The sequence below is a fragment of the Ochotona curzoniae genome, unplaced genomic scaffold (assembly GCF_017591425.1).
Source record: "Ochotona curzoniae isolate NIBS_2020 unplaced genomic scaffold, NIBS_Ocur_1.0 patch129, whole genome shotgun sequence".
Taxonomy (NCBI): Eukaryota; Metazoa; Chordata; class Mammalia; order Lagomorpha; family Ochotonidae; genus Ochotona; species Ochotona curzoniae.
In genome coordinates this window covers 8,848-80,936 of record NW_024466672.1, presented here as the reverse complement: position 1 = coordinate 80,936, position 72,089 = coordinate 8,848, and the positions used below count along the sequence as shown (strand labels likewise).

Genomic DNA, 72,089 nt, shown 5'->3' with positions numbered 1-72,089 from the left:
CTGAACATAAGCCACCTGAATCCCAGCTGAAAGCTAGAGCCACTGCTGGCATTCCATGAAAGCCAAGACTGCAATGAGGATCCTGCTATTCAGTCACTACTTTTTTTTTTTCAGGTATCAGCCAGCGAAATAGAAAAGAGAACATACTAAGAGGCATGAAAATAATGATTATGGGCCTGACGGCGTGGCCTAGCGGCTAAAGTCTTCGCCTTGAACGCCCCAGGATCCCATATGGGCGCCGGTTCTAATCCAGGCAACTCCACTTCCTATCCAGCTCCCTGCCTGTGGCCTGGGAAAGCAGTTGAGGACAGCCCAAGTCTTTGGGACCCTGCATCATGTGGGAGACCCAGAAGAAGTTCCTGGCTCCTGGCTTCGGATCAGCATAGCATCGGCCATTGCGCTCACTAGGGGAGTGAATCATCAGATGGCAGATCTTCCCCTCTGTCTCTCCTCTTCTCTGTATATCTGACTTTCCAATAAATAAATATTTTTAAAAAAAGAAAAAATGATGATTATGTGTACATTGTTGATCATTATTTATGGTTAATAGTATTTATACTTATCTTTGACCTGAAAATAGGAAAGCAAATGAGAAATGACTCAAAACAGTAAGGAAATCTAATACAGTGGGTGCAAACAAAACTAACACAATCTCCACAAGTTAATGTGGCTTTTATATAACAAACAACTAGTTACATGGAAGACCCAGAAGAGCTCGTGGCTTCAGCCGGCTTGCCTGGCACAGCTGCTGCAGCCAGATGGGAAAGGAAGCAGCAGATGGTAATCTGTGTCTCCCTCCTTCTGTCACTCTGCCTGGTAAAGCCACAAAACAGCAGCTTTGAGCTCTGTCTCACTCAGCCTTTCCAGAAGTAGTCATTTCTGGAAATCGGCAGATGTGGCTCTGGCACAATGGCTCAACTGGCTAATCCTTCACCTCCAACTGTAGCATCCAAGTGGGTTGATGTCCCAGCTGATTCACTTGCCATCTAGCTTCAGGCTAATGGCTTGGGAATGCAGTAGAGGATGGCCCATAGCCTGGGGCCCCTGTACCCATGTGGGAGACCTGCAGGAGGCTCCTGGCTCTAGACTGGCTCAGTTCTAGCCATTGCAGCCATTTGGGGAGTAAGCAGTGGATGGAGGAGCTTTGTCTCTTCTCTCTAGAAATCTGATTTTCCAATAAAATAAATAAATCTTAAACAAAACCTGCAGACACACAACTACTGGAAAGGAACTCACTGGGGAGCAAGTGAGAGATGGTATGGCGTGTAAGATCTCTACAACTGTATGCTTCTGTCTGCCGTCTATTAAATGATGAAACAGTTTGATCCTTCCAGAGCTCAGCATTCTAGGCTCTGTAAGAGGGAAATGCTCCTGAATTCAGGGGAGGGGCTCTTGCAAAGAAATGGGAGAATGCCCGAGATGCAGATCTACGGCTGCATTATCCTCCTCTGGGTTCGAATCCTTTTTCAGAGAGTTGAAAATGACCATGAGAACTGCACTACATTATCCACGTGCAGCAACTTAAACATGCAAATAATTTCCATTCCATCAACCCTCAGAATACACTGAAATAGGGAAGTAATACATGGGCTCAGCTCAGGCCGTTGCTATTTGGGGAGTGCACCAATGGACTTCTCTCTCTCTCCTCTAGGAAACTCTTGTCTTTCAAATAAAAATAAAGTGGCTTTTAAAAAGATGTATTTCTCTTGGGCCCAGTGTGATAGCATAGTGATTAAAGTCCTCACCTTGCACATACCGAGATCCCATGTGGTCGCTGGTTCTAATCCCAGCGGCCCTGCTTCCCATCCAGCTCCCTGCTTGTGGCCGCAGAGGGCAGAGGAGGATGGCCCAAGTCCTTGGGACCCTGCACCCAGGTAGGAGACGCACAAGAGCTCCTGGCTCCTGGTTTTGCACTGGCTCAGCTCTGGCTGTTATGGTCGCTTGAGGAGTGAATCATCAGACAAAGGGTCTTCCTCTCTGTCTCTCTTCCTCTCTGTAGATCCCTTTTGAAAGATCGCATTTATTTTTGTTTAAAGGCAGATCTACAGAGACAAGCAAGGACGGAAAGAAAGATCTTCCATCTGCTAGTTCATTCCTCAAGTGGCCACAACTGAACTCATCTGAAGTCAGGAGCCAAGAACTTCTTCCGGGTCTCCCACATGGGTGCCGGGTCCCAAGGCTTTGGGTCATCCTCAACTACTTTCCCAGGCCACAAGCAGGGAGCTGGACGAGAAGTGGAGCAGCCAGGACTACAACCGGTGTCCATAAGAGATCCTGGCGTGTGTAAGGCCAGGACTTTTGACAATAGGCTACCGCGCCAGGCCCATAAATAAAACTTTAAGAAGAAAATTAAAAATCTCTTGAGGCCCTAAAGTAGTTCTTATCTAAAATGCCTAGCTTGTAATACTAACAGATACCCACTCAATAGCTGCATCTGGGGGGCAGGGTAAGAGCTGTTTCTCTCAAGACACTGGCATCATGGGGAAAGCATTTGATACAAAAAGTGCTTTTACCCCCAAAGTCTACTGGCTGTTTAACACACATCTTACAGAAGTCGGTCTTACAGATGCCAGGACACAGCCGACCAGCACAGGACCAAGAAGGGGTGTCCTTTAGAAGGACACAGGCAGCGCCAGCCGGCAGGAGAGGACAAGCTGTGAGGCTGGTTGGGGCACAGGTGGAAGCAGAGCCCCAGGATGTGGTGACAGGACGCCCATGGCGGGGAGGGCTGCTTCTCCCATGAGAAGCCTGAGGGGCACTGCGGGGTCCCGGGATGCCACCCCCACCCCGCCTGGGTCCCACAAGGTTCCCCAAATGTCACTAGACTTCACCAGAGCCCGCCTCTGCAGAAGCCACTACTCCCCCAAACCTACAACAGAGAGGCCGGGACGACGCCGGAGGGACGCGACCCCACACCACACCTGCCACCCGCGGGAGGCCGGCGCCCAGCCCACCTGGTGCGCTTGGAAGAGGCCGCAGCTGCAGCACCTGAGGACGCGGCAGCGCTGAGGCGGCGCCATGGGGCCTCCCACCCAGAGCCTCCCGCTCCCGCGCTCCCCTGCGCCCTCTTCCGGCCGTGCGCCTGCGCGCTCTGCCGGCCCGCCCCGCCCCCACAGGCCTCTGCTGGCCCAGGGGCGCCATCCCCACTTGAGGGGATCCGGAGGTTGTGGCTGCCCCAGCTGCACTTAGGGCCTTGGGTCGCAGTCAGCCGTTCACGGACTTGGCGGCTCTCCCAGGGCATTTCCTCCGGGTCGCGGTTGCCCATTGCTGTCCTCTGCGCAGGATCGCCAGGGAACAGAAGAGCCGGGAAGGCTCCCCACACTGCGTCCAGAGACCCCTGAGGATGGAAACCCACACCGGGCACCTTGGAAAGGATGGGGCAACTTAGATAGGACTGTGGAGAATTTCCCAACGCCTAGCCCTTTCAAGAGTCTCCTCAGAGTCCCCTCAGCGCATGCTGCTGCCAGAACAAAACAAAAATGGGGACAAAACCAAAAACATCAGAAAGCAGCCTGGACATCCACTGATTCCTAGGGCGGGAACCCTAAACCTAAACCCAAGCCCAGCCCCAACCCCAAACCTAACCTTTGTCATTTGTGAGCTTGCAGCTCAGCCCCTGGGCCACAGCACTGAATTAGGCCACATTCTTGCAGAACCCTCCTCAAGGTGTAGGTTTCTTTGAGAAAAGACCCTGAATTGTTACTTAGAACTACACGGAAACAAAAGCTTGATTTGGGCCAGGAGGATGGTCATTAATTAGAAGGTCTCCTAAAATAGCTTAGTTCTCCAAACTTGCCAGGTAGGGGCCATCACTCCTACTCCATCTTTCTCATCCCTGTTGTTAGACAAAGGAAATGTGGCCTGGGGAGAGTGGACTGCAATATTCCTGTGCTGGGAAACTTTGTAACAAGCAGGTGAGCCTCAGCCAATGACATCAGCCCAGATTCTCTTCCTGGCAGACAGCTAAAAGTTTCCAGGAAGACAGGCAACTTTGTAACAAGCAGGTGAAGCTGTTTTTGTTCCTCCCTTCTCTTTGCTTTCCACAAAGAGTGTGCTGAGGTCTTAGAGCTGGTGCTTTTTCCTTCTTTAAAAAACTGCCTCATTCAACTTGTCTACTGGGTTTTTTTTTTTTTTTTTCCTTTTCACACCAACTTAACATTAAAAATGTGTTTTCATTTTGTGTAGAATTGATTTATATCTTAAAGAATCTAATACAGGTTAGTTGAAATGGCAATTCTTATATACACTGGCAAATCATATCATGTTTTAGGATATTGCCCTTAAGTCACTATCAAGCAAAGGTTTGTTTTGGTGCAGCAAGTGAAGCCACCATTGAGATGCCTGCATCCCATCTCGAGAGTCCCATTGGAGTCCCAGCTACTCCTCTTTTGATTCAGCTTCTTACCAAGGCATCCTGGGAGGCAATGGATGATGGTTCAGGTGCTTGGACACCTGCAACCCCTGTGGGAAATTCAGAGGGACTTCCAGGTTCCTGGCTTTGGCTACACCCACTCTGGGGAATTAATCAGCAAGCAGGAGATATCTTTCTGTCTCTCTCTGCCCTTCAAGTCAATGAAAATAATAAGCAATATAAAACAGTTCATTCTGAATTTGAATGAAGAAGAAAGTATAGGTTTAAAGACTCTCACAAACACATAAATATCAGTGAAACGAGTTTTGTGTAATGACTTACTGCATCAGTTTTAAAAGGTTGTTCTTTTGGGGGCCCAGTGTGGCAGTCTAACAGGTAAAGTCCTTGTCTTGCATGTGCCAGGATCACATACCGGTGACAATTCACATCCCAGCAGCCCCGCTTCCAATCCAGCTCCCTGCTTGCAGCCTGGGAAGGCAGTTGGATACTGCTCAAAGCCTTGGGACCCTGCGTCTGCCTGGGAGACCCAGAGGAGGCTCTTGGCTCCTGGCTTTGGATCTGCTCAGCTCTGGCTGTTGCAGCTGCTTGAGGAATGAATCAATGGATGGGAGATCTTTCTGCGTGTCTCTGTTCTTCTCTGTATTATCTGACTCCCTCCAAAAAAAGTTGTTTTTTCAATTTTCTGTTTTCTGCACCCTTGGTCATTTCTGAGAAATCTATGGAAATTTTCAGTAAAGCAAACTCCCCATGGCAGGCTGCTTAGGCTAAAACTGTGTCCTTGCCGTGGGTGGAGATTGTGTCCGCTCTAGGTGGAAGCTCACTTTGTCTTGATCAATAGGGGAAGGCTGCAGTAACACCCCTAGGTCTGTGTTTTTTTTTTTTCTGATCATTTGTTTGTTTGTTTTTGGTATGGAAATAAAAAGTGAGACTGGCATGGCAGTTCAAGAAGGTAGTCAGGTCCAGGCTGCTCCACTTCCCATCCAGCTCCCTGCTGGTGACCTGGGAAAGCAGTAGAAGATGGCCCAAGGCCTTGGGACCCTGCCCCCATGTGGGAGACCCAGAAGAAGCTCCTGGCTCCAGGCTTGGAATCAGCTTAGCTCTGGCTGTTGCAGACATTTGGGAAGAGAACCAGCAAATGGAAGATCTTTTTCTGTCTCTCCCTTGCTCTGTAAATCTGCCTTTCAAATAAATGAACAAACCTTGAAAATCAAAAGGAAGGAAATAAATGTGACAAAGTAGACCTACTCTTTCAAACCTTGGGACTTATAAATTTTAAAATTTCCCTTTTGATTCCTTAACGAACTCTCATTCATTCAATTCCATGTTATTTGGTCTCCATGTATCTGTTTATAGTTTTTAGTCTCTTACTGATTTATACTTTATTTCCACTGTATTGCTTAATTTGCTGAGCCTTCTCTTGTTGACTGGATCCCTTTATCACTGTGTAGTGGTCTTCTATGTCCTTTGTTACAGTGTTGGTCTGATAAATGTGCACCTTCTTCTGCCTGCTTTTGGTTCCCATTTGCATGGACTCTTTGTAGAGAACTGAGTTTCTTGAAAGAAACCCGCATTGTTGGGTCTGTTTGGGCTGTTCTTCCCACTCAAGCCAATCATCTCTTTCAGTTGGTGAACCTAGAGCATGAAATTGAAGATATTATTCCTAGGCAATAACTGATCACATCATCAAAAATGCTGCTTCAGGCCTGGCGGCGTGGCCTACCTGCTAAAGTCCTCACCTTGAACGCCCCAGGATCCCATATGGGCGCCAGTTCTAATCCCAGCAGCTCCACTTCCCACCCAGCTCCCTGCTTGTCGACTGGGAAAGCAGTCGAGGACAGCCCAAAGCTTTGGGACTCTGCACCTGTGTGGGAGACCCGGAAGAAGTTCCTGGATCCTGGTTTCAGATCAGCATAGCATCGGCCATTGCGCTCACTTGGGGAGTGAATCATCAGACAGAAGATCTTCCTCTCTGTCTCTCCTCCTCTCTGTATATCTGACTTTCCAAAAAATAAATAGATCTTTTTAAAAAAATGCTGCTTCTACTCAATGCATTTTATTGTTCTGCCAGCGCATGTGGTAATTGTACATGTTTTCTCTCTCTCTCTCTTTTTTTTTTTTTTAGACCTCGTGAAATATTTTTATAAAATTGGGCTGGTGGGGCCCGGCTCGGTGGCGCAGTGGTTAAGGTCCTTGCCTTGCACGCCCGGGATCACATATGGGCACCGGTTCTATCCCGGCAGCCCTGCTTCCCTTCCTGCTCCCTGCCTGTGGCCGGGAAAGCAGTCGAGGACGGCCCAAAACTTTGGGACCCTGCACCCTGTGGGAGACCCTGAAGAGGCTCCTGGCTTCGGATTGGCATCGGCCATTGCGCTCACTTGGGGAGTGAATCAGACGGAAGATCTTCCTCTCTGTCTCTCCTCTCTGTGCATCTGACTTTCCAATAAAAAAATAATAAAAATAAATCTTTAAAAAAAAAACATTACAACAGTAACATCACAATTGAGTTTGTAAGTGTGTGTGAATAGGAGTGTTCAATCAGCTATCCCACAGCAAGCTTCTGGCACTTCTTTGTTGTTCTACAAGTGAAATGCTTCTCAGTCCCAAGTGGGAAAGAGCCACAGAGAAGGACTTTACTTGGTGGTCCTCTTGCTGCGGCCCAAGGAGCTGCCTTCCCTTCCCTCAGCCTGAAGGCCTGCTTGGTCCACCCTGTCCCAGGCAGAATACCCAGCTCCTCTGCTTGCAGCCAGAATTCCAGGAGCAGAAGAGCAGACATGGGCTGGCCACACCACTGCTGCTTCTCTGGGCGGTCCTGGGACTCCTAGCAGCTACCCAGGAAGCACATTGCCCAGTGCCCAAGGCAGTGTGGAAAGCACTGAGCTGAATGAGGAAGCTAGGCTCACTGCTCTCTTGCCTGCATCCCATGCCTGCACGCAAGAAACCTGGCCTGAGGATGCCCTCCCTGGTTTCCACAGCTCTGAGAGGCCTCCCCGCGGGAAAGCACACAATGGACCCAGTGGACAGGAAGCAGAGAATGAAGCCGGAAGCGGGTAGAAAGCATGAGGTCTGCCTTGGTCCTCCAAAGGCCTTTGAATCCCCAGGAGTGGGGCTGCATGGGCAGGTGCCAGGGCAGGAGACAGGGTGAAGCCCAGCTCGCTGCAGGCCAGGAGGGCTGGAGCAAGGTCCCCATGTCACTTGGCGAAATGCAGGGTGCAGTCAAGGGCCAAGGCACAGAGAGAAGCAGTTCTGTGCTCTGGATCTCAGTGGGGAACCCTGGCCTGAGGGGAAGGCGCGGCCGCCCCTGTCCACCACGTCAAGCCGCCAGCGCCCCACAGCAGCCAGGGCCCTTCGCTGTCACGACCACGGGCGGCAGCGGGTTCCCCACGCGCCCCAGGCGCGCCAGCTCTGCCCCGCGGCCCACCCGCCTCGCTCCGTGCTCGCGCCGCCCTCAACACTCCAACGGAAACGTCTCGGAGCTCCCAAGAGCGTCGAACGCACCCCCCACACTGAGCGCCGCCGTGCACCTTCAGGACCAAGGAAGGAACCCCGGCATTCAGTGCAGCTTGACCCCGGTAGGGGCCCAGCCCCTCGGACCAATCAACCCCACACCCAGTACCCTACTCCCCACACCCAGTACCCTACTCCCCACACCCAGTACCCTGCTCCCCAGACCTATCTGCTCTCTGAACTGAGTCCACAGGCGGGCGGGGGAAGCTCTCAGAGGCTTCCCCCGCCGCCAGCGGCAGGGGCTCCCACCCCACAAGGCCGGGAGCCTCTTGCTTTCTGAGGGCTCAGCCCTCAATGGGCTCATTTCCAACCTTCTCCTCTGAGGTGGTCCTCAGAGGAAGCAGCTGCTGCCGCCCCAGGCCACACCCGCTGGACCTGGAGAGGCAGGCCTTGCGTTGCTCAGGATGGCTGCTGCCAGGGGTTGCCTGGCACTCCTTGCAGCAGTGCCCCAAGCGCTGCAGCAGGGTCTGCAGCAGGCCCTGTGGAAGTTGCTGCATTATCTATGGGCCCCGCTGGCCCGGCCCCTGGCTTGGGTTCAGCAGAGGGCAGTATCAGGCCGCGCCCCAGAGGAGAGGGGCCCTACAAGCAGCAATGAGAGGGCATTTAAGCCCAGGGGCAGCCCCATAGGCTCAAATGAGCAGGACACACAGGACAGTAGCTCCCAGGCCAGTGGCAGGGCCCCTTCTGCTGTCAGTCACCTGAGCGTCAATAGGGGCCTGGATTCCTTTGTTCCCAAGCCAGGGCCTCTGAGGAAGACTACAAATCCTGAGAGATGGAGGAGGGAACCCGAATGCCCCTTCAGGGTGACATACACCCAGCACAACACCCTCACCAGCTCCTACAGCTCCAACGTGGAGACCTGGCTACTCAGGGCAATCGGGTCCCGAGCTCCAGTCAGGGCATCACAGGGCAAGATCCTCAAGAAACGCCCTCAGGTGGGCATCGCTGCCACCAGGTTTGCCCACAGGAACATCCTACAAAAGAAGGCTGTTGGTTGGGCCAAACCTGCATGGAAGCAACAGAACAAGACCCCCAAGGAAGGCCAAATCAACAGAGTCCACTCTTACATGGATCATAGGAACATCTCACAGAAGCCTGCCAGACAAAATACCAATGAGCCACGGACCAAGACATGCAAGGAAGGTCGGCTGCTCAGGGCCTCAGTCTACAGAGCGCTTCACAGGAACATCGCCAGGGGCAGAACCTCATCAGGCTTTAGGCACCTGCATGTAAAAGATGGCATGGCTTCCTTTGTGCCCAGGTCTGGGCCTCTGAGAAGAACCCCAAAACCTGAGAGACAGAAGAGGGAACCCAAGTTCCCCTTCAGGGTGACCTGCACCAAGTCCAACCCCAGCACCAGCTCCTACAGCTCCACCAAGGGGCCCTGGAGGCTCTCAGCAATCAGGGTCCGAGCTCCTGTCAGGGCATCACAGGCCAAGACCACTAAGGAACGCACTCAGGGGGTCACTGTAGCCTCCAGGGTGCCCCACAGGGATATCCCAGAGGCCAAGGCTGAGGGCAAACCTCTCCAAACACCACATGCCAACACCTCTGGAGATGGGCAGGAGGACAGGGTCCCCTCCTCTACTGAGCCCTGCAACAACCAACAGAAGGCTGAGGGCGAACATGGTGGTAGACTACATGACAAGACCTGCAAAAAAGGTCAGGTGGCTGGCACCAGCGGCTTCAGAGCAACCAACAGCAGCATACTGCTGGAGAGCTCTGCAGCTAAACCCACCAGTGGACAACATGACAAGAACCCTGACAAAGGCCTGCCAGCAAGCAAGCACACGCACCGAGGAAGCAACCCACGGGTTGATTGATGAGAAGAGGAATGCTATAGCAGCCCCTGCCACAGCACCACAAGTGAAGACCAGAAATGAAGATGTGCAGGGAGTAATAACCCTCCTGAAAGAATATGAAGAAAAAGCATTCCACTCCAAGATGCTCAGAAAAAAATCCCAGAAAATTGTGGGAACTCCAGCCCGGAAAACATATCCACTAACCACTGAGACAAGGCCACAGAATGGTCTCCCAACCAAGAAGGAATACATCTCTTCAAGATACAAAACAATCTCACAGGGAAAGTCTGTGGCAACCCCGGCTCTGGAGCCACAGGCCAAGACAACCGGCAAAGACTTCCAGGCTGGAGTTCGAGACTCCAGGGCATCACGAAGGGACTGCAGACGGAAGAAAAAGGCTGCGACTGAATATGCATGTATGGCACAACATGCAGAACTGTCTGAGGGAGGCCAAGACAAATCTCCCACCAAAAGCAACAGTGTGGGCATCTCTGCCTCGGCACCTCTCATGAAGACTCCTGAGGCAGGCTCGCAGGCAGAAAGCAAAAACCTGGAAGGCCTGCCAGCAAGGCTCCACACATGCCCCGGGCACAGCTCTATTGCCCATGCTGAGACTACAGGTGCCTCTGGCCTGGCACCACAGGCCGAGCATCCCCAGGAGAAACTGCAGCCTGGCACCACAGCCTCCACTGCCCTGCACAAGAACAAGAACACTCAGTCTAAGAAGCAGGCAACTGGTAAACTCACCTGTGGACCCCAGAACAAGAAAACCGGCAAAGTCTCAGAGGCCAGTGTTGTGGTCTCTGCTGAAAAAAGCCACGTGCCGCAGGACACAATTGTGGACGACGGGTCCTTGGCACCGTTTGCTGACATCACTGAGGAAGCCCCACAGTCTGCAACTCCAGCCTCCAGTACACCACAGTGCAATATCCAGGTCACAACAAATGATATTTTCGAACCTGCCAGGACACATGTCTCATTCCCCAATGCTGGCACACAGTCCAGCTCCCCTCCCTCAGTTATACACGGCAATATCCCACATGAAAAGTCTGTGGGCCAATTGATCTCTGCACCACTTGATAACACTCCTGAGCAATTCCTGCTCACTGGTGCTGCAGCCTCTTTGGTGCCCCAGGAGGAGAATAAAACTGCTGGTGTTTCTGTCTCAACACCACTTACACAGACCTGTGAAGAAAGGTCTCAGGAAACAACGACCCCTGTGGAAGGCTGGCATGACAGAATCTCCAGCTCTGCAGTACACAGCAACAGCGTGCAGAAGGCTGCTGGCACACCCACCCGGGCGTCACAGGCTGAGACCCCTGGGGAAGGCCTGCTAGTTGGCTCCACCACCTCTGAGGGGCCGCACAGCGACATCCGCAGGAGGAGGAAGGCTGCAGACAAATATGCCTGGGAGTCACTTGCAAACATCCCCAAGAAAGTCTCTCGGGGAGCAAAGATTTCCATGGAAGCCACACAAGAGAGAGTACCTGACTCCACAGAACATAGGGACACCACACAGGAGAAAGCTGCTGCCAAACCCACCCAGGAGCCAGATGCCAAAACCCATGAGACAGGCTGGCTGGTTGGTGCCCAAGCCTCCAGGGCACCACACAGCGATATCCCCAGTGGCAGCACCTCATCAGGCTTTGGGCGCCTCCATGCCAAAGAGGTCCTGGCTTCCTTTGTGCCCGGGTCTGAGCCTCTGAGAAGAACCCCAAAACCTGAGAGACAGAAGAGGGAACCCGAGTTCCCCTTCAGGGTGACCTGCACCAAGTCCAACCCCAGCACCAGCTCCTACAGCTCCACCAAGGGGCCCTGGAGGCTCTCAGCAATCAGGGTCCGAGCTCCTGTCAGGGCATCACAGGCCAAGACCACTAAGGAACGCACTCAGGGGGTCACTGTAGCCTCCAGGGTGCCCCACAGGGATATCCCAGAGGCCAAGGCTGAGGGCAAACCTCTCCAAACACCACATGCCAACACCTCTGGAGATGGGCAGGAGGACAGGGTCCCCTCCTCTACTGAGCCCTGCAACAACCAACAGAAGGCTGAGGGCGAACATGGTGGTAGACTACATGACAAGACCTGCAAAAGAGTTCAGGTTTCTCGCACCAGGATCTTCACAGCAGCACTAATTAAAATACTGCTGGAGAGCTCTGCAGCTAAACCCACCAGTGGACAACATGACAAGAACCCTGACAAAGGCCTGCCAGCAAGCACACACACCAAGGAAGCAACCCGCAGCTGGATCCATCAGAAGAGGAATGATATTGGCGTTCCTGCCACAGCACCACATATCAGGATCACTAATAAAGACATGCAGGGAATAACAACCCCCCTGAAAGACAAGGTAGAAAAAGCATTCCACTCCAAGATGATCAAGAAAAACTCCCAGAAAAGTGTGGGAATTCCTGCCAGGAAAACACAAGCAATGACAGCTGACATAGCACCACAGGATGGCCTCGTAGAAACCAGGGAAGACAACTCTTCAAGATACAAAAAATCTCACAGGGGAAGTCTGTGGCAACTCCTTTTATGATTCCACAGGCCAAAACACCCAGCAAAACCTGCAGGCTGATGTCCCAGACTCCAAGGTATTCCACAGAGAAGGCAGGCAGAAAAGAAAGGCTGCGGCTGAATATGCATGTATGGCACAACATGCAGAACTGTCTGAGGGAGGCCAAGACAAATCTCCCACTTCTCAAGGCCCGTATTGGGCCATGCCCAAGAGGAAGGTCATGGGCTCACCTTCCTCGGCACAACACGTGCACAACTCAGGCACACAGGTCGGAGCCCCCAAATCCAGCAAGCTCAGCAACACTGTGTACCAGCAGATGGTGGACAAACTCGCCAAGCTGTCTATTGCCAAATCACCCAAGAAACACCCGAGGACCAGTGCCCCTGCATCCCGGAAGTGGCACAGAGACACCAACAGGAACAGGAGCAGTGTGGTCATCTCTGCCTCGGCACCTCTCATGAAGACTCCTGAGGAAGGCTCGCAGGCAGAAAGCAAAAACCTGGAAGGCCTGCCAGCAAGGCTCCACACATGCCCCGGGCACAGCTCTATTGCCCATGCTGAGACTACAGGTGCCTCTGGCCTGGCACCACAGGCTGAGCATCCCCAGGAGAAACTGCAGCCTGGCACCACAGCCTCCACTGCCCTGCACAAGAACAAGAACACTCAGTCTAAGAAGCAGGCAACTGGTAAACTCACCTGTGGACCCCAGAACAAGAAAACCGGCAAAGTCCCAGAGGCCAGTGTCGTGGTCTCTGCTGAAAAAAGCCACGTGCCACAGGACACAATTGTGGATGACGAGTCCTTGGCACCGTTTGCTGACATCTCAGAGGGAGGTCCTGAAGAAGCAGTGACCATCGCACAAGGCCAGGATGAAAGCGGCAACGCCTCTTCAGATAAGAGCAACATCCCACAGGAGAAGGCTGAGGGAGCTCCTGGCGTAGTGCCACAGGCCATGACACCTGACGTAGGCCCACGGGCTGGGACCCCAGCCACCACTGTGCTGCACAACAACATTGACCTTGAGAAGGCAGTGGTGGGTGATCTCGCCCATGCACCTCACGGACAGGAATTCCAGAAACTCTCCAAGGCCAGTTCCACGGTCTCCGTGGAAAACAACCACGCACCACAAAAGACAGTTGCAGATGACTGGTCCTTGGCAACATTTTCAGACAACATCGACCAAGGCCTGCAGGAAAGAAAGAACTCCCTGCAAGGCCGGGAAGTTAGGGCTTACACATCTCCACAAGACAGCAAAATCCTGCAGGGAAAGTCTGTGGCAACTCGAGCTCTGGAGCCACAGGCCAAGACACCTGGCAAACACCTGCAAGCTGGTGTCCCAGACTCCAAGGTATTCCACAGGGAAGGCAGGCAAAAGAGAAAGGCTGCGGCTGAATATGCATGTATGGCACAACATGCAGAACTGTCTGAGGGAGGCCAAGACAGATCTCCCACTTCTCAAGGCCCGTATTGGGCCATGCCCAAGAGGAAGGTCATGGGCTCACCTTCCTCGGCACAACACGTGCACAACTCAGCCACACAGGTCGGAGTCCCCAAATCCAGCAAGCTCAGCAACACTGTGTACCAGCAGATGGTGGACAAACTCGCCAAGCTGTCTATTGCCAAATCACCCAAGAAACACCCGAGGACCAGTGCCCCTGCATCCCGGAAGTGGCACAGAGACACCAACAGAAACAGGAGCAGTGTGGTCATCTCTGCCTCGGCACCTCTCATGAAGACTCTTGAGGCAGGCTCGCAGGCAGAAAGCAAAAACCTGGAGGGCCTGCCAGCAAGGCTCCCCACATGCCCGGGCACAGCTCTATTGCCCATGCTGAGACTACAGGTACCTCTGGCCTGGCACCACAGGCCGAGCATCCCCAGGAGAAACTGCAGCCTGGCACCACAGCCTCCACTGCCCTGCACAAGAACAAGAACACTCAGTCTAAGAAGCAGGCAACTGGTAAACTCACCTGTGGACCCCAGAACAAGAAAACCGGCAAAGTCTCAGAGGCCAGTGTCGTGGTCTCTGCTGAAAAAAGCCACGTGCCGCAGGACACAATTGTGGATGATGGGTCCTTGGCACCGTTTGCTGACATCTCAGAGGGAGGTCCCGAAGAAGCAGTGACCACCGCACAAGGCCAGGATGAAAGCGGCAACGCCTCTTCAGATAAGAGCAACATCCCACAGGAGAAGGCTGAGGGAGCTCCTGGCGTAGTGCCACAGGCCATGACACCTGACGTAGGCCCACGGGCTGGGACCCCAGCCACCACTGTGCTGCACAGCAACATTGACCTTGAGAAGGCAGTGGTGGGTGATCTCGCCCATGCACCTCATGGACAGGAATTCCAGAAACTCTCAGAGGCCAGTGCCACAGTCTCTGGTGAAAAAAGCCACGTGCCGCAGGACACAATTGTGGATGACTGGTCCTGGGCACCGTTTGTCGACATTCCTGAGGAAGCCCCACAGTCTGCAACTCCAGCATCCAATACACCACAGTGCAGTATCCAGGTCACGACAAACGATGCTTTCGAACCTGCCAGGACACATGTCTCATTCCCCAATGCTGGCACACAGTCCAGCTCCTCTCCCTCAATTCCACATGGCAACATCCCACATGAAAAGTCTGTGGGCCAACAATTGATCTCTGCACCACTTGATAACACTCCTGAGCAATTCCTGCTCACTGGTGCTGCAGCTTCTTTGGTGCCCCAGGAGGAGAATAAAACTGCTGGTGTTTCTGTCTCAACACCACTTACACAGACCTGTGAAGAAAGGTCTCAGGAAACAACGACCCCTGTGGAAGGCTGGTATGACAGAATCTCCAGCTCTGCAGTACACAGCAACAGCGTGCAGAAGGCTGCTGGCACACCCACCCGGGCGTCACAGGCTGAGACCCCCGGGGAAGGCCTGCTAGTTGGCTCCACCACCTCTGAGGGGCCACACAGCAACATTCGCAGGAGGAGGAAGGCTGCAGACAAATATGCCTGGGAGTCACTTGCAAACATCCCCAAGAAAGTCTCTCGGGGAGCAAAGATTTCCATGGAAGCCACACAAGAGAGAGTACCTGACTCCACAGAACATAGGGACACCACGCAGGAGAAAGCTGCTGCCAAACCCACCCAGGAGCCAGATGCCAAAACCCATGAGACAGGCTGGCTGGTTGGTGCCCAAGCCTCCAGGGCACCACACAGCGATATCCCCAGTGGCAGCACCTCATCAGGCTTTGGGCGCCTCCATGCCAAAGAGGTCCTGGCTTCCTTTGTGCCCGGGTCTGAGCCTCTGAGAAGAACCCCAAAACCTGAGAGACAGAAGAGGGAACCCGAGTTCCCCTTCAGGATGACCTGCACCAAGTCCAACCCCAGCACCAGCTCCTACAGCTCCACCAAGGGGCCCTGGAGGCTCTCAGCAATCAGGGTCCGAGCTCCAGTCAGGGCATCACAGGCCATGACCACTAAGGAATACCCTCAATGGCGCATCCCAGCCTCCAGTATGCCTCACTGGGACATCCCACAAGGAAAGGCTGCGGGTAAATGTCTCCAAACAGCATACACCATGATCCCCGGATATGGCCTAAGAAAAGCAAAGAGCCCTGAGCTAGGCTGGGAGGACAGGTTCCTTTCCTCATTGGAATGTAGGTACATCACACAGCAGGGTTTATGGTCACCCACCCAGGTGCCACAGGCCAAGTCCCGCAAGGAACATCAACTGCTTGGATACCCTGCTTCCAGATTGCTTCACGGCCATGCCCCCAGGTCCTTGGGCCTCAAGCTGCCCAAGATGGCTGGTGACAATGGTCACCTGGCACTCCTCGCACAACTGCCACAGATGCTGCAGCAAGGTCTGCAACAGACTCTGGGGAAGGTGCTGCATTCCTTATGGGTTCCACTGGCCCGCCGCCTATCTTGGGGTCACCAGAGGGCAGCAGTAGGCTGCACCTCTGAGGAGAACTTCCATACAGACAGCAATGAGGCAGCACCAAAGCCTGGGGGCAACCCCACAGTCCAAGATGGACAGGATACACAGGATTACCACACCCAGGACAGTGGCAGTGCCCGTTCTGCCTTTAGGCGCCTTCGTGTCAATGGGGTCCTGGCTTCCTTTGTGCCCAAGCCTGGGCCTCTGAGAAGAACCCCAGATCCTGAAAGACAGAGCAGGGAACCCGAGTTCCCCCTCAGGGTGACTTTCATCAAGTGCAACCCCAGCACCAGCTCCCACAGCTCCACCAAGGTGCCCTGGGTGATCAGAGCAATCAGGGCCCAAGCTCCAGACAATGAATCACAAGATGGACAAGATACACAGGATTACCACACCCAGGACAGTGGCAGTGCCCGTTCTGCCTTTAGGCGCCTTCGTGTCAATGGGGTCCTGGCTTCCTTTGTGCCCAAGCCTGGGCCTCTGAGAAGAACCCCAAATCCTGAAAGACAGAGCAGGGAACCCGAGTTCCCCCTCAGGGTGACTTTCACCAAGTGCAACCCCAGCACCAGCTCCCACAGCTCCACCAAGGTGCCCTGGGTGATCAGAGCAATCAGGGCCCAAGCTCCAGACAATGAATCACAAGATGGACAAGATACACAGGATTACCACACCCAGGACAGTGGCAGTGCCCGTTCTGCCTTTAGGCGCCTTCGTGTCAATGGGGTCCTGGCTTCCTTTGTGCCCAAGCCTGGGCCTCTGAGAAGAACCCCAAATCCTGAAAGACAGAGCAGGGAACCCGAGTTCCCCCTCAGGGTGACTTTCACCAAGTGCAACCCCAGCACCAGCTCCCACAGCTCCACCAAGGTGCCCTGGGTGATCAGAGCAATCAGGGCCCAAGCTCCAGTCAATGAATCACAGGGCAAGACCCCCAGGGAACGCCCTCAGGGGGTCACCCCTGCCACCAGAGTGGCCCACAGGGACATCCCACAAGGGAAGTCTGAGAGCAAACCTCTCCAGACACCACAGGCCAAGACCCCTGATGCAGGTTGGGTGGACAGGGTCCCCTCCTGTATGAAACGCACCATCAGCCCTCAGAAAGCTTCAGGTCAAGCTGGTGGTGCACCACATGCCAAGTCCTGTGAGGAAGGCCAGTTGGTCAGCGCCCAGGCAGCCAGGGTGCTCCACAGCCACATCCCACAGGAGAAGGCTGCAAGCACTGCTGTGGGGAAGACTGAATTCCTGAAACCTCCTGCACTGGAGCGGGATCCATCCAGACCCCAGAAGCGGAAGGTCCCTCTGCCGCTGCCGCTGCCCTGCAAGAGACGAAAGCTACTCATCCTGCCCGAGGCACCCGACCTTGGATGCAGAGTCACTGCAAAGGAAGTAGACGATGAACGGCATGTTGTGAGTTACTGAATCAACAAAGTCCTGAGTGGTAAGCATGGTCCCTGTCCGGCATGCCCCTGCCCCCTGGCCCTTTCCCATTCCCTGTCAGGTACCTGCCCTCCTCCTTGTGCAGGGGTCGGAAGGAAGAGGGCTCTGGCCTGCTCTTCTTGCCTCTGTCCATTGGGGGTGGCCACTCTGGGGCTCCTCCAGGAAGCCTGCTTGTTGGGCCAGGCCATAGGACCTGGGTGTCCTTTCCTGGGGCCCAGGGCTCCTTACTGTGCCATGAGACCCCAGCTAGTGTCTGGGATGAGGGTTGTGCAAGGTCATCCTGAGTCTGCATTTGAGGGGGAGCCCAGGATACCCCCTACTCCCAGCCAGCAGCCTGGCCCCAAAGATAGTCAGCTCCCACAAGGGGCTTCATGGTACCACTTGGTTGCTTGAGGCAGCAGGGCTGGGCCCCAAGTGGTAGCAGAGGGACAGGTTTCCTGGGTAGCCCCTCCAAGCCTGAGCCCACAGGATGCCTCTTCCTGCTTCTCTGACCCATGCATGGCAGCTTTGGCTTCCTTTGACCCAGCACACATGTGCACAGGGACATGCAGCCTGAGAAATGGATCACTCCACAGTGTAATGATCACCTGAGAGTTCCAGAAGGACTCACAGCCATGGGCTGGGGGTCTGCCTCTTGTTTGGGCTCTAGGTGTGGCAGATGCAGGCACAGAGGAGCCTGAGCTTTGCTCAGGTGTGGTGTCGCTCTGCAAGGGAGGCAGAAAGTGCTGGAGGAACAGGCTCGTTGGGGTCACAGAAAAGGCACAGTGTCCTGAGATCAAAGGTCAGCTGATGCTCCAATGGTTTTCCAGATAATGTCACTTGTGAAGAAGGATTGATTCATTTGAAAGGCAGAGTTAACAAGACAGAAACTCAGATCTTTCACCTGCTAGCTCACTCTGCACAGTGGCCACAGTGTCCTGGGCTGGACCAGGCTCCAGCCAGGGACCAGGAGCTCTCCTTGGTCTCCCATGTGGGTGTCAGGGGGACCCTCAGGGTCCTGGACTGTCTTCCCAGGCTTTCCCAGGTGCACCAGCAGGGAGCTCAGTGGGCAGTGCTGTGAGCTCATCCCTGTAGCTGGCCTAGGCTGCATTATCCTCACTCCAGCCTATCTTCTGGCCTCTCTCATGATTTTTCTCTGCTCTGCTTACAAAGACACCATTTAATTGTCATACACTAGGGATTTCCCTGATTTTCTGGAGGTTTTGATTGTCAATTTATTCTGCTGAGTTCTCAAATCCACATTTTATGACTTCCAATCTCTTAACATCTCAGGACACATTTGGGGCCATTTTGTTTGCTATGGCTACTCTGTGTGATGACTCTTCTTATTCCCATTTCTTAAAATGTTAGCACATTTGCTTTTGAAAGAGAAAAGATGGATTCATTTCTTTCTTTCTTTGAAGGTCAGTTAGAGAGTGGAGGGTGAGCCTGAATCTTCCATCTGCTGATTTCCTTTTCACATGACCACAATGGTGAGGACAGAGCCAGGATAAAGCCAGGAGGCAGAAGTTCCATGTGGATCTCCCCGTGGGTGCAAAGGGCCCAAGCACTTGGCTTTTCCCAGGCTGTTAGTGTGGCGCTGGCACAGAAGTGGAGCAGTCAGGACAGGAACCAGTGCACTTACAGGGTGACAGCACTGCAAGTGGCGACTTGACCTGCTGTGTCAAATGTTGGATTCTAGCTGCTTTACGGCATATGATTGTGTTACAAAAGAAGTGTAATCACTGCCTTTCTCTTGGACTTGTTCATGCCTTCACAAACAGTATATTAGTGCCATTGTTGGATTTCACTTTTCTCTTTTGCAAATTATTTTCTATTCATTTGTCTCTGTGTTTTTATTTTTTTGCTTCCTTTTTGTCTTTTGCCCTTCAGTCCCTCTGTGCTTAGTAGATATGTTCTGTGGATGAGTGTAGGCCATTTTCTTTAAGGGAGCCGGCAGTGTGCTTCAGCACATTACACCCCACGGAGGCACCGGTTTGAGTCCCAGTGGCTCCACTCTGATGCAGCTCTTGACTGCTGATAATTTCCTTTGCCGTGTAGAAACTTCTTAGCCTGATGGAATCCCCGTTTGCTTGAATTGCCTGTGCTTCAGAGTCTTACCCCGGAAGTGTTTGTCTATGTCCATGTCTTGAAATATTTCCATTTAGTCATTTGAGGGAATTTAAGATCCTTGAGCAGTTTAGAGTTGCTTTTTGATTCGAATGAGGTGTCTAGTAGGGATCTTCTTGCATACTTCTGTACAGTTAGGTCCTATTTTCCCAAATCCCTTTGCTAAAGACACTGTCCTTTCTCTCCAGATTGACTTCAGTTGGCTTGTCATCAGTGAGTGGGTTTTGTTTTCCTTGTCTGTTCTCGGGGCCCACATTCCCTCTTGCTGACCTCATGCTGTCAGTCATTTCCTGTCTCCAGGGACTTTGCCTGGGTTTGAGAGCTCCTGTGGGTGAGTGGGTGGGCATTAGTGCTCCCTCCGAGTAGAGATGTCCTTCTGTCCAGACAGGCATGCAGAGTTGGCTGCAGACACTGCAGGTCTGGGGGTTCTTGTCTCAGTGCTGCTTCCCTGAGGGTGAGATCCTGGGCTCCTCATTGGGGAGCTGCTCACGCAGACATCAGTCCTGCGCATGCGGGCACTTGGTGGGCATGTTCTCCTCCACAGGGACTGCCCTGGTGGGCACTGGAGGCCTTGCCTGTGGCCCTGGTGCAGCCCCGGCTTTGTGTTCACAACCGCTCTGATACCTTCTTGTGCACTCAGTGTTGTCTCTCTCCCTTTCAGACAACTACGTTGACAGCCAGACGAGATACGCAAATCGAGGAGGCCTCTTCAGGACATGGCTGCTGTGAGCTGGCCCTGGCCAGCAGCACCTGGCTTCGCTCTGGACATCTGCAGTGACCCCATTTCATGCCGGCACATGCTGACGTGTTCTGATGCCTGAACAAGATACCACATAAATTCTCAGCACTGGCTGATTTCTCCCACTGTGTTTAGTGTGCCCATGATGCCATGTCATGACTTGAACCCCTCTAGGTCCCAATTGTGTCCCCTTATCCTAGATACCTGCACCCCTTCTGTTTAGCCACTGTGCCCTCTGAGTCAGGTCTGCTGTCCTACTGTCTGTGACAGCCACTATGTCCTCTCCCAGCTGTCTCCTGTCCACCAGCTTCATGGACAGCATTAGTCTTGCACATGCGTGCACATGGCGGGCGTGATCTCCTCAACAGGGACTACCCTGGTGGGGGTTGGATGCCTTGGCCGTGGCCCTGGTACGGCCCCAACTTTGTGCTCACAACCTCTCTGATATCTTCTTGTGCACTCAGTACAGTCTCTCCCTTTCAGATGACTACGCTGACAGCCGGAGGAGATACGTGAAGTGAGGAGGCCTCTTCAGGACACAGCTGCCATGAGCTGGCACTTGGCTTCGCTCCGGACATCTGCTGCAGCGACCCCATTCCACACCACTGCCTGCGTGTTCTGATGCCTGAATAAGATGGTCCTACAAGTGCTCACGCCCAGCTGATTCCTCGCAGAGTGCTTGGTCTCCACCACATCTTGAATGACTTTGGACACTTACCTCACTCACCCGCTCCCCCCCCCCACTTTTTCTTTTGCTATGGGCCACCACCCCTATGCCCTCGATTCACCAGTTTGCTTCCCCACTGTCTGTGACAGCCTCATGTCCTCACCCAGCCATCTCCCCTTCTCTCCAGCTTCATGGAAGGTGGCCTCCTGTCCTTCTCCTGCACTGGGACTGCCCCAGTGCAGGGCAGGCTGCGGGGCCTCAGAACAAAATCCTGTCCCAGGGAGATGCAGCCCCAGGAGGCGAGGAACTGCCCAGTAGGATGGGTGCTGCCAACCACAGTGTGCAGAGTCTTCAGTGACAGTGGCACAAGAGGTGCAGGTTGTTTGTGTCTGTGCCTGGGATGCTGTCCTGGGCTCTGTGGTCTGGTGAGGTGACAGTGCCCTTGCCTCCAGGGCGGCAGGAAGGGCGGTGGGGAAAGATGTCCAAGAATCAGGGTCCAGTACAGCCAGCAACCTGGCACTTGGGCACCAAATCTGTACTCTCTGGGGTCATGGGTGGATAGAGGGGGAGGGGTGCCCCTCCTTTAAAGTAGGGCTTCTAAGAGACTCTCTTCTTCCCCTCCAGCCCCTGCTTTGTACCCCATATTCAAATGGTTCCATGTAGATGTAGAGGCTTCTCCTTCTTAAACTTCTAGAAAAAGATTAAAATGTTTTCCAAACCTTTTCCAAAACTTTTGAAATTGATGCACGTCCTTGTATGTGTAGCATAAGTGAGGGACAGAGGAAGTTCAACACCATTGTACTTTTGAAAAGAATGTGTTTATTCATTCGAAAGACAGAGTTACAGTGAGAGCACGAAGGAGAGACAGAGCTTCCATCCACTGGCTCACTCTCCAAATGGCTGCAAGTGTGGGAACAGGCCAGCCCAGAGCCAGGAGCCAGAAGCTTCTTCCAGGTTTCTGTCATGGGTTCAGGGGTCCGAGGCCTTGAGCCATCTTCCTCTGCCTTCCCAGGCACATTAGCAGGGAGCTAGACTGGAAATGAATTAACTGGGCCTGGAACTGGAGCCCCTATGGAATGTCAGCCTCCCAGGTGGTGCTTCACCAGCTACAGCACACCACAAGAGCCTGCCAGGATGATTCTATAGGGGAGGAGTTCTAGTGGATGCCTTTCTCTGCCCTGCCCTCTCCTGCACTGACAACACAGCTGAGAGCCTGGTGCAGTGCCTAGAGATGCAGCACAGTGGCTTGCAAGCAGGAATCCTGGGTCAGGTGCCTGAGACTCACTCATCCAAAGTCTAACAGTGGGGCTGGGCAAGGGATTCTTGGCAGAAGCGGATACCAGGCCCTTCACTTCTCCGCCCTAACCCCCAAGCCCTCACTGGACCCCATTCTCCTGTGCTCCAATGCCCAAACCCAAGGGCCTGAGGCACCTGGCAGTAGCTCTCAGGACCCAAGCCCAAGAGAAGCAGATGGATGAGGAGCGAGGCATGGCCTCTCCACATCCATGTCCAGGTTCCCAGAGGGTGCCTGGATGCAGTCCCCAGGAAAGGAAACCCCAGGTTTCTGGGATGCCTCCTCCACACAGCGGGACCAGTCTTCAGGGACACCCCAGCTGAAATCGAACATTCTCTGATGAGCCCAGTGCTTGAAGGAATAAAGCTGTTGGAAAGGGGCAGGCAATGGGCTTTCCTGGACTGAAGTGTGCAGGTCTCAGCTCGTGGTGGCCTAGTACTTGAGGCTGGGGTCCGTGGTGGCTGTGTCAGGCCGGGCATTTGGGTGCATACATCAGGAGAGCTTGTTCTGCGCTCAGCCGCCAGTACCCCAAGGACCATAGCACAGGCACCGTGACCCCCACACCCTGAGAAACCCTGAGCCAGGAGCACCCTCTGAATCCTGAACCAATGCGCAGCGCCCTTGCCTTCAGCTGCTGCCTGCTTCTGGGGTTGGGGGTGGCTGGGTGGGACAGAACAGGAGAGTCTTACGGGGGCAGGGCCAAGCCTGCAGGTTCTTGCTCTCTTGGGGCCGCTCCTCCCAGCAGATGCCAAAGTTGTCTTCTGAAGGGTGGCAAAGCACTGGCCACTTCTGGGTGCCATTGCCACAGGTCACAGGCAGAATCCCTGTTCAGGGCTCATCTCCCAGGCAGGGTCCTCAGCTTGGAGAGAGCTGGAAGAGGCCATGAAAGTCCTGCCTCACCTCCTCTGAATGTGACACAAAAGGAGACTGGGTGGGCTCCAGGGGCAGAGTGCAGGTTAGAGCTTGCCCATCTTGGTGGCCACCCCAACCTCCTGGGACTCCAAAGGACACACGTGTCCACCTCTGAGCGATGGCTGTTAAACACAGGTGTGTGATGCCTGCCTGTGGCCTGGTGCTTGTGGGAGCCACAGGCAGGACACTTGGTCTTCAGTGTGGTGATAATGGAGGCATCTTTCAAGGCTGGTTGCTCTTGGGAGGTTGCTGCTGTTCCCTCCCCATCTCTCTCTCAGCTTCCTTCTCTGTAGGTAAACACTGGGGCTGTGATGCCACCTGCCAGGAGACCCTCCCCTTAGTCAGGTTGATGTCTGCAGCAGGCCCTTGCGCCTCCAGAATTGTGAACGGAATGTATTTCTTTTCTGAGTTTGACACTGTCCCAAAGCAGGTTAAGTTGATGCTGCCTATACTTGCATCCCATATGGGTGCCAGCTCCACTGCTGGCTTCCGCACATCCGTCTCAGCTCCCTAAAGTGCCCAGGAGAACAGCCCAAGGTGGCCCAAGGACTTGGGCCCCTGCACCCACAGGAGACACCTGGCTGAAGCTCCTGGCTCTCAGCTTCAGCCTGACTCAGCCCTGGCCATTGTGACCCTCTTCCTTTCTCTAACTCTACCTTATAAAAACTAAAATCTAAAGAAACAAACAAAAAACCCCACCCATTTTCTTTATAATGTACACAGCCTCAAATATTTCAGTATAGCAATGGAAAAACAGACTAAAACAAGAGCACTTCAAAAGTGTTAACCTAGCATGTGTGAATACAGCCATGCATAATGCATACCCACATAAACAACACAACTTGTAAATGTGGAGTAGGAGAAAAGTACTGAAATAAAGCATTTCCTAAAAAGAAGGAAAAAAAAAACAAACAAAAAAAGTTTGTGGAAAATTGAAGTGCATATAAACTTGCTTTGGTGTAAAAAATTTCTGAAATTCCTGCACAGGTTTTTTATAATTGGTATCTTCCAGGGACTTTGTGAGGCCCCTTGTACACATCTGTTGGAGGGGCCAGATGCCAGGGGGAATTGCCCTGTGTGTGTGTGGCTGGGCTGCGGGAGATCACCAACCCACGCCAGGAGCCTTGGGCTGGAAAGGGAACCCCACCTTTCAAGTCTGGCCCTTCAGCACTCCCACACCCTCAGCCTCCCTAGGATGGAGACGGGCCATAAGTATGGGATGAGTGGACTCAGCAGGCCTGGGGGGCTCCCATCTGGCATAATCCCAGAAAGGGGCTGTTTTCAGGACTGACCCAAGGTGGTTCCCTGGCATGAAGGCTTTCTGCTTTTGCAGTTGTCCTGTGGTTTCAGCCAGCAAGACCATCCATGGTAAAGTTTTGATTCTCCTAGTGCACACCTGGACTCCCAGGCTCTGCAGAGCAGCACTCCACAAGTGTTGCCACACGTGACTGCTTCAAGAATGCCACATTTCAGAAAGCTCACGGAAAATGGAATTTAAAAGACAAGTTATTTGGCACCCTAAGATGTTGAAACCAGAGCATGTATTCTCATTATAGGCAGTTTTCATGTAAGATGAATAAAATCCCCCCTTTTGCACAGCATTCCACATTCCAGGAACTATTTGTGGTGGCCCTGTGTAAGTCCCTCCCTGTGGGAGGGAACACCTGCAAGCTGGGTCCACTTCCCACTCGCCTCACTCCACCTGCTTTTCCCTTTGCTGATCCATGGTCTTTCCGTATCAAACACCTGACTGGGAGGAGGATGCCAGAGAGTCCCAGTGGAGATCAAGGAGCCTGAGACTGGTCTTGGGGCCCCTGCACATCAGCTGTCAGCTTGGCCTATGCCTCCTGGAGCATCTCTGTAGTCCACCGCCACCTGCCCACCTTCATTACTCCCTTGCAGCACAAGGCCGTGCCCCTTTGCCTTCCATGCTCTGAGCTCTTTGCAGGCTTATCTTGTGTTCTGAAATGAGCTCAGGGCCTTCCTCATTCACAGTGGCCCTGCCCATCTGTTGCCCCCTCAACCTCCTGCAATTCCAGACCCCAATAGCGCTAACCAAGGAGGGGGTCTCTCTCAGGGCAGGGATCTCATACGTGCTACCATGTACACCTGTGTAGCACCAACTGTGCATGTGAATGGATGCTGCCCCATGGGTGACCAATGACTCCACGGGCCATGGCCAGGTGGGAACCCCCTGCCAGAGCCTGGGGCTGGGGACTTACCTGAAACCACGGGTCAGCACACCAGTGGCCAGGGCACAGTTCCCAGTTGCAGCCCCAACAGCTCTTGGGCTGGTTGTGGTTGTGGTTGTATTGCATTGTTGTTGTGTGGTGTTATAGAGAGGCTGGATGCAGTGCATGGGGAACACCTACATGTTTGTGCAGCTGCAGCTGTAGTTGCACAGCTCCCATTTGGCAGTAACCCACCTGCCTGTGCAAAGCAGCCCAGTTCAGCGCTCCTCTGCCCATGCTCCACCTGCCAGGGCACAGCAGCCCAGCTCAGCACCCCTCTTCTGCCTGTGACTCACCTGCCAGGGCAGAGCAGTATAGTTCAGACCCCCTTGGCCACAACAGGCTGGGGTGCCACACCCTGTAGCCTTGATGAACGTAGAACGAAGAGATGGAGCACACCCCACTGCCAAAGCACAGTTGTCTTCTTGCGGCAAGGTGCCAGGAGCCCAGACACTGGGGGGGGGGGTGATTCCCGAGCACATCCATGACCAGAAGATGTGGACTGGGGCAGTGGCGAGGGGACATTTGGGGGCTGGGGAGGAGTCATAGTTCCACGTGCACCTGCTCCATGGATCTCTCCATCTGGGTTGGATACCAGCCCAGGCCCTTGTAGGCAGCTAGCCACCTGCTCAAACCATGTTCAGGTAAGTCAGGCACGAGTCCCTCAACCTCACTTCTGCTTTCAGAGAAGCCTCCCTGTTCATGGGCATAACCGGTCCGGGTGGCAGGCACAGAGTCCCGACTATCCTTTGGTTCCCACTGCTGCCCATTCTAGCAGGGTACACCAAGCCACCTGACAACCTGCAAAACCAGACCTGATGTGATGTCCTGGCTTGCTACGGGACCGCTGGCCCCTTGTGGAGTTGAGATTATTTGGGGGGGTCTCCTATTTTTCTGGGGAAGGATTCAGGAAGGTGTGAGGGAGTCCCACTCCCTGGGGTGGGGCTTAGGGAGATCACGATGTGCACAGGGAGCTAAGGAAACCTTGAAGCCCCAGCTAATGCTGTTCCTGGGGCTCAGCAAGAAGGGGCAGAACAGGGGGAGGGGGTCATGGCGTTTTAAGGTATGGCCTGTGACATTAACATGCCAAATGGGCACCAATGCATGCCCTGGCTGTCCACTTCCAATTCAGCTTCCCGTTTATGGCCTGGGAAAGCAACAAGGGTGGGCCATGTGTTTGGGCTCCTGAGCCACATGAGCGACCAGGAAGAAGTCTCTGACTCCTGGCCCAGCCCGGGCTGTTACAGGCATCTGGGAAGTTAACCAGCACATGAAAGATTTCTCTCTCTAACTTTTTTTCTTTTTAGATTTATTTATTTTTAATGAAAATGTGGATTTATGGAGAAAAGGAAAGACAGATACAGAGATCAAAGACAAGACGTTAAGACAGAGGCAAAGATGTTCCATCTGCTGGTTCACAATGGCTAGAGCTGAGCAAATCTGAAGTCAGAAGCCTGGCACCTCATCTACCAATTGGTGTGGGAGAAGGGGCAAAGGTGGTGCCACAGAGCAAGCTTATGGGATGGGGCAATTGTGTCAGCCTGGTCCGGGCCACTTGAGTCGACTCCCTAGTTATGCAGTCAGGGGCTAGGCAGTCAGCAGACAGTGTGCAGAGGAGAGCAGGGCCAGGGGAAGAGCAGTGATGCAGATAATTAGTGGATGAAGGTGGTGGGGGCACGGGTATGTCCATTTCACTCACACACTATACACAGGTGTGTCCATCACACACACACACACCATCCTCCCCATCCCCTCCACCCCCGTACCTTTACAGAGGCCCTTGGGGGACAGACTGGAGATGAACCATTACATCATGGTCCATAGTCGATGATCAAATGGCTTTCTGGACACTTCTCTGAATATCCTCACACATTTATAGACAACTTTAAAGTGCTTTTTTTTAAAAAAAATAAGATATCCACATTTTTTTTTAATACACAAATTATCAGGATACAACAGTGAAACCTCACCAAAGGACCATGCTGGACAAGAATCAGCACCTCCTGTTCCAGGTCTAACAACTGCTGCCTTTCCTTTCCACTCTTCTTACCTCACACACTGTCCCCAGGCCCCATGTGCACAGGCTTGGACCAGGGGGTGATGCTAAGGTGACCTGGGGGAGCCCTTAGAGGGTGGGGCCTAGTGGGAGGGCTGAAGGCCCTCTGTAGTGCTTGTTGCAGAGTGGGTTCCAGGCACTGGCTTGGCTGCCTGGCTCCCCCTGCAGTCTTCCCTGGGCCATCTACTACCCTTGTGGGAGGCCAAACCATGGGACTGCCTGATCTTGGACTTGAGTTCCCTACAGCCACAAGCCAAGTAAAGCTCTTACTGCACCTGTCAAGTTGCTGCTGGGGAATGTCAACATCTGGTCAGCTCCCCTCCTTGACTGCAGGTGTCAGGAAGCATTCCAGGTGCATGCAAAAGGCTACCGGACTTCTACTTAATGAGCCTTATTATATCTATTTCCTAGACACACTGTATATATATATTTATTCATCTGTTGTTTTCTTACCCTGATCGTGCAGCCCATTTGACAGCATGCAGAAATTTCCTTTGATGGAGTGTTTCCTCCTTTGTAGTAAACTAGAGCTGCTCACTTACACAAGGGCCCACGCCCCCTGGCTCCTTTGGAAACTCACTTGGAGCTGTCGGCACCTGTGCCGCCTGATATGAAACTCCCCAGATCCCAGAATGCAGCTCTTCTACTTTACCACCTCAGAGTACCAAGTGATCGACAGATTAGTCTTGCTCACTTAAAAAAAAATAATCAATACAAATGGCTTCTTGACCTCATCGTTAAATAAAGACATGACATCCTTAAACAGGAGTCAGCCTCTCCACGCCTGTGTGGATACACTACAATTCACCTCTTCCCCTGTTGATGGAGTTACGTTTTCCCCTCATGTGGAGGAATTACTGCAATGCACAGCCCTGTGGTCTCTGGCACACACATGCTCTCACTTCTGGCAGGTGCATGTCTAGTTGCTGGAGGGGGCGGCAGTAGCTTTAGCTGACACAGCTAAGTTTTTCCAGAGGAGTTGCCTGACTTATTCCAACCCATGGAGAAGGAGAATTTCATTATCACACACTCGCCAAGTTGTGTCACTTCCATCTCTCTTATGTATTTTAATGTTTATCCGTTTACTTCCATCTACTTGAGGATCAGAATAAGAGAGGAAGAGAGAGAGAACCAAAGATTTTTCCATTTATTGGTTCACTCCCCAAATGCCTGCAACAAGCCAAGACTGAGCAAGACCAGGCAGCAGCAGAAACTCCCCCAGGGTCTTCTACGTGGGTGACAGGGCCCAGGGACTTGGCTTCACCTGCTGCTTTCCCAGGCACATCAACAGCAAGCTGGCTTGGAAACAGACCCGTGGAAACTCAAAGCAGTGCCCTAACACAGGATGAGCATGTGCTGCTGTTGCAAGGAATGGCTTCATCTCCTGCACCACAACACTGGCCCCAGTTTTTCAACTTTAATCCACGGTTTCCAAAGAACCAAATTTGGTTTTGCACCTAACCCTTCAGCCTTTATCATTTCAATGTCCTTCCTTGAGGGGGCTTAATTTGCTGCTCTTCGTCTAATTTCTTGGTAATGATGTGTCAGGAGTGATTTTTACTTTTCTTCATGAATGCACTCGAGGCTCTGAAGCTCCACCCGACCACTGGGCTGGCTGTCTCCACAACTTCTGCTCCGACACTGTCATCATCATTCAGATATTAATGTATTCCCATCCACACTGTAATTTCTAACTTGACCCATCGATTACTTATTGACTGTGTCATTTAGTTTCCAAACATTCAGTATTTCTTGTCTTCCTTTTCCAGTCACCTGAGGCTAGTCTCTGTGCAATGTTTTTCATTATTCATACTTTGCTGGGTTTTCCCTGTGGCCAGCACATGCTTGCTGGAGATTTCCATACAATCCTCAGTCCCTACTACTAGAATAGCCATTTCATCTGGGTCCCTTCAGTTAAACATGACAGCAAGATGGAAAACAAACAAACAAAGAAGAGTAAAAATTATACAAATAAGCGTATGGTCATATAAACTACTAAATGGAAACGGGCAAAGTGCAGAACACAGTAAACATTATGCTCTCACTTGTGTAGAAAATTACTGAAAATATTACATGCGCAGGAATTTGAATAAGTATTAATACTCTGCACACAAAGGGCATGGTATCATGGATTTCTCTCTCTCTCTCTCTCTTTTTTCCTGAGGGGAATCAAATAATGAGGACTGCAGCAGAGTTACACAAGAAAGGAACAGAGTTTTGTCCATTTTATTAAACAAACTTAGGCCATAAAATATTTGTGACTTAAATTTCTTCTATATACTAAATGTATATAACCCAGTTAGCGTGAAGTGTTTGCTAGAAATCGTTCCTCACAGCTTCTTTTTAAAACCTTCAGTTATCTTCTTCTTTTTGCATTAGGATTATATCTGCAAGGAAAGAATTGGCATTAAAGAATGTTAAAGTAAGGGATCATCATTTACTTTGAAAGCTTAAGACACACACAATAGCCAACAGGATGGAAATGCCAATTTCATCCTTTATTAAAGGACTGGCAGTTCATTTTCATTTATGCCTTTGATGTTGCTTTTATGAATATATTGTAAACTGAAACAAATCATTAACAAAAAATGTTATAAAGCACTAAAATAATTAAAACAATAGTTTAAAAGTCACGGTATGTTTATACTTCTTTCAGTAGGGCTTGGAATGGATCCCACACACCTGCACTCAGAAATTAAAGCATACCATTTGCACAACAGAACAGAATGAACCCCAAATAGAATTATAACTGTAGAAAAGTTTCTGCTACAGCAATTAAACAAATATAATTGGGCAACCTGACAGTCGCATTTAATCCTGAAGAAATCAGTATTAAACCAGTATAAAAGGCATTCTCATCTAAAAAAAGTGGATTGTATTTCCAAAATTAGAGAATCAACCAAACTGACTGTGAAAAGTACATGACTTTCTTCTGTCTTTACGATTAGAGAAAAAAAAAATTAGGAAAATGCACCCTCACACTGTGTTTCTCTTCTGTTTAGTATTTGAGCGTCAACTAAGACTTGTTTGGCCTATTACATTTTCAACACTCATTACACTCCTCTAAAACCTCCCACAAACTTTGAAAACTCCAATCTATTTTTCTTTGTTTTTATCTATGTGCCAATTAAAGTTAATGTCTGTCATTTTGTCTTAATGCAAAGCCCCATTCATTCATAAGTCTACTGAAGAGTTGAAAATAAATCTCAGAAAGTGGTCAAGTTCAGCTAGCTCAGGAAGCCTCCTTTTCCCTGCATGAGCCAATACGGATGTTAACTACCTTGTGTTACAGCACAACTGCATCGACCCAAATTTGAAAGCTATACCCAATAAGCCCAACTGAGAGGTGCTCAAATAGTACAAGGAAATAGGTATCCTAAAAATAAAACATTCCCGTAGTGAAGGGCCTATTTGTCCAAAAGGGCAGAACAACAAAAAGGAATCTATATAAATAACAATGCAAAGTTTAAGAAAGCTGAATTAAACCTTACCTAAAGAGATCATCAGCAAGCGATTCTTCCTTGGCGTGCTGAATTTGCACCTGTTGAAATGAACACACTTTCAAACATTTGCTCAGGGGTGAATATTAAGGACATGAATATCCAGGCTGACGCGTCACAGTGAGCTCTGGCCTCCCGACCATCTCCCCCTCCACAAATCATTTGTTTTCACTTCACACTGAGACTATCATTGCCCCAGTGCTTGAACAGAACAATTCTACCCGACCTGCCTTCTACAGGTGTCCCACACATATTATTAGTTTGTTGAGTTTTTAATTGATCTTTCCAGCAGAACCCTTCTACTACATGGAATTCCAGTGCACTGACACAAGACCACTCATGAGCCTGAGATGGGGGTGCTTCCCCAGCAGCAAATGGGCTCCTTCCGTTTAGTCCCAGCTGAGCATGCTGAAGTGGCTGCTGAACTACCCCAGCCAGGCAGTACTTTTCATGCTAAAGTCCTCAAGCTTCTAACACATTAAAACAGAAAAACCATGTGCTGAGGGCATTTCCTCAAACCCGCCTCTGATCCCTTCATTTGCCATCCAAAACCCTTCAGTGACTGAGTCTGACCCTTACAAGGTGCAAATCCCTGGAGAACCTGGCTTCCTGTCACCTTCCTAATCATATCCTGCATCTCCAGACCTGTTCTTGGGCCCATGTCTTCACATCACTTAGCTATGGATGTTGTGGCCATTTGGAGAATGAACCAGCAGATGGAAGAACATCCTTCTCTGTCTCTCCTTCTCTCTGTAACTCTGCCTTTCAAATAAAAATAACATAAAGCCTAAAAATATGCAAAAGAAGTAGAAGTAGATAGCAATAAGACAGTTATGCCTTAAATGTAGAGACCAATAAATAAGAAAAATATTTTAAAAGCTTTCACAGAGACTCTCCTAAAATGAAGCTTCAGAACTATATTCAAAAATCAGAACACTTATACAGTACTCTAGGAAAAGAAGTGGAGAACATTCGACAATGGTATATATTCTGTTTCCTACTGACTTTCAAGCTGAAAAAGGGATACTTCAAACACGCAAGTCATCCAGAAAGTGGAAACATTGGACTATCAAAAGATAGAGCAGGGGAGCTGGACAGAGGCACAAACAATACCCTCTGTGTTTACAGCAGAGAGGCAACAAATGACACACTTTCTGTGATGTTGGCAGGGACACAGAAGAAAACCCAAGGGGAGGATGAACTCAGCACTAAAGGGAGAAAGAAACGTAAACTACAAAACACAGGACAGACCACAGCACTGTGTGTGTCTCGACTCTGGCACCTGATAAAAGAAGGAAATAAAATTTTACTTTAGGCTTCTGACTCCAAATACATACTGAGTGCTCCAAAAACAAGTATCACAAGAGACTGTAAAGTGGTCACGTATTGGTGAGCAAGACTGGCATATAGATGCAAACTTTATTTTTCTGGAGGAAATAAACTGAACCTACAATCCAAAGAAAACACACAGATAACATTCCAAGGAAAGTGATCACAATCAGAGCATACAAAATAGATACTCTGGAAAAAAGGGCAAAACAGATCAAGGATCAAGAAATACCAGGTACTGATCTCACAGGCAAAGGAAAGAGGAACTTAAAAGAATCAGCAGGAAACAAGAAAATTTACAGAAGAATGCAACAGACTCCCAGTGATCCAACAATACACTAGGCTGAATTAGAACTCAATGGACTGAGGACATACCAACCAGAACTGAAGAAAGAAGCTGTAAATGGGGAGATGATCCGAAGATATCGCCAAAAATAAAGTTCAGTGACATAAAGAAAGAAAACATGTAGAAAAGTGGTCAGGATGCATGGGAGAAAAAGGTGAGAAAATCTAACTGATGCCGAATTGGACTTTCAGATGGGAACAGATTAAATAAAAACTGGAACCCTGGTGTTAGGAATGTTTTGTTCTTAACTTGGATGGTGGTTGTGAGCACAGAAACACCCACTGATCTGCAGCTATCGTGCACTTGTTGGTAGGCACACCATATTTTAATGGTTTCCAAAATGGGCACTACTCAAGAAAATTCCCTATGATAAATGATCAGGTATGTTTACTCACACACAGTTCCTGCTTTAGAAACAGCAGGCTATCTATCAAATTTATCACTGATAGATTTGTAATAACCTACAGAAGTCTACACACCCATACTTTTTTTGTGGCTGAAAACTTTTTCCTGTTTAGATCAGAATGTTAACTAACCCACTTGCTTATGTACCATTTTGTAAACTAATACCAATAAAGTAGAATTTTCTAATAGAAGTGATCCAGAAAGTACAGATTAATCTCAAGGCTTCAGATCTCACGTTTCTTGAATGATCTCAGGCCAGTTATCCTTGTTTCTGGTTCTAAGTAGTTGTTTTTAAGAGCTCAATCTTAAGAAACTTGCATCTGTAGTTTATCTCAGTTTGTGGGCTTCACTTGTACTAACCTCCATCTCCTGCCTTAGCCACTCTTCCAATTCCGCATTCTTTCGAGCATTATGAGCTATTAGATCTGATCCTCCAATGATGTGTGGCAGTTTTCCTGCTCCGGGAAACGTGACCTGTTAATCAGTCAAAGTAATACGGTTTTTAACACTTAACTAACAAATACAATGATCAATTCATACTCTAAATGACCTTTTAACTATTTACAAATGAACAGTTTGCACTAAAAACATTCTGTGTGCAAATGCATTTTTCAAAGCACAACAACCACCATATTACTGATTTAGATAGAACTCAAATTCATTTTAATTAGAGGCAATTCAGTACCATTTCAAATAAATTTGGTTTGAATACCATTTGTAGCTTAAAAATAATTTTTAGCATATCAATATTTCTCATGATTTTTATATATTCAAACTACTTTCTAAATATTTAACTACTTACACTGTTTTATACTTATTTACATACCAATAGCAAACACCACATTTTTCCCTGGTAACTTAATCAATAATAAAATCTCGTCCCTTTTGAGTTTCTATTCACAAGCCACAGCTGTGAGTTGGGAAAGAGCAAGTGCACCACTAAAAAGGCGTCATATGAGAGGGATCTCGTCTAAGCAGAAGAGATTGCTCCTGTCGGACGGAGTTCAGACCCCTCTAGATAGCATCATAGCAGGTACAAATCAACCTGAGAAATGACAACAGTACACGCTCACATCACAGACAAAGAGCTACACTATGTCAGTTACGGCAGACACTGAAATAATTACTGTCCTCTGATCAAATGCAGAGGGCAAAGGCCACCAGTTAGTGTTAGGTCTGGATCAAGAAACAAATCCCCAGAACAGATAACAAACTCGCACTGATTGAACCAGTGATATCCCATTAGTTGCGCTAATCAAGTTTATGTAATGTCAGTTCCTTAATAAGCAGGAATTCAGATCTGATGCAACATTCAGTGTCCATGGAGTAATGTGGGTCAATGTCAATACACTTACATTATTGACACTGGTTCCAAACAGTTTTAATATATAAGCTAGATACGTAGTCAGGTGATATGATCTACACCATGGTATCGCACAATGATGAAACTGTCTCCTCAGAATGTATCTCAGTGTTGTTAAGGGATACATGACTGGGTTTCTATTTGGTTTTATAAAGGCATGAAATAATAGAATGCCTGCAGCCTTCATTACTGGTTGTGCTCAGCTTTTAAGTAGAAGAAACTGCATCCATTTTGAACATAAACTGCTTTCATTACCATTTAATCTTAACAATATTTCTAAAAACATTTCAAACACTGCCCTCTTGTGATACACTTAAAGAAAGAACTACCTTTTTGAATTTCTTGAAATTCTTCAGTTGACCATAATCAATATTTACATCCGACAGATTTCTGGAAGTGGAGATAACCACCAATGATCTAAATTCAGTCAGTAACAGCTTCTTTGGAAACTCCTCGCCATCTTCCCGAAGTTCATCATCGTTCTTAAATGGAGTCATAAGGGATGGAAAAGGAGAAATAAAATTACTTGTTATTTAGCAACTTACGGCAAAAACTTAGAACGTCTGAGGAGACACAAGTTTGCTTTTGGTGCCTGCACTTTGTATTTGGAACCAAATCATATCTTCCTCAAATCCCCAAAATTATTAATTCAAATGCTTTATAACTTTGGAAACATTTCAACACATTGGCCTGTAATAGGAGAATACAAATCATATGGGATTTTAAATTTAGTATCCTATCCTAATAAATAAACAGCTCACCTTCGTGCATATGTTCTCAATACAAAACCTCAGCACTGTCTGCTTCTCATTAGAACGGCTCACACAGATGATTACATATTCTACATGTTCCACAGGTCATCTACCATACTTAGGCATTCATGGATTCTCAGCACTTTTTTATTTTTAATTTCTTTAATACCTCAAAATAATCAATTTTTGTTTTCAGACGTTACCTCATTCACTCACAAGCCATTTCTTTTTCCAGATGAAGAGTTCTAAAATCAGCCTCAGGATTCCTTCAGACATCCTTCACTTGCTAACAGTGACCTCTGATTCATGACATTTGCTATTAGCTACCTAGTCAGTCACACAGCACCACTGTTGCAGCTGCTCCTGAAGCTGCTAAACTGGAAACAATAACAGGGGAAAGTGCTAACAGGTCTAAATTACAGGCAGTCAGGAAGGAAAGGAAAACCAGAACAGACAGCAAGCAGGGGTTCCTGAGACAGACAGAGCACTGTCAGGGACTCTCTCTAAAAAGCAGTAGCCTAATACCTCCACAGTTCACAAATATCTCACATCTCCCACCTGCCCTCCAGGTTTCACCTTCATTATTTAAGAACTTGATTTTTATGAGTCTGAAAATGTCTTGCTCCTGGTCATGTACCTACTGATGTCACAGGAGGCAAGGAATGACTCCATACTGTCACAGTTAACAACAGCATTCATTTCCAGAGGAGGCACAAGGAAGAACAGGATCAGAATTGCAGAAAGAGAAACAATTAATCCTAAGAATGTACAATGAAGGAAACAGATGACAGTTGCTCCCTACACGTCAGATCTCGTACAAATAAAATAGAACACATAAAAATTTCCTCACGCAAGCTTCTTCTTTGATGGACACTTCTTTGACTGACCACAGTGATTCTTGCTTGAGATTAAACTTCTTCCCAATTTCACTTTCTTGCTAAAGGAATAAAATTCATAAAATATTGCTCATAGGAGTTACCAAAAATATACATATTTACTTAACTTGAAAGGCAGAGTTACAGAGAAAGAAGCAGAAAAAGATCTTCCTTCTGCTGGTTCACTCACCCAATGGACACAACAACTAGGATTGGGCCAGGCCAAACCCAGGTTCCAGGAGCCAGGAGCTCCATGAGGGTCTCCCAGATGGCTGACAGCAGAAGATGGCCCAAGACCTTGAGCTACTTGCCTCCCACCTGGAGTCCTAGAACTTCCTGGCTTCACCTGCCAGTCCTGGAGGCTGTGACCACCTGGAGAGCGAACTAGCACATGCAAGCTTTCCTTGTCTCTGCCTCTCTGTAGCCCTGACTTTCAAATCAATCAATCAATCTTAAACACAAGCCACTGTCCACTGGGCAAGCCAAACAGACTTTGTTCAGGCCTATAGTAAGTTCTACAAGCACACTGAGTTCCCCTAAAATCATTTGCCATTGTACCACTGCCCCCTTCTTCTCCCCTTCCCTGAGGAAAAGTGGGACCTATGTTTCTGCATAACTGGGATTGTGGTAAACACTTGTGTGGCCTTGCCCCATGATGTGAATCTTTCCCCTTCTTTAAATGCCTTTCCTCCTACTTCATTCTGTCACTTTATTCCAGGAAAGGTTCATAGGGCAGAGGGAAATTGTTCCTTCATTCCTATAGTGGGAATACCAATAAACTGTCACTGTGCTTCCCTTTGTCTTCCACATTTCCTAATTCTCGCAAATGACTTGTATAATCAAAAGAAAAACACCTTAATTCCGTTTAGATATGTTACATTGGGATCTTAACTCATATTTACAATTATAAAGTCACATTAACTGTTCAAGATACTTGTCTGCAATGAAAGTGGAGAGTGTCCTGTATAGAATCACAGTATCTTTCATGCTGAGATGTCCAGATCATGTTCTAGGCAAAACCATATTACATAAAGAGTTTCCTAAACTTTCAGTAATACTACAATCCCTTTAGATACAGTGCACGACATATCATTTTACATAAAGTTTTCAATGTTACAGCAATAAATATTCACATCACTTTTGAAAAGGAGATTGGAAAGTGCATGTTTAGGAACTAAAGAAAATTAATGCTTCACTCACCAATTATTACGAGTAAATATGTGTCTTCAACCTTACTAGGCATGACTACTTTAATATACATCCAGTTGCTATCACCTTCAGAATATTTTAACTTGATTTAGACACAATGATAACATACATTCAATATATGAACCTTCTCCTACCTCCCTCTTCTCTACATCCTCCAACCTGCTAATTCTCCTAGGGTTTTATTATTTTTTTTAATAATAACATTTATCTAGTTATTTGAAACACAGTTACTGACAGAGAAGGAGAGAGATATCTTCCATCCATCGGCTCGCTTTCCAGGTAGCTGCATTGCCTAGAACTAAGCCAGGCTGAAACCAGGAGCTTCACCCAAGTCTCACACAGGTGGCAGGGGTCCAAACGTTTGGACCATTCCCACTGCTTTTCCCTGGCCATTGGCAGGGAGCTGGATCAGAAGAGGAGCAGCAAAGACAAACCAGTTCCTATATGGGATGCAGACATGGCACGCAGTGGCTTAACCCACCACACCATAATACCAGCCTCTAACTTTTTATTTTGTAACTTAGAGAATCACATAATTATCAACGTGGATTCTCAGAATGTAAGCTTGGGGATGACCTATACTTTTTCTCATGTGTCATGTAAGTCTATCACCAGGTCAGAGATCTTACTCAAGGCCTATGAAAAAATAACATCTCAGATTGCCTTTCATATTTGCATGTTCAGTCTCCAGTATAACTAACTAAATGAACGAATGACATTCTGGGAAAGCTGACAGAAGAGATCAAAATCACAGGGCATCAACATAAGTCCCAGTATCTGTGAGACCCAGTACAGTTAGCGTCTGCCCATGTTCAATGGATATTTACTACTGCACTGTAGGCTGATTGTAAATATAATGATGGTATCTCCCAAGTAATAGCTATTATGACAGGGTAGTGGAAAATGATATAATTTTAAATGAGAAGGAAAACTTTGGACTAGGCGGATATAATGAGGGGAGGAAGAACTAGACCACAGACGCAGTGGGTGCTACTAAGAAGAATGTTACCATTGCAGGAGGCAATTGCCTAGATTGTCTTGGACCTAGACAAGTGTTCTACTGTTGGGAGAAAAGCAGCCAATAGCAGGTGGGCATTCTTGGCCTGGATAATGCCAATCCAGTGTTATGTAAATCAGTGTGCCAGCATAGCTGCTTATTTTATCTTATTGATTTAAAAGATTTGCAGCAAATGCCATGCAGTGGGGGGCAGGGGACAGACACTAGGCTGGGAAGCCCCCTGCACACACTGGCCCTCGGGCTTACTGTGTGCTGCTCAATGGCAGGGGTGCTGCAGACTACCTGAGGAAGGGGGTCAGGGGCCTGTTGCAGTGGGGGCCCTGAGAGCATGCCTGACAGATGAGGAGTGACCTCATAAGACTTGGAGCTGATAAACCTTGCAAATTTTCTCAACCTCATGCAACGAAGCCGACACAACCCAGAACTAACACAACCACTCAAGTTGTCAGCCTTGCAACATTCTTCTCCACATCGGGGTCCCTAATTCTCATCAAATGACTGGCCCCCATCCCTAGGTGCTGATGTAGTTTGACAGCAAGGAGTGACTGCCTTTCTTTCCCACTGTGGACACATGAGAAAAAAACAAAAAAGAACTGATACATTTGTCCCACCCTCCTCCCTCCCCACCCTAACTGGAGGCCCACATGCTCTACATTTCCCTCAATTTTGTAAATAACATTGAAAATAAAATAAAAGTTCAAACAGAATAGAAATAACTGAAAAAGGATAAAATCATTGCAGGAATAGCACTAAGTTTTCCATTTTAACTCACAGTAAATCTATGGACATACTAGAATCTGTATTAAGTCCCAAAGTAGAAAGAACAGTTCTAGGGGCTGGCATTGTGCTAACGTGGTTTAAGCTGCACATTGTGTTACCAGTACACCATACCTGAGGGCCAGTTCAAATTCTCCTGCTCCACTCCTGTTCCAGCTTCCTGCTGACACGCCCGCCTAGGAAGGGAGCAGCTTAAGTACTTAGTTCCCTGTCACCAATATGGAAGACCAGGATGTAACTCCTGGCTCCAGGATTTGGCCGTAACTGCTATTGCCATTTGCCAAGTGAGCTGGCAGCTGGAAGGTATCTCTCTCAACAGCCCTCTCTGTTACTCTTTCAAACAAATACATACATTTTAGAAAAAAAAAAAAAAGGAAAGCACAGAATAGTTCTACCATCAACATAGTTTAGAAGCTACCTTTTGGAAATCCAGCTCAGGCTGGATTCAACATGTCACCACGGGGAGACCTGCATGGAATTCCTATTGCTGAGATTGAGCTTGCCAAGTCCAGGTTGTCATGGCCACCTGGCTGCAATCTCTCTCTCTCCCCACATCCTTCCCTTCTTGTCACACCGCCTTTCAAATAAATAATTCAGTACACAAATTTTAAAAGACACTTACAGATCCTTTGTCTCTTTCTAGTGCTGTTTCATCATTGCGAGTGCTGCCTGTTTCCAGATCCATCTTGGTCCTTTTTCTCATATTGACATTGTCCTCTTGTTTATGAACATTCACTTGCATTTCCAACTCTGGTTTTCTGTTCTTGAATAACTCTTCCAAGACTTCATCTTCTATGGCCCGATCATCCATTTCTTTTCTCTTTTTAGTTATTAGCTTTTCCGGGCAAAGAGACTGATGAGCAGAATTTTTCACATCAGATTTGAAATTGTTCACTAGAATCAAGTTATCTGTTTCTTTGTCAAGAGGCTCATTCTGAGATAGATGCTGCTGTGTGTTTTCCCATATTAAGACTGGGGCAGGTTGGGTTTGTTCTAGAAGAGAACAAGACATTTCTGTTCGTGCTGACTTGGATGAAGACATTTCTTGATCTTCTCCATCTCTTTCCCTTAGATTTCAACAAAGAAAAGACACAAACAGATCATGAGTACAGTTAAGTAATTTTTCAGTTAGGTAAGATTTACGGTTCCTTCCATCTAACTCACAATGTATTCTTGATTTTCATAATTAATACTATCACTGGAAACCAACCACAGACATTTGAAAGCATTTCATATTTATACACATTCTACAGTTGTGATAGGACTAATGGACCTTGTGGCTCAAGCAATATGGAAATCCATATTTTCTCTGCTGAAGCAGAACTGATTAATCACTGCTGAGAAAAAGGTAAAAACAACAACAAAAAAAGTCTAAAAATACTCTGCTGCCAGGAGACAGCAGCTGATGTGTAATGTAGGGAATTGTGGGCAGTGAACATTATCCAAAGGATAAAACTTGACAGGTTAACTCACTTTAAGTTAACAAATCAGAGTAACTAAATCTTCAAGATGCTACTGACGTTCAGTGCATTTACTGTGTGACCGGATCACGAAAACACAAAGACCTAGGTCCCTGCTCTCACATGCTTACTGGATTAGTGCTGAACTGGACCCGTGAAGGAGATGTTTAACACTGATTTAATATAAGGCTGTATGACGGGCAGAATGACTAAGAGAATTTTATAGTAACTTAGGTGATCAGAATTCAAACCAGGGAGCCGCAGCTCAGACAGGAAGGGAAGGACTGAAAAGATACTAAGAAGCAGCAACACATTCATCTTGAGAGGCACAGAAGAGTTAACCACAAGGGAAATGATCACAAACAACAACCAAAAAAACCCAAAAAACCAGAACGACCCCCCAAAATCAGAATGCTTAAAAAACATACAAAAATGTGTAAAGAAACTCTCTCAGGGCCAAGTCAGACAGATCTAAGAACCTGGATAGGCCACTATTGTGAAAAACAAATGAAGACTACAATAAAGAGAAAGATTTAACTGTTAAGCACTAGGCAACTGTGTCCAAGGATGTCCCTTATAGATGATGCATTGCTGGTTAAGAGACAAGCCCTACAAAATGGCAGAAACATCAAGGATCTGTTTTAGAAAATATTCATTGATCGAAAGGCAAACACACTTCATGACAGAGTGATATAGACAGATCTCTTTCATACATTAATTAATTCCCCAAATGGCTGTGCAGGCCCAAGTCAGAACCCTGCAATGCCATGCAGCTCTTCCATGTGGGTGGCTCGAGACCAAGTACTAGGGACCTACACTAGCAGGTAGCTGGAATGAGGGCAATGCAACCAGGACTATTACAGAATTCTTGATTATCGCAAGCATCAACTGAATGCACTCTGCACAACAACGCTAGTCCAGCAATAATCATCTTGAACAGCTTCATGGTGACTTTAGAAACAAAAGGGAAGGGGCCAGCATAATGGCTCAAGTGGCTAATTCTCTGCTTGCAGCGCTGTCATCCTGTATGGGCACCGGTTCATGTCACTGCTGCTCCACTTCTCATCCAGCTCCCTTCTTGTGGTTTGCAAAGGTGGTGGAAGATGGCCTGCATCCTTGGGACTGTGCAACCCCACATGGGAGACACAGAGGAAGCTCCTGATCTTGCCTTCAGATCAGTTCAGTCCCAGGCACTGCAGCCATTGGGGAATGAATCAGCAGACAGAGGATCTTTCTCTGTCTTTCCCTCTCTCTGCAAATTTGCCTTTTCCAAGAAAAATAAGCAAAATCTTAAAAAAAAATCCACAAAAAGTAATTTCATCTAGGAGAATTATTATCCACAAGCACACGCAGAGGCAAAATAGGACTAAAGAAAATGCCAACTATATAATAATAGAAAAACAAGATTTTCTAGAGACACAGGAAAGTCATCTAAACATTTACCTTTTTTTAGGAAATGGTTGAAAGTAGTTTTTGATGGAGTTAGTCTGCTGCTGAGAAGCCCATTTTCTACCTTTATGTTCACCTGCAAACTTTGTTGGTGAACCTTGAGAGTCTGACATTTGCTTCCTTTCCAGAGTATTTGATACTTGATTATGAGAACCTGTTTGGGGAGGTTCCTTTACAATGGATCTTTCCGTGCAAGTGTTACAGACTTTTGTTCCAATCTGCACATCTGGATTTCTTTTGGCCTTTCACTCAAATCCATACTGTAGCAAAAGGAAAAAAAATGCAAGTAGGTAATCAAGTTTACAGCAAATTTATCTACAAATAAGGATGTTGGAGAGGTCTAAAGTGATGTAACTTTAGGAGCAAAGTCCTGACAGACACTATTTCACTGGACTGATGTTACCGTCCAAGGGAGCAGCTAGGGTCAGACAAGCCCCAGGAGGAAGAGTTTCATCCTCACAAGCATGTATTTTCAGGCATGCTCTAACAGATAAACAGCCTACACAAGGAAAATCTACTTTGTCTCTTATTATAGATCAAATGAAGCGATAACCATAGATAAATGCTTATTTTCTTTCTAAAATTATTTCTAAGTAAATGTGCCATAATAAAAAAAATTGAGAAAAATCTGTCATTCCAATATCACATGTAAAGAACTATTTATATCACTCTAGATGGGCTGATGTTGATATTCCAGCCAGATGGCATCTCTAGAACAGAACAGAACTCCATACACTGGCAGAAAATAGTTTAAAGACACAGTTTTACAGCATATGGTTGGATAATGCCAATGCTATTATTTTCACACACACACATTCACCCATAGCACAACAGGTAAACTTGTCATTCAGCATCCAAAATAGTGTCTCTGTTTAAAAAGTTAAATCTGACCTCAATATAAATGTAAGTATAGCAATAACTAAATACAGTCCAATATATGAGTAGGGATAGCTCAAATACTTAACACGAACACTTCATTGAGGAGTATTTAAAATAAAATAAATTATCTTGAATAAAAAGTATAACAGAGCAAGCTAATCTAATGCATTCCAAAGAAAGTCATCTCAAAAAAATAAAACCCCCAAATGCTTAACAAACATAAAAGCACTAAATAAGCTATCTTTATAGAGAAATATTTCAATTGTAAGTAATTCTGTCAATGGGAGCATCTCCTTTTAAGAAATCGAGGTAGTTCTATGGGATCCCTGGATCCTTGTCCCTTCCCTCTCCTCCCACTTCTTCCCTTTCCCCTCCCATTTCCTCTCCTTCTCTGTCCCCTCCCCTCTCCATCCCTCCCTTCCCTTCTTCTCTGCTCTCCCCTCTACACCCCTCCTTTACTCTCCCCTCCTTTCCTCTAACCTCCCTACCTCTCCCCTCCTCTCCCACTGCACAGAAGAATGACAACCATCCTGGATGGGATGGCGTGGGCAGCACAGACTTCATCATGCTGAGAATGGCACAACATTTGAAGCTTACAAAATGTTTTTTCCACTTAACCATTTTTGATCATAGTTGACTACAGATAATAGAAGCTCCAAAGAGAAAACTACGGATAAAGGAAAACTACCATTGTTTCAAACTTATATCACAAGTGACAAAGCTGTGTAATTCTTTCTAGTCTACAAGACACAGCTGAAGGAAATGAAAAAAAGAAATTCACCATAAGCCAAGCATCTATAGTGCTGGCTTCCATGCCACAAAGGCAAAACTGAGTAGATGCAACAGAAAAGCCCAAAGGCTAAAATACTTAGTTGCTGGTCCCTTACAGAAAATTGATGACTTCTATTCTGTCACCTTCCCTGCCATCCTACTTTCCCACGCTTCATCTCCTAAGAGATGATGTGATAAAGGCACTGACTATTTCTTCATCATACTAATCTATCATTAATCTAGTGGCAGCACATTGGCAAAAGCTTGTTAACACAGATGCCTTACCACGTATCTACTTGCTCTGACTCTGTGTCAACGACATACGTTGTAGTGTTCACTGGGAGACTTGGCCTTAGTTTTTCATCAACCAATAAGGCTTGTGAAAGGCTTGGCCCTGGAGTCGTTGTCTTTGCTCCTGTAAATCACACAAGTGAACAAGTGGAAACAAAACAAAGCAAAAACAATCACAAGGGCGAGAACCAAGAGAGACATTTAGTCTCTGCATTTCCACAACTACCACACTGGACCAAAGCACCAGCCTCTTTTTCACCTTGAGCTTTTCACTTGTACCCACCCTTCCACTACAGACCTTAGGAATCCATTCTCCACACAAATCCAGGCTAATCCTTCTTGTCTACCTGGACACTCTGTCACACAGACATATAATCTGCCTTCTCCCTCGTTCAGGATGCACTTCAGTGAAGCCCTCCACGCCTGCCTCACTACAAGAGCTTGTCCTCAATCACTTTCTCTTCACCTTGCTTTACTCTTCTCTTTCTTTGTACTTGGCCCTATCTGAACTGAGGCAGTAGACTGATGTTTACTTTGGAATCCTGAGCTTTAGGATATAAAATTCATTAAAAGAGGCCTGCATTACTTTATTCACCAAGGTGTCTTCAACACCAGAACAGAGCTTAGTACCTGATAGCCACGAATATTTACTAAGTTAATAAATGTATGCATGTATAAACAAATGTTTTCAAGACTGCAAATGCAATCAGTCTTAGAAAGCATACCAGTACCTAGCACATACACAGACTATGACTAAATGATAAAGTTGCTAAACCACAGAATAATGTTTTAATTACCTAAACTGGGCTGGTGCTGAGGATCACAATAATTCTCTGTAGTCATGAAAATAACTGCCAATCCAATTTCTGCTTCAGGAATAGGTCGAAGACCCTGTCTAGCAGGACAAAATATTAAGATTACATCATGCAAAATCAATCTTATGTTTCTCCCTGAAACCATAATTTTTTGGCGTGAACAGAATTTCAAACACAGACCTAGCTTCCATTAACAATAACACTGCAGCAGTATATTACATTAGACAAGTCTATCGTACTTTATGAAGTCAGGTAACTATCTGCAAAATGAAAAAAAAAAGTCAGAAAAAGATACAGATCTTTATAGTCATAAATTTCTATAATTTTTACAGTGAGCAGAAAATACTAATTCCAAGATGAAAAAATAAGATAGTATTATAAATTACTCTATGATGACAATGATACAAGAAAAAGGGAAAAAAGAAAAGAAGTAGAAAGGACTACATACAAGCTATAGCTATACATGTGCTACTTCTGCACTTCAAATAAACTTCGACAATCGAATGTATTAAAGTATCCCCTTTTGGGGGGCGGGTTATTTATTTTTATTGGAAAGGCAGATTATCTTCTGTCCTCTGGTTCATTCCCTAAATTGCCACAATAGCCGGAGCTGAGCACATCCAAACCCAGGAGCTTCTTTCAGGTCTCCCACATGGGTACACAGTCCACAAATTGGGCCATCTTCCATTGCTTTTCCAGGACATTAGCCCGGAGCTGGACGGGAAGTGGACACCAACTGGCATCTACAGGGGATCCTGGAGCTTGTAAGGGGAGGATTAGCCACATGAGCCACTGCCCTGGGCCCTGAAGTATCTTCTTAAAGGAATCTCGTGGTATACCAATTTGCTGCTATTTTACACTGTGAATGACTGATTTTACAAAACAAAGATAATTATGAACTGAACTTTAAAAAGGGTTTAAGTACAGGTATAATCCTAAAAATTTTATACTCAAACATTTTGAAGATATTACAACCAGCTGATCACAAATACCTATATATCTTTTAGGCAACTTAAAACTAGTATTTAAATGCCCCGTTAAGTTTTTTAAAACTATAAATTATAATATGCAATTTGTTCTGAAGAGTCAGTACCTGAAATATTTAAGTATTAACAATGCTATACAGAAAATACGGCACTCTAAGCGGGAAGACAAAAGAAGCATCTTTCATATTATTAAAATTGTTGAATATTTATCTGAGAGGCAGACACAGAGTTTGCAAGCTTTGACCCACTAGCTCATTTAAATAGGCACAATGACTGGGGCTGGGCCAGTTGCAAGCTCAGTAACTGAGGAAGCAATCCAGCTCTCCCATGGCTTTGGCAGCGGCCCAGTTACTGGACACTGTTGCTTCCCAAGATCTGTACTGTTGGGAAGCTAGAGTCGGGAGGCAAAATAAGGAACTGTATCCAGGCACTCTGATGTGGGAGAGTGGCATCTTCATTAAAGCATTCAGCTAAATGCCTGCCCCACTGCTTCTGAAATCAATAAAGAGAGTAATGTGGTCACCATTACTACATTTATTCAACACTGCTCTCACAGCTCCAAATAGAACAAAACATACAAGGAGAGAGAAAAAAACAGATCAGAGGCTCAGGGATTAGGAAAGAGAGCAGACGTGTTATTATCTGTAGGTACAATTTATACAAAACAGGAATAAATGACTAAGGGTTAAACGGGAGTCTAAGGAGGTGGCTGCACACAGGATGAATATCTAAATGTCAGCACTTTACAAACATCAACAGCAAATAACCAGAAAGGACCATCAGGGAGACAGTATCATGCATCTGCATAGTACCATAGGGTGCCTACTATCTACAAATGAATCTAACAAAAAATATTAAAATGTCCACACAAATCACTAAAATTATAGTGATTTATAAGGGTCTTTAAAAGGCCTAAGCGAATGGTTAGGGACATCATATCCAGATACTAATCAACACCTAATTCTACTTCGTGCACATACATTCAGTGGAATTCCTAAAAGTCCAACACAGCTTTTGAGACTGTGATTCTAAACGTACATGGAAAATTGAGAAGCAAATAATAGCTGGGATGCGTCTGAAGAAGTGGAGAAAAAGTCTCCCAGCAGAGAGGAATTCACTGAAGTGACAGCAATTACGACAAAGTGGTAAATGTGGCATGACACATTCATCAGTGGAATAAAACAAAGGTAAAAGCATAGCTGCACATGTAGGAACTTTGTTATGCAACAGAAAAAAAAAACAACCATGAAAAGCAAAATAAGACTAGTAAAAAGTCAATAAAACATGAGCATTTTCTGACCTACAAAAATATTTCTTAAACATAAACAAAATCACTGACTACAAAAGTTGTCAATTTCACTACAATAAAACTTAAGGGCTTTTTATTTATCATCACACTAAAAACATGTGCTCCAAAGTTACAAGTTGTAAACATTTCACAGATTTTGCAATACTCCTAAGTAAAGAAACAAACAAAAAAGAATTAATAAAAAGTTTCTATAAATGTAAAAAGAACACAGAAACATGCAAATACTAAGATGGCCTGTGGGCTCAGCACGATGGCTCAGTGGCTAAATCCTTGCCGTGCAAGCGCCAATATCACATACAGGCGCTGGTTCATGTCCTGGCTGTTCCACTTCCCAGCCAGCTCCCTGCTTGTGGCCTGGGAAAGCAGTCCAGGATGGCCCAAAGCCTTGGGACCCTGCACCCATGTGGGAGACCAGGAAGAAGCTCCTTTCTCCTGGTTTTGGATCAGCTCAGTTCTGGCCGTTGTGGCCACTTGCTGTGTAAAGCAGTGGAGATAAGATCTTTCTTTCGGTGTCGGTCAGGTTGCCTCTGTAAATCTGCCTTTCCAGTAAAAAATAAATAAATACATGAATCTCAACCAAAAAAAAAATGGCCTGGTATTTGCACCACATCTTTATTCTCCAGACATTTATTCACAAATTACTCTTTACATGAAATGTTTCTAAAAGTCTATTTTTTTAAACAAACACTGTAAAGAATGCAAATATTCTTTGATAGTTCAAGATGTAACCAACAGTTAAGATTTTTTTCTTTTTTGAATGTGAGAATGAGGGCAACGGAGAGTCCACAGCCAAGTCTGTGCCAGGCCAAAGCTAGGAGTCAGGAACTCCATTCTGGTCTCCCATATGGGTAGTAGCTGCCCAAGTACTTGGTACATCTTCTGGTGCCTTCTTACGTGCCTTAGCAGGACGCAGGATCTGAAATGGAGCAGCCAGGACTGGAACAAGCCCTCTTATAAGGCATACTGCAGTGCTGCAAGCATGGTTACTTAACTTGCAGTGCCACAACACCAACTCCAACCATCTTTTCCAAACTCCAAGACTTCTCTGCCTATCCCAGAGTCCTTCACCCTTATCCTGGCCCCAAAACAAATAACAGGGGCAAAGACTATAGAAGCAAATGTCACCGTATGACCAAGGTTGTCAGTCCAACCTTGTACTCCACTGAGGGTTGGATTCTTCCCAGCATTTATGTATGTGGAAAGCAACATGCACTGCTGAAGAGCCTGGACTAGAGAACTAGACGCCTGGATCCCTATTCTGGTTATGATGCTCTACATCTTCTAGTCAAGTCCTTTCATCAGGTACCTCATCTACATAATGGAATCATAACAGTAAATAACGCTTGTGAGGATTACATATTTGAATATACTAACCTTTTCTATAGATTTATGTAATTTTTAAGTGATAAATGGTATCACTCTTTTTCTGCTTGGTACATTCACTACCTGGCTCTCTGCCACAGGCTCTCTCATCACAGGAAAAATGTTGCCTGAAAGGGGCCTTCTCTACTTATTTTGCCTTTATGTTAAAAAACAAACAAAAAAGGTTTAGGCTTTAATTTATAAGGCAAAGTTAGAGAGAAGTAGAGACAGAGAGATCATCCATCTGCTGTTCCCCTAACAGCTATAATGGGATGCAGAGCTGGGTCACTCCAAGGACAGAAACCTGGAGCATCTTCCAAGTCTTCCACATGGTGCAGGAGCCTAAGTACTGTTGGACAATCCTCTGCTGCTCTCACAGGCAGATAACTGCACTGGAAGTGGAGCCGCCAGGATTCAAACAGGCACCCATCTCAGATGCCAGCACCACTAACCCACACACCATGGTACTAGCAGGAGGGGCCTTCTATATTTAGAATGGACTTTTCCACTTGGCCCTGTTACCTAGTTTCCTTCATGCACACACATAATTATGGGCCTACTTTATCCTTCTCTCTCTCTCTAGACAGTAAGCTCCACTAATGGCAGAGATTATGATTATCTTGCTAACCATTAAATTCCTGGTGTACAAAATATAATGAAGCAGTACATTTCTGTATTAGCAATACAATAATTTTGCTTTTCTTAAATTTTTTTTGTTGTTTATAAAAAAAAGATTTACTTGCTTTTATTTGAAAGGCAGAGTGATAAAGAGAGGAGGAGAGACAGAGATCTTGCATCTGATGGTTCACTCAGCAAATGGCTGCAATAGAGAGCTGGGCTGGTCTGAAGAGCCAGGATCTTCTTGCTGGTACCTCTCATACATGCAGGGGCCCAGGGACTTGGGCCATCCTGCACTGTCTTCCAGGCTTAGTAGCAGGGAGCTGGATTCCAACTGGAGCAGCAGGGACGCAAATTGGCACTCATATGGGATGCTGACACCACAGCCTAGTACATCACGGTAACGGCCCCTGAAATTTATTTTCTAATTAGCAAACCCACATGAGGAAAAAGAAAAGCAATCGCCATCGTCAGAAGGACTCTGGGAACAGGACAACTGAATCTCTAAGAGAGCTGGTGATGAATTTCTCGGGCATATCTGCACTCAAGGTCCCAACTATGTATCTTCTTAGGTGAGTATAAATTTAGTCAACAGACTAGCAAACCTGGTATTTCCATTGTGAGAAGTTGGTGTGATGGAGGGGGTGAACAATTCACTAGAGAGAGTGAGCAGAGCTAGGGTAACTGAACTCACCCTGCAAGGAGGCAGGAGACAGGCAGGTCCCCACGGAGTGGCTGACAACTGTGGCCACACAGAAAGTGACCTGAGGGGTGCACCTGCAGTGCAGTCCCTTATTCCTTATGCTGACTGCCACCACATGCTCAGAAGGGAGCAGTGGGTGGAACGCCTCAGGCTGTCTGTTCCAATGTTGACCAATTAAAGAAGCATACTTGTAGCTACAATTGGTCCTCAGCTAGGATGAGCTTTCTCTGGTCCACTAGATTTTCCAAGGTAAGTAATTAGCGATTTTGCCCTGTGCTGGGGAATATATAGCCTCCGTCATCCTAGAGGACTCCACCAAGTGCTCCAGGAACACCCTCCACAATTTCACAAATCCTTTTAAGCTTCAACAACACTGAGACTGTGGATCCAGTGGCACGGTGGCTAGGTCTGAGCTGCTTCACTTCCAATCCAGCTCCCTGCTGATGTGCCTATGAATGCAGGGGAGGATGGCCCCAGTGCTTGGGCGTTTGTACCCACGGGGAAGAAGCTCCAGGCTCCTGCTTTTGGATCAGTCCAGCTGCAGTCACTGCAGCCACGTGGGAAGATCTCTTTCTGTCTCCCCCTTTTCCCTTCTATGACCCAACCTTTCATATAAATAAATCTTAAAATAAAAATAATAATATTGCTAAGATTGTTAACCAATAAAAAGCTGATGGCAGAATGGCAGAAACCCTTGACTGAACGTATCTATTGACTCTATCAGCACTACAAATACTAAAGTATCTGACCTTTATTTTTTTCTTGTCTCCTCAAAATTACATTATAAAGGAAGAAAAATTTTTATATGACTTTTAATATGTAGTTATGAAAGGATGAATACATTTCAGCTTTAAGCAACTTCAGAAAGAAATTATCTTGAATTTTAACCTTAACTATATCATATTCAGCAAAAAAGCTTAATACGACTTTATTGATTCAGAAAGGCTAAATACAAATTCTATTACTGTAAAAAAAAAAAAAGAGGCAGAAAACATGCTGATAAAACTGTTCCTAGCACACCAAGTCACAATCAATTTTCAAGTAAACCACATGGCATAACTATCACAAGAATTCTTGTATCTAGGAAGCATCGTCAAAAGTTCATGGAAACTGTGTTATGAAAACACTACCTATGAGTTTTCAAGTGCTTTTCCCAAATGAATGTATTTTAAGGTCATTCTCCCCAAAATTCTGAAGTATTCTAGTAGTTTTACATTGCTAAATGAAGTGTAATCAAAATGTCACCTAAAACTTCCCATTTGCATTTTAATTTAAAATAATAGTGCTGTACCTCTGAAGCATCTCCATAATTGAGTGAATCCATTTTTTCTGAGAGTCAGGAATTACCATTTGTGTACTGGTTATTGCTGTATCAATAACACACGTTCCAGGAGCTGAAAAGAAGCTATCCTCTTCTTCATTTTCTTCTGTTATCAACTTAGCTTCTCCACCTCCAAAGACAACTGCTGAACTTAGTTTCTTATACTAAAAATGGAAAGAAACATGTTTTGTCAGCCAAAGTGTCCTGAGATAACTTTTACTATGTAAAAATTGAATTTGGAAAATAAAATTGAATTGGAATTTAAACAGAATTGGTTCTACTCCTAGAATAGATCATTTGAGATTTCATTTTGGGCAGAATCCTTACTCAGAAGTTCTCCATGCAGCCCTGGAACCATTACCTTGTCCACATCATCGTCATCATCAGACTTACTCTGTCGGCTTACCAGCATGACTTTCTGCAGTAACAAAGTGTTAGGACCCTTGTTTGGCACAGAGAAGACACTCTATGGATGCTTACTGACTGACTAAGCCAGGACAAAGTTTCCTGTCCTCTGTGTTTACATATTTATATAAACCAGCTCAGTTACCAGGTATTAAGAAATATAATTATATACATGATCACCTGGCAGACGCTGGTGCCTGCACTTCACAATTCTGTACAAAAATTCTCAAATCAAATACCTTATCAGTGTGAGAACAATAGCACGTGTTGATTTATGGTCTTCTTTAGGAAAGTATAATTTCTAACATTACCTGCTTGGCATTTAAAAATACAAATGTTTTTCCTTTGAAGATCTCTTTTCTTTCCTGCCGCCCCGACAGATCAATATTACTATTTCCAATGGCTGGTTCATCAATAGGTGGGTAAAAACTGTAAAAGTTTGTAAAGCATATTGTAGTTACAGACTACTCTGCATGCTTACTAATAAATTGATAAATTTCTGCTACCAGAAAAGCATAATTTCCATAAAATCACAACAACTTATTTTTAAAGTAAGATTTTGTTTTAATTTGGTACAAAATGACCAAAAACCATCCATGTGCCTTTTCAGGAACTATAGTGAGAGGTACTGCACAGCACAGCAGGACTGGCTTTCAGTTCCTCAGAATAACCAAGGTAGACAATCATAATCAGACACATGGGAAACACACATGACTCAAACAGTTAATGTGAATTGCAAAAGGGTGAGAGAGAAGATCAAATTCTATCAGCAGCTCGTGTTTACTGGGGAGCCACTCTGTGTTACTAAGGCTCACATTTAGTTCTGTGAACACTACCGTAATATTGTTTCAGAGCATTTTAGAAAAGCTCACAATAGTTTAAAACTTTCTCTAGAGTAAAGAACCTATTTTTCTGCTCTTTAATAAGATGCTATAATACTTTTTTAAACGTCTGGGGAAATGAGAAGAAAGTAAGTAGGAAGTAAAACTGAACAGATAATTCTTAAAATTTTATTAGGCCATTCTTTGAATTCTCTAAGAGATTTTGTTACAGTTGATGCAGCTTGTCCCTTTAGCTCCCGGTAAAACATTTAGCCCAACATAAGGATGACTACAGGGAACAAGACAGGAAGAGGCAATTCACAACATTTAAGGGTTAACTCTCTTCAGAGAGCAACAACCAATAGGACAATATTGCAATCTTAATGGTGATCAAAGGAGGTAGAACTGATTTCCCTGCTTCCTCCTTCCAGCTGCCATCTCGCTCCGCCTCCATTTCTCCTTGGCCACACAGAATATGACACATCTCCTAAAGTAAAGCTGAGTCTTGACAGAAAAGTGGAAAATTTATGACAACTTGAAGAATAGTAGCATTTCTCAATTCCATCACAACAAATGCTCTAAGTGTATCCTGAAATGATTTCTGCAAGCCAAAATCTCGGGGGACTGGGTTATCCAGAAGATCACCACAGATTTCACTGACAATATAAAATTCGAGCTACCATGTTAACTCTCCTGTTTCTAAACAACTTTTAAAATTACAGTTCACTTTTAGCAGTTTACTGTATCTAAGAAAAGAGTTAACTGTAGTTTAGTTCAAAGGATTTAACATTCTTTCTACACTGAACTAGGTTTCTAAAAATAAGCATAGAATTTACCTTCAGCTTTTCCTAACAACTTTTTTTTTCCTAACAACTTTTCTTTAACCGGCGCCCATATGGGATCTTGGTGTGTTCAAGGTGAGGACTTTAACCGCTAGGCCAGGCTACCGGGCCCAGTACATTGTTTTAATCCCAGAATTTTAATACCTAAATTTGTAGTCCACAAATTGAGAGATGTTTATACTTGTTGGCAAGGCCCACGTTGCCAGGAGGGACTAGGGTTATGAGACAGACAAGACAGACAACACACACAACACACCTTGCCTCATTCTTGTGAAGAGAATGCCAGTTTATTCAAAGTCAAGTTGCATCTTTATAGTCTGCTTGGCCCCTTCCAGCACTTTCCCAATGATCCAGCAACACCTAAGCTCCCCTGAGGACATGTAAAAAGGGGAAGCAGGAAGGAGGGAAATTGCAGTCAAGCCAGGGGCTAAATGTATCAGGCCAAGATTGCCCATCCTGTTACACATTTGAGAAACAAGCTGAGCTGTGGAGTTAACCCTTGGGAGACCGGGGCCTACAGGAAAGATCTTCCTCTGTGTATATCTGACTTTGTAATAAAAATAAATCATAAATATTTTAAAAATTCCACAATGTACCTTGGTTTACTTTAGAACACTGTGCAATTTGAAACTCAACACTAGGTACAATCTACCTTGACAAAAACACAGATATAGGTAAGAACTACCCTGAGCAAAGAACACCAACGCATTAGTAGGTAGCTGGAGAGAAAGCCGTACTTGACCTGGCACACAGACTGTGATCTCAGCTTCACCCCTGTGCTCCAACTCCAGAACAAACACAGATGATTAATAACACAGTGAGAAAAAGCGAGCCATGTTCTGAACTTCATATTCCTAGATGAGCCTTTCATTTCTCAGTGTACTGATAAGAACAGAGATTAGTGAGAACTATACAACTAATTAAAGTCAGTATTTCTGAAGTAATATTTTCAAGAAGTTTCAAAGCATTTCTGGTGCTCCAGTGACAGCTGGTAAGTAAACTAGAAAACACAAATATAATCTGATAGAAATATAGATTAGAGGCAGGCTGCTTCAATAGAAGGCTGCCAAATACAAAGTGGCATAAAAATATTTAAAAATAAACTTGGCCTGATTGTATAAAATGTTAAGAGCCATAAGTAAAATAATGTTTTCATAGTAACTGGCACACATTATCCACATATTTATGTAAAGATAATCGAGAAATACTTTTTACCATTTACATCATATACTTGTACATAAATGTTTATCTCATCTTCAATAAATTTCTTCTAAACCACGATAATTCATTTTGCTTTTGTCTTTTAAGATTTTTCAAACACACTGAGCACGGATTTCTCCAAACACACTGAATACAGTGAAATCAGTATCCCCAGCAACAACTACTCCCCCAGGACCTGCACAGCTCCCTGTTTCATCAGTGTGCTGGGAGCATGTTCCTGCTTTCTCGAACCACTTACTACACTGCTTCTTTACATGATCTCTAAAAGCTTAGCCCAAGGGGCAGCTACAACTTGCAGGTGTGCGGCACAATGCTTTGCCTTGGATTTTAACTGATTATATATGCTGTTCTCTACTAGTACAAACTTCCTAAATGTTCATGTACTGAATGTTTCAGATTGGTGTGTTTATTAGGCCTAAAACCTAATGGCAAGCTAGTGAGGTCAAACTTGTTCCAGTTTCACACTTGCAGGCAATAGACAGACTGCTGGCTCAGAGACAAAGCAGGCAGCATAAGCATCACTGTTTGTAGGTCACGTCCCTGATCAAGGACCGTGGCAGGACAGACTGTATCTTGTGTGGTTTGTGCCACCAGGGAGAGAACATTGACCTTGGGCCCTTCCGTTTCTTTCTTTCTCTCTCTTTTTAAAAAAGATTTATGTATTTTATTGGAAAGGCAGATGTACAGAGCAGAGGAGAGACAGAGAGGAAGATCTGTCCGATGATTCAATCCCCAAGTGCCAGAATGGTTGGTGCTGTGCCAATCCGAAGCCAGGATCCAGGAACATCTTTCTGGGTCTTACACGTAGGTGCAGGGTCCCAAGACTCTGGGCCATCCTCGACTGCTTCCCCAGGCCACAAGCAGGAAGCTGGACGGGAAGTGGAGCTCCTGGGATTAGAACTGGTGCCCATATGGGATCCCGGTGTGTTCAAGGTGAGAGGACTTTAACCACTACGCTATCGTGCCGGGCTCTGCCCGTCCATTTCATAACAAGCAGCCAATAAGCCTCTGGTTTGAGAACAGGCTCGTGTGAAAGGCCTTCAGAGCACTGCATTTTTGGCTCACCCCACAAGCTGTGTAAGAATACAGGGTACTCACAAAGGATTGGTCTCCCTGCAGCATCTTACTAAGTCACAGAAAGAGCAATCCACAGTAACAGAGATGCTGAAAATTCAAACAAAGGCAGCCTCCTCTTTCCTAAAGAGTAGTTTCTTTACACATAGACAACATTTTATGAACTTCCTCTACTGGAACATATTTTATCAAAATTAAACACATTTTTAAATGAAGCCTTCTAAACTACACTGGTACTCTGATGACAATTTAGGACAATGAAATATTACCGATCATGTCAAGCACATAAAGCAGTAACTCCGGATTATTCTGTAGGAAACAGTGAAAAAAGGATACACAGGGCCTGGCGCTATGGCGCAGTAGTTAAGGTGCTCGCCTTGCATGCCTGTGATCACATATGGGTGCTGGTTCTTTTTTTTTTTTTTTTTAATTATTTTTTCATTGGAAAGGCGGATATACAAACAGGAGAGACATAGAGGAAGATCTTCCGTCCGATGATTCACTCCCCAAGTGAGCACAACGGGCCGATACTATGCGGATCCGAACCCAGGAGCCTCTTCCGGGTCTCCCACACGGGTGCAGGGTCCCAAAGCTTTGGGCCGTCCTTGACTGCTTTCCCAGGCCACGGGCAGGGAGCTGGAAGGGAAGCGGGGCTGCCGGGATTAGAACCGGCACCCATATGGGATCCCGGGCGTGCTAGGTGAGGACCTTAACCACTTGTGCCACCGTGCCGGGCCCGGGGTGCTGGTTCTAATCCCGGCAGCCCCGCTTCCCATCCAGCTCCCTGCCTGTGGCCCAGGAAAGCAGTCAAGGACGGCCCAAAGCTTTGGGACCCTGCACCCGCGTGGGAGACCAGGAAGAGGCTCCTGGCTTCAGATCAGCATAGCATTGGCCGTTGCGCTAACTAGGGGAGTTAATCATCGGCCAGAAGATCTTCCTCTCTGTCTCTCCTCTCTGTATATCTGCCTATCTAATAAAAATAAAATAAATCTTTAAAAAAAACAAAAGAAGAAAAAGAAAAAAAGGATACACAGTGGCACTGAATATGACTTTGTCATGGGTAAAAATTTTATGTTCATTACACGCAAGAGTAGTGATCATCTGTTTCAGAAATAAAGGTGTTTATGTAATAAAAAAATCACAATGGACAGGCTCATTGGCATAGCTAGCCAGTCCTATACCTGCAGTGCTAGCACCCTATACAGGCACTGGTTCAAATCCTGGTTGCTCCACTTGCAGTTCTGATAGTTCAACAGGTCTGAATTGCTGCCAGTCTCACCATTCCAATCACTATGAAACCTATTCAGAGTCCACTGGCTGGCATAGTCTTTTCATGGTTGGGGTTCTGAGATCACCAGTGCAGTTGGAGGGATCTCCAAAGAAACTTCATCTGAGTGATCCCAAACCTGATTTTGTGTGAATTTGAAAGAACAGGATCTAGCACAGTCTGTCTCCCCAATCAGCTTATGCACATGCTGGTCACTGCAACTGCTGGGTCAGTTCTGTTTCCAGCCCTGTCATTTACTTGAACCATGGGTGTTGTAGCCCACCTCAATCCTACCCACTTCATACTCGGTTCTCACACAATCCAGGGGAAGCGGCAGCATGGTTGGGGCAACTCCCCATAACCCCCACCAGGCCTGCTCCCTACCCTGGTTCCCATGCATGCCAGTATGTACCGCAGGCTTGTTCAGTCTGTCCCACATCCCATTTAGCTCTGGTACTTGTCAATGGGCATTGAAGCCTAGTTCAACCCAACCAACCTACTATCCAGCCCACACACACACTTGCAGATGCCTTTCTGTCTAGCCACCCCTGTCCCTGCCCTGGTTTTCATGCTCTCCAGTGGGAGTGGTTACCCACAAGGGAGGTGCCCACTATTTCCCTACTAGGCCAAGCCAACTTCCGAATTGTGCACTCTCCAGGTGGTTCTGGCACTTAACTTAACAGAATTGGCCTCCAGTGCCAGCCTCTGCCATCTGATGATGTGGCAAAGCCCAACTAACCCTCACCCACTCTAATTTTTGTTTGCACCAGTCGGAACAGTTAGCCAAACCTGGCCCTTCCCCAAGTCTAGCTCACATGAGGCCCACAGGTGTTGTAGCCCTGCCTAGTCTGGTCTGCCCCCATTCCAACTCATGCTCTCCAGTGGGAGTGGTTGTCCAGCAGGGGAGCCCACATTCCCCTGTCAGCTTTGCCTCCTCTCTCCCCTCGACCCCCCAGTTCTCACGTGTGCTGTTTGGGCACTGCAACCACATCTGGTATGGCTCACCTCACCTTGGCATTCCTTAATGTGCACTGGTATGTGTTGTGACTGAAACTGGCCTGACTCACACTCTATGCTGGTGCTCAGATTCGCCAGCAGTTGATGTGAATGGGTTCAGCCTGGTCTGCCCCCCACCTATGCCATATGCATGATGTAAAGATTTAATTTATCTTTATTGCAAAGTCAGATATACAGAGAGGAGGAGAAACAGAGAGGAAGATCTTCCATCTGATAATTCACACCCCAGAGACTGCACCAGCTGAAGCTAAGCTGATCCAAAGCTTGGAGCCAGGAACTTCCTCCAGGTCTCCCAAGTGGGTGCAGGATTCTAAGACTTTGGGTCATCCTCCACTACTTTCCCAGGCCATAAGCAAGGAGCTGGATGAGAAGCAGGGCTGCCAGGATTAGAATTGGCACCTATATGGGATCCCGGTGTGTTCAAGGTGAGTACTTTAGCTGTTAGACAACTACACCTGGCCCCAGATAAAAATAAATATTTAAAAAAAGAACCTACTACTGCCTGCCTGCCTGCCTTCTTTACTTTTCTCCCTCCCTCCTTTCTCTCTCTTTTCCCTTCAAGGTCACCAGCACTGGATATTCTTTGGCCAGATCTTCAAATATCTACAAGGTAACATGGGCAGTGATTCTAGGCTGTTGTGCCGTCTGTGTGTATGCTTTACCCTGATCCTCTTCTGGCCACTCTGGAGGAGGTCAGCACCACATTGGGCCACCAGGGCAGAAAATGAAAGGCCACGTGGATGGGGCCAGCAGAAAAGCAAAGAGCAAACTACAAAGGAGACTCAGCATCTCAGACAACGTCCACGGAAGCCTGCTGACAGTGGCTCTCCAAGGTTCTGTCACCTGCCTACTTCTGCATTTCCCCTGGTGACCATGTCCACACTCAGGACTTCAAAGGATGTGTATGAGGCTGAAGGTGACATCAAAAGAGGATGTGCAGGCCCGGCACAATGGCTCAGTGGTTAAATCCTTGCCTTGAAAGCACTGGGATCCCATATGGCTAAATCATTGCGGTGCATGCCCTGGGATCCCATTTGACTGCCAGTTTTGTGTCCTGGCTGCTCCACATCCCATCCAGCTCCCTGCCTGTGGCCTGCACAAGCCTTGGAGGATGGCCCAACATCTTGGGATCTGCACCCACATTGAGACTTGGAAGAAGCTTCTGGCTCCTGGCTTCAGATTGACTCAACTCTGGCCATTGCGGCCACTTGGACATTGAACCAGTGGAATGAAAAATCTTTCTCTCTGTCCTACTCTCTATAAATCTGCCTTTCCAATAAAATAAATAAATTTTTGGAAGTAGAAGGACAAAAATCACAAACTACCACTGTTACCCAGTACTTCATACCCATCGTGATGTAGCATAACACATAACCATGTGTTTCAGGTGATGCTGATATTAACAAATCTATACCTGTCAGTCCTATAAAAACATAGCTCATACATATGTATGCAATAAGACATGCTTATGAACATGAACCACTTTGTTACTGCTCTAACAATAAAATGAGTGGGCCCGGCGCAATGGCTCAGAGATTAAATCTTTGTCTTGTAAGCACTGGCATCCCACATGGGTGCTGATTTGTGTTCCAGCCGTTCCACTTCCCATCCAGCTCCATGCTTATGGCCTGGGAAATCAGCAGAGGAAGGCCCAAAACCTTGGGATCCTGTGCCCATCTGGGAGACCCAGAAGAAGCTCCTGGCTCCTGGTTTCAGATCAGCTCAGTTTTGGCTGTTGCAGCCATTTGGGAAGTGAACCAGCAGATTGAAGATCTTTGTCTCTGTCTCTCTTTCTCGTCATAAACCTGATCTGTCTTTCCAATAAGAATAAATAAATCCTTATAAAATAAAAATATTAGTAACACTACAACATGCTGATAAAAATACTTTGGAAATTCTTAACTTGCTTAACACTCCTAAACTTAAGGCCATTTGAAATAGCCAGTCATTCTATAGAATCAATGTAAGCTTGTAATCGTACAATCTGGCCGCACTGATGGCTTTTGGGCAGCAGGTTAGGGGTCTAACAGGTTACAGGCAGTCGCACCCATGGCAGGAAATGTGGGGTGATCCAACCAACAGCCTTTGGTGTCACCAAGAACCCCAGGCTTTCAGGACTGGTTGGTCCCAGACAAGGCAGGATCCCCAATCTCAGGGAGCACAGAGTGGACTGTTTGTCCTAGCGCTGAAACACACAGTGCATGCTGTGCTGCCTGCCCTGAATCCAGTGCAGAGGAGAGGAGCATGTCCAGGTGCACTAGAATGAGTTGGCCTGCTCCTACAAACCAGCTGAGGTCCTCAGATGCCACCTCAAAGACAAAAAAGGCCAGAAACTCCAAGTCTAGGCCAGATCTCCAAGTCTAGTGGCTCACAAATCTGGCACGTATCATCCACCTTTTGTTGCAATTACCAACAATCAACATTTCTTTTAACAAGCAATTAGGGTGAGAGCAAGCCATGTGCTCAGATTTTATAGATGGAATTACTAATCTAGAGCTACCAAACTGTGTCAGTGATCTCATTTTGAAATGAGGTAACAAAAGCAGTGCCCAGTGGCATCAACATTTACGTGCAAATATGTGGTTCTCCAAGAGGGTTGCTGCAGCCCCACTACCAAGGGTACCTCACCCATGACCCCGACACTGGCACATGAGCAATGCTGACCTATTTACCATGCTACAACAGTTTTTTGTTATATATTAGCAGTTAACATCTGTTTCACAGAGCTAAGAAATAACCAATTAAGAATTTGGGGTACTCTTTCTTTACATACTAACTGAAAAAATTTCATTAACATGGAACACATACACACACACAAGAGAAATGTGGAACACAGCAACTATCACATCTAGAATTCCAGAGAGTTAACCGAAAGTCAATGCGCTCATCTTTTCTGTCATATGTTGTTAATTAGAAACACATAATATACCTTTCTATTTGTGGAGGCTGTTTCTTGGACTGAACTGCTTGGAGAAATTCAGTAAAATACTCTGGCTTTACAATGGGGCATCCACAAATGAGTGCACAAATCGTCTAAAAGAAAGAAAATATATGTGGATATATATATATAGTCATTACGATAGCTTCTTCTAAAGAAAACATTCATGTTATAAACTACAAACATGCCTTTCTAATAATTGTTTTCTTTCCTTTTCTTAATTTGATAAACGAAGTCACAATCTGTAAAATAGAATTTCATATTTGCTCAGTTTTATACCACAAACCAGAACTACTCAATTATCAGAAGCCAATGACACAGTAGTCCTTTGGGATAGGCAGAATAACACAAAGACTTTAAAAATGCATTCCAATTTGAAAAACATTACAAGTACACGTTCAGGCTGAAGAAATCTAACCCATCCTGCAGAGGCAATACACATTAAGAGATAAATGGAAATTTCTTTGGAGCCTTACTGCTTTCAGAAGGAGTAAGAGTATAGAATAAAGCCTCTTCAACACAGTAAATCAAGGAGCAACTGGTTAGGCTCAGTGGAAGCTGATGCACACATAAAGAGAGAACGAAACTGTGAACTAACGTGAATCAAGCTATCAGCCTCAAGTAACACACATCCACAAACTCATAAAGGACTAGAAAATACTACTGTAGGCAATTAAAATAAGAAAGAGCTGGCATATTTTAGGAAATAATCCAACTATACAGTTTATACATATGTTTTCAATAATGCAGGCGTTAGGAGCGACCAGATTGAGGGTATCTCTAAAGACTGGAATCTGACAGATCCCAACTTCCTATGTGAATGAGATCATCCAAATGCAACATAGAGTATTTAAGTTCAATCAACACAAGACTGGAGTTCGGTCCTTGGGCTTGGGGGCAACTGACGCTCCCTGCAGTGTGGCGACTGTGGGGGGTGCCCCTGCCGGGTCGGACCCAATGCGGGGGACTCACGCCAAAGACACTGCCACAAGGCAGTGAACGAGTCCTCGGCCTCCCCCAGGACCCAAGAGAGCTCTTCCCTCAGGGTAAGTCCGCCATGAGGGAACTTGGGAACTGGGTGGAAATTCCTAGCTCCGCCCAGCTGCTAAGACCATGCGGCTGGGGGAGTTTGGGAGGAGTTCGGTCCTTGGGCTTGGGGGCAACTGACGCTCCCTGCAGTGTGGCGACTGTGGGGGGTGCCCCTGCCGGGTCGGACCCAATGCGGGGGACTCACGCCAAAGACACTGCCACAAGGCAGTGAACGAGTCCTCGGCCTCCCCCAGGGCGGCCAGTGCACCAAGTGGTGCCAGGCTTTGCCTGCTGGCCGCCCGGAAGGGCAAACTCTGGGGTTTTCAAGATATGTAATTGCTGCCTGGGTCACTCATGACTAAGACTAGGTTGAGTGTAGGTGCAAAGTGAATTTTCGGGTATTCTCAGTGACAGTGTCATGAAAGATACAAGCAGGCAAGGGGACCAAGACCTAGTGGTTTGGGGGAAGTGTCCAGAAGATAATTTTAGTAAGACAGATGCAACAGCTCAATTATGAATACAGAGATGGGATATTAGTATAGAACATCACTGATCACCATATACTAGCCCACACCGAAGCTATGGATGGGGGCCTCTTTGGCAGTGTTGGGTACCATTGCCCGACTGAGTGTTGGAGTTGTGGAGTGGTCACATTTGGCAAATCAAGACACTCTCCAGCACACAAGAGAACTTGGGCTGGGGGTAGGCTCTGTGGGGTTGTGTGGGCCCAACCCTTTGGAATACAAATCCCCCGGGTTAGTTCCCAAGCTGGGGTTGCAATGGTCTAAGCTAGGTGTGACCACGACATCTGCCATCACTCATGGGTAAAGGAATCCACAACAGTCAGGGTAGGTCAAGGCAGCAGCACCCAAATGTGCATCTTTAAACAGGATGTGGGGTGGGCCGGGCTGCCACTGGAAGGGGACAGAAGGGGCAAGGCTGAACAAACCTTAACTCACAAGTAACAACAGAAATCAGGTTGGAGCACAGCTCATGCCAGGTAGGTCCTTGCACATACTGATCTGTGTGAGGCAGAGGCACTAAGCCACAGCATCCAAGGGGCCACGACAAGTGAGGGGCTCTGCCAAACAGAGACAGAACAACCACCGGCCTACACCTGCTCTATGGCAGGGCAGAGGCCCGGTTGGGGAAATAACAGGACACCCTAGCTGGGTTGAGTTTCCCACCAAGGAGCGCATGGGCTGGAACTGAGGCTACATTCTGATCAGGATACGATCGTAATCTCACTTGGCACAATTGTGGACTGGGATGGGAAGCACCAAGCCAGGCCAAATTCCAACACCATCTGGTGCTCTGGAGGACCGGGGAGGGTTGTGTGACAGACTAGGTTAGGTCTCAGCCCTTACTGAACCATGTGTGAGCTTGGTAGGGGTATGGAAGAGCCATGGCTGGGTTGAAATATCCAACAACAAGAACCAGCTTGGGTCAGAGGCCAGGCAGGAAAAGCCACTGTTCCTCCTAGGATAGCAGGCGAACTGAGTAGTGCTGGCTCATGGACCCACTGGTATGCGCGAAAACTGGCATTGGGACAGGTTCTGGTGGAGGAGCCCGGGCAACTCCTCTGGCAGGACACAGTCCCATGCAGGTAAGCGCAACAAGCACAATAGGGAACAACCCAAAACAGGCAATGAAAATTATCCCACTGGCATACACATGGCATGGGTTGGGGGCAGACCAGCCTGAATCTGTTCACATTACCTTCTGGTGAATCCGAGCACCAGAACAGAGTGTGGGTCGAGCCAGGTTCGGTTGCAACACATACCAGTACACAACAAGTAATGCCAAGGTGAGATGAGCCGTACCAGATGTGGCTGCAGCACACAACCAGCACATGTGACAATAAGGGAGGAGGCAAAGCCAACAGGGGAACGTGGGCACCCCTGCTGGATAACTACTTCCATTGGAAAGTGTGAATACGGATGGGGGCAGTTCAGACTAGGCAGGGCTATAGCACCTGTGGGCCTCACGGTGAGCTGACTGTTCTGACTGGTGCAAGTTAAAATTAGAGTGGGTTGAGGGGTGTTTGGGCTTAGCCACAGCATTAGCTGGCAGAGGCTGGTACTAGGAGCCAATTCTGACAAGTCAAATGCCAAAACTACCTGGAGACTGCATACTCTAGGAGTGGGTGTGGCCTAGTAGGGAAATAGTGGGCACCTCCCTCAGGGTTACCACCCTCACTGGACAGCAGGAAACCCAGGCTAGGAGCAGGGGTGGCTTGACAGAAAGGCACCTGCCAGTGGGTGTATGGGCTGGATAATAGGTTGGTTGGGTTGAACCAGGCTTCAATGTCCATTGACGTGTGCGAGAGCTACTTGGGATGTGGGACAGACTGGACAAGCCTGCAGTGCATACTGGCAAGCATGGGAACCAGGGTAGGGGGCAGAACTGGTAGGGGTTTTGGGGAGTCGCCTCAACTAGGCTGCAGCTCCAACTGGTTTGCATGAAGACCGAGTATGAAGTGGGTAGAATCGAGCTGGACTACAACACCCATTGGTTCACAAGGAAGACAGGGCTGGAAGCCGAACGGACCCAGTAATCGCAACGACCAGCATATGCATAAGCTGATTGGTGTGACGAACAGTGTTGGAGTCTGTACTAGCAAACTCACTCAAGAATCAGATCTGGGATCAACTCAGATGAAGTTTCTTTGGATATTTCTCCAACTGAACTGCTGATCTTGGAACCCCAACCATCAAGAGACTGTCAGCCAGTGGACTCTGAATAGGTTTCATTACGGTTGGGACGGAGAGATTGGCAGCAATCCAGAACTGATGAACTATCAAAACTGCATGAGCAGGACCCTTGGAGCGCACCTCATGTTGGGGATGGGGGATGGGTGGGAGGTAGGGTGGGGCTTTCCCCTTTGTTACTCCCCTAACCCTACATACAGGGCAAAATGATTATATTAGTGTGGAAACAATGATATTACCCACTTTCACCCTGTAGCCCGTGACCCTTTGTACCCTAATAAACTAAGATTATTAAAAAAAAAAAATCAACACAAGACTGAATAAAACTGCAACACGCGCAGTTCTGGGCTAAGCACGTAACTGCTCTGAGTCGCAATTTGCTCTTCAAAATATAAAAGCTGAACTAAATACTCCTCAGGTTTCCCTCTGGTTCTAACATTCAATAATCTAAACAAAACAAAAGCAAAAAGCAAAACAAAACAAAATAAAACCCTGTAAGCCTAACTATGCTTTGAGAACGCTGAGCAAAAACTAATTTAATGATCAGGGTTTATTTATTTATTTATTTATTTATTTTACCAAAAAGTGATCAGAAACACCAAAGAAGAAACGCTGCACACTCCATGGTGGTGTCTCTAATGGTGGTCATTAGCATGTCAGGTGCTAGAAGTGTCCAGCTCTGAGGACTTGGCAAAATCTCCCAAGACAATCAAAGCATCTTTGACCTTATTTCAGACCTTCTAAACCCATGTATCATTACCTACTCCATTTGAGTAACTTAATATCTTAAGGGGGATTATGCTGAGCTAACATTTAAATATGTCCTCATGCATATGAATTTTGGTTTTACAAATGTTTTACGAATCTATTACCTGTGAGTTTATCAACATGAGTATTTTTTAAGTTAGTCTTGCTGCAGCAGCAAAAAAATCAATGTCCTAAATTTTCCAAGAGGAAACTATCTTTGTTCAGGGTAACTTCACCATGGTACAAATTTAACTTCAGGTTCAATCTGGGCAGTGAGCCTTTCTCTTTGACAGCTATTTCATACACATATATGTACACACGTAAGAGCCATTTATGTATAAATTAGAATATAACACTAATATTTAATTAATTATAACAAAAGGTTTTTGCATCTTCAAACACAGCCTAAAACAATCCCACATATCTTTTGCACAGTCAGCCTGTTTAACAAATCACATCTTAAACGCCATTCTTCAATTACCTTTGGATATATCAAATCTGATGAAAATGCAAAACCTGAAAATATACCAAAATACATCACTGCTTTAATGACTAGTCAGCATCTTTGGAAGGTACATATCCATACATTTCAGGGCTTTAAAGATACAGCAAAGAAATCTTTGTGTGATTACAGCTTAACTGAGGGAGCATGAGACCATGAGACAATGTCAGAGACTGGAGGAAGACAATCTGACAGAAGAGACACATGGTGCTAACTCTGTGCTGTGGTGAGTTCACTCAAGGTCCCAGAACTTGTTTTAATATGGGAACACAGTTCAACTTACTTTAATGGTGACTTTCACTGACATCATGACAAGGTGAGTACATTCTTTTGTCCAGTTGTTCACAGTGAGTCCTCCAAGTTGCAACACAGCTTGATTTAGAGCAGTTTTCCCAGACACATCTAAGCAAGAAGAACAGGCAACCAAAGGTTCATACTCTACCCTGTGAATGACAATAAAGTTACGTTATCACAGTTACAAAGATTTTACAACTTTACAATACTTTACAACTTTAAGCTTACAACATATTATTCATTTAATTTTGACACATTATAAATTTGTAACTTAGGAAATTCTTACCTCCTAAGTCTTGTGTTCCCAAAGAAGAAAAAGACATGGCCAACATCAACATTACATTTTAACTTATGAAGCATCAAACAAACGAGGCTCCTATCACAACTCACAGGGACTAACACAAACTTTTACTCACCTGTCACCCCCCACCTGTGATCCACAAAATATACCAACCACAGAGTTCACTACTGTGCTAAACGGGAAGTCAATTATACTTCATCTTATAATCCTTATCTTTGCTTTAACATTCAATTGTTGTGAAATAAAATTGTCCACTTTAATTTAAAAAGTGTGGGGCCAGTGCCACTGGTTTGGTACACTATGCTTCCACCAGGATTCCATATGGGCAACAGTTCATACCCCAGCTTCCCAAATGTGGATCCAGCTCCCTGCTTGTGGCCTGAGAAGGCAGTCAAGGAAAGCCCAAATTTGTGGGACTCCTAAGCCATGTGGGAGACTCAGAAGAGGCTCCTGGTTCCTGGCTTCAGATTGGCCCACCTCTGGCTGTTGTGGCAACTTGGAAGTGAACTAGTAAAGACAGTCTCTCCTTCTCTCTGTTCATCTGCCTTTCATGTAAAAGTAAATCTTTAACAACAAAAATTAAATAAACAAATCCATACCTGAATTTACTTTCAAACACTCCAAAGGTGACTCTATCCCCTGTCTTCAAAGTTTGGGGAAGGTGATTTTGCATTTTTGCCTCATTAACAAAGGTACCATATTTAGAATTATCTTTGATTGTCAATACAGGGATTTCATCAGTTTGACTCTGAAAATTAGAGAAGTAATTACAAGTCTTTTACAGCTCAAGTACATACAATCCAGGGGGAAACGATTTACAGGAGACATTTGATAACTTTTGAAAAGGGCAAAATAATAAACAGCTGCATATCCTGCCACCACAGGGAATGACAGCTACTGTTCTGGCTGCCTTCAAAGGACTAATTAGCAATTAACATAAATATCTCCATTCAAGAAAATCTCTGAATTTCAGAATTATAACTCTTGGAACACACATTTTTCTTTATTTCTGTAAATCAGTTGGGACTTTCCCAACCCTTCCATTTCACACACTTGAGAATTTTATGATTGGCAGCAGTTTGCTTCATGCATAACATGACAGCTTCAGTCCTACGTTTTCGTTTTGTTTTGTTTACATTATCAAAAGCACATGGTAAACACTGGGCGAGTAAAAACAAGGCATAAAGCCTAGAGGTTCTGATTTTTGGTAATAATTTTATTTTTTCTATTGCAACTTCTATAATAATGCTTTTCTACAACACAAATAGACACAAAACCTAAATGCCAGTAAAGTAATCCATCACTTGTGCATTTGTCACATTTGTTCAAACTAACTGCTTACTTTCACTTTCTTGTTCCTACCACGATGATTTTGAACGTATTTATTCACATATTTTTATCACTCTCATCACCCGTGGTTCTGGTGAAAGCTAACAAATACCTTCCAAGCCATTCAAAAGAGCTGTGGATCAGAAGCAACAGTTGTCTTCCCCGGGAAAACCGTCATTCCCACTGTGGAGCCTCCCTTTACACACCCAGACTTTGTGTCCATCAGTCACATACTCTCTTTAAGAGCGAGCATCAGGAATGTATCACAGCTAAGCCCAATAACTCTCACCACGGAACAGTCAATGTTGTTAAGTAAACAAATACAAATACAACCTACTTTCTCCAAGTTTCTAAGTCACTGAAACAAAAGCATAAAATGCTCAAACAGCTCTCTCTCTCTCACATCAAGGCAATATACTGATTTCAACTCTCACGGCAAGCTAGCAAAATACAATCAGGAACATACCAAGTTGGTCACAGCAAAATTAGCAGTTAACACTGCATGATTTCGACTGATTGACTGATCATCTTCAATTAGAATAGCACAGTTTTTCCTTCCAACGATGTACTCAGTGCCAGTCAAAAGTCTGTATGGTTCTAAGAGGAATAAAATGAGACACAAACACACATACATAAATGTGTACATTATATAGGATAAAATTCATGATATGCCAAGAAAATATTTTAGTTTGCTATTTCAATGTTAATCAGTTTTACATAAATTAAACCCCCATTTTCTATTAAACCCTTATTGAGGAATATCAAAAGATCACCTACATTAATGCAAGGGCATACCATTTCTCTCAAGGAATAACAACAGTGAAAGGAATTGCTTTCCCAAAGTATACATTTACTGAAATCCCAAGTAAAGTCCCAATATGAACTTGACTGGAGCTTCCATCCATTAGTTCACTCCCCAAATGGCCACAATACCAGAGCTGTGCCGATCTGAGACCAGGAGACAGGAGCTTCTTCCAGGTCTCTCATATTGAGTGCAGGGTCCCAAGGCTTTGGGTCGTCCTGGACTGCTTTTTTAGGCCACAAGCAGGGCACTGGATGGGCAGTGGAGCAGCTGGGATAAGGACCAGTGCCCATATGGGATGCCAGTGCTAACAGTAGAGGATTAGCCAGTTGAGCCATCACACCAGCCCCTATTCTTTGTTTGTAAATTTTTACTTTACTTATTTGGGGGACAGGGATACACGTTCTGACTCACTGCCCAAATATCCAGGGTATCTGAGCCCAGGACTCAAACTTGGTCTGTCCACAGGTGGCAGTAATTCAACTCTGAGCTGTGGCCAAGGGTGCACTTTAGCCAACAGCTGGAGACAGGCTGAACAGGACTCCCAGGCTAGCCCTGCTACACAGTGCCAAATGCCTGCCCTGAGCAGTGCTATCCATGTAACAGATGGCTAAGTCTCAGCCTGTCACCTACTCAGACCAGGTCCTGAGGGCAAATGCCTTCTCACTGCACACTCAGACCAGGCCAACAGTGAGCTGCAACTAACCAATCCCGCTGTTTCTGGAAGTCACCTCCTACCGACTGCTGGACTGTTGGGTGTTACCAGAAATGCCCGGTGGGTTCTTTCCTCAGCTTAGTATAGAAATAAAAAGCCGGGAATCTGTTGCAAACAGAAAAGTTTATTTGCGAAGGGACCAGGGAGCAGGGAAGGGAAGGAAGGGGAAGCACCTCCGGAAGAGAAGCCGGGAGGTGGGGTGCTCTCGAAAGAGGAGGGAGAGAGAGACACCAAAGGTTTGAGGAAGGGTCTAGGGGTTTTAAGCCTTCCTTGACCCCTCCTTGTTGGGCGGGGAACCTACAGGTGAGATGTTCCCCATTGGTGATCTCTTGATTAGTTAAGAAATGGGTGGGCAATGCTGGTGCCACCCACCTGAAGGTGTGGCCAAGACCTCAGAGGACCTGGATGGTCTCATTGGGTACTGCTCTCTCAACCTCCACTGGCTCGGGCCACACCTTGATTCATGAAGCCTTTCCTCAGGTATGCTGTGCCAAACTCAATTTGTCTCAGGTCTGTCTGCTTTCCACACATCCACAGGAACCCTGAGAGCCACGAGACAAACTGAAATCTCTATGGTCTGGCCTTGCACTGGTCCAAGTTCATAGGAATGCCTGTATTGGTGTTTACAAAAGTCCTTCAGAGGCCAGATCATATTAATTCTCAGTTTGCAGTGCTGGCATCCCATGTGGGCACTGGTTCAACCCCAAGCTGCTCCACTTCCCATCCAGCTCCCTGCTTCTGGCTGGGAAAGCAGTGGAGCATGACCCAATTTCCTGCACCCCTGTATCCACATTGTAGGGCAAATGAGACAAGCTTCTAGCTGCCAGCTATGCACTGGTCCAGCTCTGGCCATGGAGGCCATCCCGAGAATTGAGGACTTCTCTGTCTTTCCTGCTCTCATTCAAGTGAAATTAAGAAATCTTTTTTTTTTTAATCCTCCTTACATAGCCAGTCAACACTGCCTCACAATTGAACACCCTGAGCACACAGGCAATCATGGCTTTCCCGGCTTACCCTTTCTTTTATCAGCCAATAAGGACCACAAACAGCAGGCAGGCAACTAGCAACTTCCACTAGAGAAGTGCAGACACACAGGAAAGGGGCGGGGTGAAGTGGCCTGGCTTTTGCTGCAGCTCCCCTGGGACACCAGCATCCCAGGTTTGTGCAGGGGGTCCAGCCCAGCACCACCAAGGCGCACTCTGACAGACAGCAACTGAGGCCCTTGCATCCCGGGGTTCCTGGCTTGGGCCTGACCAGCCCCAGTGTTGGACACATCTAGGCCAGTGAACTCGGAGATGCAAAATTCTGGTGTCTCTTTCAAAAAGAAAACGTCTGGGCTGTCCCCTCTTGCTGACAGCAAGGAAACAACAGAAAGCTTCTCCGTGCACCTGTTTCTCCTCAGCCACCTCAGCCAGGGCTCAGCGAAGGGCCAGCCGCCCCACCGCCCATGCCCACTGCACAGCGCCGGGGTCCCACGGCCACTGCACAGCGCGGGACAGGGCCGGGCGTCCACCCGCCCAACCCCGGGGCCGAGGACAACCGGCCTTCCCCGCCACGGCGCAGCCGGGACCACCACGCGCGTGCCCGACCCCCGGTTTCCTTCCCGTTCCGCCGTGCCCCGGAAGGTAAGGGGACCCGACCGGAAGCGACCCTCCCCGACTTCCTTCCCCGCGTTGGCGCTCCTCCGAACCCGGGCCCTCTGTCCCTCTCTGTCCTTACCTCGGGCTGGGCCCGCGGCCGGGAGGAGCTTCCACATGGGCCCTGCTGCCGGCCGACGCGACCGGCGCCAGCCCGCCTGCCAGCCGCCCGAGCTGCGGGGCGAGCGCGCTCCCGGGCCGCGCGAGCCTCTGTGCTGCCGGCGGGATGCAGCGGGCGTGCGGCCAGGGCGCGGGGCCGCCACCTGCTGGGGAGCCAGGAACAGCGCTGTCTACAAGTTCACCAGGTACTTGTTGGCAAGAATTGCAGAGAGAGCTGGAGAGAGACAAAACTTTCAGCTGCCCTGTCGTTCCCGAATGGCTCAAAGATCAGGGCTGGATCAGGCCCAAGTCAGGAACTTCATCAGGGTCTGCCTTAAGGGGGGTATGGGCCCAAGCACTGGGGCCATCTTCCAGCTGCTTTTGAAAGATTTTTTTTTGTTGTTTAAATTCGTCTCACCTGAGGACGTTTTTCATTGATGCATTAGGATACTCCATGCGTTTGGATTTCCTTAGTTGCAATGATTCATTTGTGTGGATCTCTGAGGAGAGTGTTAGCAGTGAGGATGATGGTTTCATCCCAAAGTAACTCCTTGAGATTTTCTTTTTCAAATTCAAGTCAACTTATCCTTACTTCTCTGTTGCGTATTATGCTTTTATCTAATCATACATGAAGTATGGGTAGTCTGCCACTATGTCAATTTTTTCCTGTTTCAGGTTGGTTTAAGGTCTCCTAATGTATCGTCATCTAACTGCAAGTCTCATCTTTTCTTCAAGCCAGGAACCCTCCGACTATTTGAGAACACACGTGTGATGGTGCAATTTCTGTTTTTATGAAAGAATTCGGGGGAGACCTGATAGAGGAGCTTGGGGAACACCTCCGTCAGGACACAGTCCCTGCAGGTAAGCACAAGAACCAGGGCAGGGAGCAGCCCAGCCCAAGCCCGATTACAGTACCCACCAGTATACCTGTGGCTCAGATATGGGGGTAGGCCAGGCTGGACCAGTTCATGGCACCCACTGGCAAATCTGAGAACCAGGACAGGGTGCAGGACAGGCCTAGTCAGGCTGTAACAGCAGCCAGTTCACATTTAGGATTGTGACTGAGGGCTGGCTAGGCTAGGCTAGGCTGCAGTTCCCAACAGCATGAGCTGGAATTAGGCACAAAACATGCCAGGCCAGGCTGCAGTATCAGCTGACAAATGCCAAGGTGAGGCAGGCCATGCCATATCAGGCTGCTGCACCCACCAGTACATGTGAGACCAGGGAGAGGTGGGTTAGCGTGATAGGGTGGC

General features: G+C 46.8%; 1 pseudogene; it reads right to left on the bottom strand.

Moving 5' to 3' along the window:
- Positions 1-29,741: 29,741 nt before the first annotated feature.
- On the bottom strand, positions 29,742-70,925 carry LOC121166339 (annotated as a pseudogene).
- Positions 70,926-72,089: the final 1,164 nt, after the last annotated feature.